The sequence below is a fragment of the Ptychodera flava genome, chromosome 14 (genome assembly GCF_041260155.1).
Source record: "Ptychodera flava strain L36383 chromosome 14, AS_Pfla_20210202, whole genome shotgun sequence".
In the NCBI taxonomy this organism is placed as follows: Eukaryota; Metazoa; Hemichordata; class Enteropneusta; family Ptychoderidae; genus Ptychodera; species Ptychodera flava.
In genome coordinates this window covers 30,190,643-30,251,771 of record NC_091941.1, presented here as the reverse complement: position 1 = coordinate 30,251,771, position 61,129 = coordinate 30,190,643, and the positions used below count along the sequence as shown (strand labels likewise).

Genomic DNA, 61,129 nt, shown 5'->3' with positions numbered 1-61,129 from the left:
GTTAACGGATGCATACGTATGATGTTGCGAGAATTTTGATCTCATGCAATCGTTGTAGGCACTTATGGATGCCTGTTACAGTCATCTTTAACCGTATTATCCCATTGTCCTTCTCTTTGAGGCTAACTTATTATGAAACGACGCTTTTGAAGTTGTTGAGGCAGCTGCATAAATCTTTAAATCTTAATTTATGAATGCTGATGACGTCGTTATGGGCGCATGTGTATTTCTGGAGTCATATTTCGTATTCGGTCTTTTCATAGTGGGTGATTTCCTAAATTAAACACCAAGATATTATAAACACAACCCGAAAAATCTTTGCCGTTGTCTTTTTGGATGTATGGAGGGACAGTTGGAAAATTATTCTCAGAAGAACTCTCCACCGTGCGCCAGGTTGAGATCTTAATTCCTTTTTTCTCAGTCAATCCTAGCTGTAGCAGAGATTGCCAAAAAAACCAGAATTGAATTGAGGGTTCAGTTATCAGAGGACTACTACTTGACAAGAGCTATCGTATGCTTGCGTCTAATCAGAACCATTTAGGCTGCGTTCACAAGAAATGGTGGGGGAGGGCTGGAGAAATTCGGGGGGGGGGATTTGACAATTTTGGGGGTTGTAGAGGGGGGCCTTGAAAATTTTCCTCTGCCTGAAGGGGGACCTGAAAATATTTTGGTTCCCTTTTACGTTTTACATTTTCCAATTCCAAGACTTTGTAGTTAATTCAATGAAAAATGGATACCATTTTTATGTCATCCAATTGTTGTAATGTTAGTAATATTTTTACAAAATCTAGAACCATTTTGTCACATTTCATGACTTTTGTCTTGATAAAATCTAAACATATATGGTTTGTCGTAAAAAAACAAACTTGAGCCTAGTAACAGGGCAGAAGCTGCAACTGTTGATGATTTTTGCAATATTTCTTTGCAATATATCAACTACAGTTTCTTGCTATCTCCATCCAGCATGCTGAAACACACAATATTCAGTCTGTCGACAAAGCCTGAAAATATAAATATGTATTAGGTGATAATTTAATTGGAATCCAGACTGACAACTGACATTCAGTCGTCAGTGATACAAATGAACTGGAGTTCAACATGCACCCGGGAGTAGAACAAGAACACAGTTGTATAAACTGAACAAAAATATTGTCAAAATTATCAAAGTTAATACAGCTACCCCCTATGGGCAGTGTCACTATCAGATACTGCCTTGCAACTGCAGTGTCACCGTCACTACAAACCTGAACAGTGACAGAGATAGCTCTGACCCTGATGTATACATGGTAGCTGAAGAAGAGTTTGGGTCAAATGGCGCTCATGACAGTGAAACATACTTGTACACAAGATCAGGCCAGAGAGCAACACATGAAAGACTAGGAGACTTGAAAAAATGATTATTAAAGAAACAAGATAGAGTCACCATGCTTGATTTACTAAATTTTCACGTTCTCATCATAAAATAATGCAGTAAAACTTTGAACAGTAAAGAATAATTTCAGTAAAAAATATGTGACTGAATGGAATTATTTATTTTTTAACCATTATTACACCCAAAATTTCGGAGATTAAAACATCTATTTGATGAAATATTTGAACCTTCCAGTATGGTCAATTTTGAGTAGTATCTAATTCATACATGTCTTATACTTTTGAAACAATTTTTGGTGGGTCACTGTGCAATATGGCAATTAGCCAGAATTCACAATTTGCCTGCTCTCTCATGATCGTCATTTTGTGTACTCTTCGGCAGGAGCAATTTACCTGGCCAGAGTTGGATTAACTCAAGTTGGCTTAGACTGATAAATCCAAAAAATTCACCGATGCGTTTAAAAATAAATCAGTTTAAGAACTTGCCGTAGGAATATGACTTTACAAACTGCTAATAACAGGTACTGTTGAACATCTGCGAGCAGAACGGCACGAAACGTGTCTGTTTTTCTGCGCGCGCGCACATCTGTTACAAATATGCAGGCTTGTGATAGTTGGGGGGGGGGGGGGACTAACACATTTTGATCATATAGAGGAGGGATTATAATTTGTTTTAGGGTATTTAGAGAGATCTGAAATAAAAAGATTTCAATCGCTATTCCTCAAGCCCCTCCCCCTCCCCCATCGTTTTTGGTGAACGCAGCCTTATAAGCGTAACTGACACATTGACTGTCCGCTGTACTTCTGTTAAATCCAGCACACAACAAGAACCATGAACCATGAACCTGTAAAGATACAGACTTGACCCTATAATCTGTATTAGCATACCAGTCTTTCACTACCTCAGAAAGTTTGCGGTAAATGCTAAGAGCAAAACCATATCTGCCCTGTTTCCAAAAACTGAAAACTGGTAAACAGTGAAAACAAAAAACGCACGCTTGCGCAGTGCAGCGGGGGAATTCCCAGCCCGCAAGGGAAGCCCATGGAACTTATAGTCGATAGCGCTTCCATGGTGTAAAGTTTTCCAAGGATTTAGCCTTAGTCTAAACATGGTGCCTACACGACCAGGAAGAATGATTAAGGAAATGTTTACAAGTCGCTCAGTGATTGTGCAGGCATTATTCACAGTTCTCTTACTCGGTAACAAGGTGAGTCAACCCATGACGTCATCGCAGTACAGATCGATTTCGCTGAGTAGGACCAATGCTACCTGTTGATTCGTTCATCCAATCACAGACTAAACAAAAAATAATCAAGTCCTGTTGTATTATGCAGGGGTCCCCTTGATTGTCACGTTGAACGGAGGATGAGCATTGTGAGCATTAGTGCAACCACAGAGAGTTACTGTAGGGAAACGTTTCTCTACTGTCTATGGTGTAACAAGCCAGTTTCTCTTTCGCAAAATTTTATGTATTAAACAGCCCATACACAAAAATGAAGTGTCGCACTTAAACACTATAGCAGTAATCTATCGAAAAGGGCATTTGTAAATATTCTAACGATACAACAAAATACATGTAGATTACCATGTGTACACGTAACTAAAAATTACACGTAACTAAAAATAGACACTAAAAATAGACTACGCGTCGAACGCGTAGTTGTAAACATGTTATGCCAATTGTAATAAGGTTACAAGGTGAGTAAACCGATGACGTAGCCGTGAAAACATGTGAGGCAGCTTTCATTTCTACGGGCAAAGGGGGGCAGTGGGATTGAAGCTGCGTATGAAATGGAAAACTCTTACTAGTTCGTTTACTGTAAAATTGACGCCCCCCATTCAAATGTGAAATATGACCCTCCCTACCATAAAACCGCTTTACAAAATTGTAATGGTGGCATTGCACTTTATAGATGGTAGTATACACAAATCCCTGCTGTGATAAGTGGGCATGTGAATTCGATTATTGTATTTGAGGCTAAATTACTCGTATCTATGTGTGAGTCAAAGTAAATAGACCTACCATCGAGCACAAAAATTTCACGTGCGCTTTAAAAACCGTACGGAACGCCTGTTCCGCATCATTTACCGTTTCAAGGTGTCACCCTATTGAAGTGCATTCTGCGGCTGCACCTCTCCGCATTCACCGTTGAATGGTTTCGAGGGACCTCTTGGAGGATTGCCAGAAGAGCGAACAAGATAGCGTTCCATACTTAAATACTTGCACTAAAATCGGAAGAGAAATTGTTGAATTGGCGGTAGAACGGTCAATACCGGGCTCATATGACGTTGCAGTCAGAAGTGAAAGATGCATAAGGTTACTGTATAAGGAAATTTACCGCAAAGGATGCACTTGGAAAATGGTGCTGCATATCGCCCAACGCGAACGCTGCGCTAATGTCCTCGTGCATCCTCTGCGGTATTTTCGTAATGACCTCATACTATGCGTTCGAGGATAATATTGCACACCTTAAAATCAGAATAAAAGCTGGGTATCCATGCTCAATTCTGCAAATTTCAAGATACCCCTTTTTACGGAATCTTTAAGAAAACACACCTTTATTTAGATATATGCGAGACAATTTCAGCTAAAATTGTCAAAATCAGTGAGAGGGAGAGAGGATCTAACGCAGAATAGAATAATGACATTATTTACAATGTTAATACATCAATGTAGCATATTGTAGCTGTCCTTAAAAACTCACCGCTATCAAATTCTGAAGCTTGTTGATTAAAAGTTTGCCAATAATGAGGTTTTCGAGCAACTTCAATTCCTAGCACAACATTGTAAATGCTTTAAACAATATGTTTAATGCACATCATAAGGTGTTTAATACTCATGACAACATGATATTAGACCACTTAAGTCAGTAATGGCTTTCCGTATGAAAACAGCAGCTACTATGCATGTTCATCGGGTATTCCCCGGCTCATCGAAAACTTTAAAGCGCAGTGGTCGTCGCGCTGCGCGTGCGTGATTTTTTTGTTGATAAACATACATTTTTGTAAACATAAGTCTTCTCAACTTCAATAGGAGTGAGATGGGAGCAGTCCCCCACTTTGTTAAGGCCTTTGTTAGACTCAACATCATGCAATAGTAAAATATTAAGATCGGAAACGAACTTCAGTGGTGTATTTCTATCTATAAACTGTGTAGAGCTACGAACATTGGGACACTACACTCAGCACATTTATATGTCGCTGAGTTTACTGCACGCAGACACAGTGAACAAAAAGCTTTGATCGCGCGCGATCATGTTGGTTGTACACAATGCTATGTACAGTACAGTGAAAATACATAACTAAAATGATCAACATTGCCTATAAATGTAGACCAGCAACAAGCACAATGCCTAACACAAAAACTACACTCAAGACCATGATCGGCAAGCCAGAGCAGGACACGGGAGATGTTGTTGGGAGACGGTCACCGCGTTGACGTACACGGATATAGAGAATCCGGTCCCACAACGTACCGGCCCGCGACGACTTGGCCCACAACCAACTGTTGATCACCATGTCTTACTTCTCCTAGTATTGCGTGGTAAGAAATAGTAAAATGACAGGAAACAATAGACAAAACGAGAGGGTTTTCGCGGCATTTGGCAGGAAAATTGCACGGCTACACCGTGCATAGACGTATCGAGAGATCTTGTGCCCCGGTCCTGTGCACGGTCATGGCAGTGATCCAACCGCTAGCTGGTGTAGGCCTACCGGTGATGGGCAAACTTCGTTGTTGTACCTCCTGATTGCCGGGTAGGTCTGAATCCTCTTTCAAGTGAGATAACCCCCACATAACAAGAAGACCTATGAAAGGTCCTTTGCTTGACTTATTGATACCCGTACTCGGAATTCTCGTTTGCACCCCCAAACGGGGTAAACTTTGTAGTCGAGTTGGATTCTCCACAGCCGAGTGTAGCGCGCCATATACCCAGTTTGACACGGACGTTCGTACAGACCACGGAACGGAACAAATGCAGAGATGCTTCTTGCTGCAGCGGGCATTGCTCTGCGAGCTGTAGTGTAGATTTCTGTAGTTTGGGTTGTTGTCTTTGTACTCCCGTCGGGCCTCTTGAAATGAAAGCTCTCGTCCTTGCTAGCGATGTCGAAAACTAGAGCCGATAGTCTGTTGGCGTATACATGCGTACATGCGTACGTCTAACTCTATGGCTCGAGCGATAACAGTAGCCGAGCCTCATTCAACTGATTCAGGAAAATCATGAGCAAATGTGATCTCAATCCAGCGTGCAATAACTGTTCAATATTCAGCAGATATTTAACTTAGATTAATTGACCTTTTATCGCGTGTTACATTTGGTTAGTTGGTATGCTTGGTATGACAGATCAGCCGCCATTTTAACAAGCGGCAATATCGCAAACATTACAATCAACCCGTAACATGTGCGGCGTTCTTGGATTTGTTTACAACAGAGGGGGACCCCCTCAGGAGGATGCGCAGCGCGACGACCACTGCGCTTTAAGTGTCACGCCCACAGAAAAATGACAGAGGATCGTGTACGGAATAGAAATCAGGAGATGTTGGCCCATTTTTTCAGTTCAGATATGCTTAGACTGAAAGATCCGTCGCTCGAGGGCGCCCTCGCGCGACAGATCTTTCAGTCTAGAGATGGCCATGCGGGTCAGCTCATGTAACGAAAAGGGTCAATGGGGACCCTTATCATTTATTTATCACCAACCATTTTCTTTTTATATACTTACCGGGAGTTTCGAAACATGCTCCTCAGGCAGGTATTGTCGGTGAACTTGGTAGATATCCAATCAAAATTGTCATAGTAGTCAAACGCATGTTAAAAATATTGGTATAATTTAGTAATTACAGATGACACGCTGAAAACAGATTTTGTAAGTTTTTTAAGTCTTCAATCGATGATAAATTTCACTATTTAATGAAGTATCAAAAAATGCAGTAGTGATAGAAAAGTTCTGTTCTTCAATGGAGTTGTATTGTCCCAGATTTGATAGTTTTAATGAAAGAGAGAAATGTTTGTACATTTTAAGTTCCAATGATAAGCTATCTCTCATGAAATATATTACTAACACTATGTTTCCCCACGAAGCTGCAGGTAAAGACATTGACGACAATGTTATATGTAATGCTAATTCTATTTTTGTTCTTGCTATACTGCACTTTCTGAAGTCTGTTGTTAAGCAATAAAGTGTTCAAGTGTTATTCATGTACTATGTTTTTCCTAACATTTGACTTTGTTAATACTGACGGGGATTTGAGACACCATAACGAGCTGGAGTCGGTTTTGGGACATGATCTTAATTTGTAATCACTGCATGGAAGTTCTGCAGTTTCAAGTGCAACTATTGATCAAGAATATTCTTGTTGATAATACATGTATTCTTTTTTTAAAAAAAACACGAGACAAGTTTTACCCTCGCTGAGAAAAAACTAACTGAAAATGAAAGTAAAAACAGTCGAAATTTTAATTACGCCGAACATTATCTTGCTGTTGTGTGCCCGGGAGGAGGACGGAACTCCCGAGTATTTTTACCCTGTCCACAGATCATTCTTGTACCTGTTACTTGATGTATGAGTTTTGTAATAAAAGAAGGGAACTATAAGTTTCCTAAACGTTTTTTAAAGAAATGGCGATTTTAGAGGAAGGTAACTTGGATTTAAATTTTGTCTGTACCCTGCGATTAAATATTCACTGAAATTTGTTTTCGTTGGTTATGTTTTTTTCTTCTAAGTTGACCGGTGGGTCACCAGTGTGCCACCCGGAGTGTATTGGCGGCTGCCATGGACCTTCCAACACAGAATGTGTTGGTGCCTGTAAGACATACAGCCTGGGTGGTGTTTGTGTTGAGAGTTGTCCTGATAGCCACTACATCAGTAACAGAACTGACGATGGTATCACGATCGGAGACGATATCGGAGATGAATACTGGAGCGTCAACGATAAGGAAGTGTCACATACTGCAGCGAAACCAATGATCGACGAGATTCCTTCGGAGTCTTCTCCGGTACCGAAAACAGTGGCCAGTGGGCGACAAAATGAGAGCATCGAAGAAAATTTTATTCAACCACAGGGCAGTCTACATGGCCGTGTCAACGAACAATCAACTCCAAACAACATGGCTGATACGTCGAACTTTACCAGCGACGATGCAGAGGATAACAAGACTTTAGCTAATAATCGATCCGAGACTGAGATTGTGACTTCAAATTCGTATACTCTGTCATCAGAACTAATGCGAAGATCTGGAAACTATGAACAACACAGAAGCAGCTCGGCAGCACCAGTCACCGTCCGTGCGCCAGACGACTACGGTGCCAGTCCAACACCAACAAACCTTGATAAGCCACTTCAGGCTACGCGAGTGTGTCTGCCCTGTCACGCTGCATGCAGAGGAGGGTGTTCGGGACCCCTGTCGACGGACTGTGTTGAGTGCAAAGTAAAAACGGACAATGGTACTTGTGTTTCCGAGTGTCCTGCTGGTAGTTACAAAGATCACGGCAGCAGGGATGCAGTTTGCCATAGGTGCCACGATGAATGTAGAGGAGGCTGCCACGGTGATGGTCCATCAAACTGCACAAGCTGTAAACACTTCAAAGAACGCATTAATGGACAGGTATATCGCTGTGTCTTTCGTTGCTCAGGTGGTTCACTAGAAGAACCACTCCGAAAAAACTTTGAGTCACTCTGCATTTCTGAATGGTAAGTGTGAACTATAACTACTCTTCTCAAACATTGCCATCCGTCGCCTACTTTTGAGCACAGGCACTAATTATTAACACGATTGGAACTAATTTGGGATAATGGGATGGTGAAGTAATGTCGATTTAATCTACAAATGTTATCTCATCTGCTTTTCTTTTTGTATTAAACACTTGTGTTTTATGAGTAATTTGCGATATTACAACATTCAGCTATATGGCACCGAACACTTTTGAGAAAGTTGCAAAATATGAAAATCCAATTATCCCAAATTAGTTCCAATCGTGTTTATTTAAAGTCCATGGTTCGAATACATTTATGCTCGATAAAAGTACAAATTGAAATTTAAGTCGATTTACGATGTTAAGGTATGATAGCATGCGCCTCGAAGGTGAAAGACAAACTTTTGCCCAAACTTTCCTCAATAAAACTTTCAATCATTCTCTTTCAAAGTCAAAAATAAAAATCGAGGGCCATCGCGCAAATTTTGGTACCAGAGAAACAAATTACCCAAAACTTACCGACATTTAGAATTCAAAATGGCCGTCACACTTGTGTTAACTTTACGGAGAATAATAAAATTGTCAATTTTCGGAAACAAAACCAGTGAAATTTTTTCGCGCAACAAAAACTTTAAAATTAGCCCCCACAAGTGGCAGATCATAAAAGAATTGTAAAAGTTTCATTGAGGGTCCGAATACCTGTCCCAGAGGCGCACTCTCCCTTTAATGGAGAGATGGAACCTGAGGATGGAAGCCCCGAACTAGAGAGAGGCTTGCTAAGGTCCAAGTTCTAATGAATTTATACTGTTTACACCCAGTATAAAGTGTGCGAATGAAACTAACACGGTCGATGTTCCATGTTAAGTGAAGGAATGGAAGGGACAGGCATACTAGCTCAGTTACTTGCCATGCACGGTAACTAAATATACCACAGATATTCAGATATTTAGTTGTCTGCAGTGATAGCACAGGGTCTCGCGAGCAATATTCGTCTAGAAGTTATGAATATGATCAATAAATGTCTTGTAATAAACTATTTTTCATTATACAAGCCTTACCTGTGTCTAGTGTGTACCTATTACTTTACCCTAGTCATCTGTGTATAGTATTTCAAAGAAAACAGTCTATATCTGTTAATTGCCCTCCCTAATTCCCTTCATTAATTTGTTCCGCCGATCACCGACGCGCGGGGGGGGGGCTTATCGCCCTGACCAAATACCTCGTTAGCAGCTCATAAGTTAGTAGACGGAAAGGGCTGAAACTCTCAGGGTCCGTGGCAAGAGGATGGGAGTAAAGTATCTAGACACTTAATTTATGCACGTATGCATAGATAAACAGGAATAAATTTCTGTAAATTTTTGATAGGGTAACTTACGGAAGGGCGTGGTAGGGTCCTCAGGTCGCCACTACACCTTGCTCAATTCATGCAGGATGCAAGTACTGACACCTTTACGAAATAACTGACGCTGCGTTCCCAAGGAAAAATGCGGCCTCCTTCTTTTTTAAAACCTTCCCCACTTAAGGTCCCACAAGTACTTGTACAGACCTGTTACAGCCATATCCATATATACAATTTCTTCACGATCAGTATTGACCAAATCTCCTCAGCGGTCTTCAACCACATTCTGCCACCAGAAAATGTGGGTAACTAGAGTCCTCGCACGTCGATTGGCTGCCATAGCAATAGACGATAAATCAATGTACTTTCTCAAGTAATTTCGTACATTTTGTGCATTTTTATTTCAAACTGCGGGGTTCAACTGTAGCAAACGTCATGTCAGAAGAGTCTCTCTACCAAGATGTCTTTTCGAGGAAAGATTTCATAAAAATTGAATATTTAAACATATATGCTTGCAAATGTATATTATTTCTCCATAAAACTTCATAAAAATTCCCTGTTGTGTCTTTGGCATGCTATTATAATGAGCAGAATTAAGACTGCCAAGTAATTAAATAAATTTGAATCAGAATGAATAATGGTCGTCACTGTACACTTCCATAAGCCTTACGGTGTTATTCTTTACATTCCCGCCCTCCCCCTTATCGACCAATGTGTTCTCATATATTTTCTTAGAAATTTCTTCATTTCAATAGACATCAAATCAGGTCCAATAATCGTTATCATTGAAGGTAACTAAGAAAGTTACCAGGCCCAAGGAACATATTGAAAATGACAAAGGCAATGGGGTCATTTCAATGTTAAACTGGATGCTTGACTTAATTTCCTTTCGTAAAACGCGTTGCCGTTTATCGGATGGGGTAACTGTATTACGCATTCCCAACAATACGTCTGTCACATTTCATAAAATCTCTCCTTGTCTTTCATGCCTTTTCAACGTGACCTTAATTCAACATGCCGAAAAGTTTTGTAATACAACTTCGCGTTTGCATTTTTACGATCGAAATACGGAGTAGATTGATTCATACAGGACCAAATGCAATTACAACTATTTAATCATTTTTGGGTTTCCTCTTTCTTTCAATACATTCGATCATTAATGACAGTGCTCTTTTGATTGTCTCTCATGAGTGCATTTTACCTTGGATAATAGAGTCTAATTGATGTTTTCTAAGAGTAACTGGATTACCTGAACTCTGATTCATTGGTTGCATTTCTCCGTTGAAAGTCTTTGACTTGGCTAACCAAAGTTTTTGAAAGTGAAAATTGAAGAATTGATAATTATTCACGGCATAGTAGTCTGAAACGATTGGCTGTTTTGAAATGATCTATCAGTACTGTCATCGATACTCAAGCAACCAATGAGCTTGAAACTGCCAAGACGCTACATATTGCCAGTTAACCATTGTTGCAAAAAATCGCTCTCAACAATAATCATGAAAGCAATCGACACCACAGCTATTAGGTCCTTCCCTTTTCAACGGTCCACCCGTTTCAGTCCAAGTACATCACTTTAGCTGTTCAAGATAATAGGCTGAAGTATCGAACAGAAAGAAAAATAAATATACTCAGATCGATAGGACGAATGTGAAGACCAACAACTTTGAGACTTCATCTTTCAGGGGAGATGACGAACAACACATTAACGTCATGAAGCTCGTTGGAGTTGGAATTGCCGCTATCATCATCCTTATCATCGGAGTCATTTTCTTCTGTATATATATATTTCGGTCTGCAATACTACGCAAGATACGTGGATTTTTACAATGCGTTAGGGTATGTCCATTTCTACACTGCCGTACAGTTTACTCTCTGTATTCTACACAGCAGTGTTGATCAAACGTTGTAAAACTTTCTATAATTCCTTTTTTAACATAAGTAATTACATGTGTTGATAGTATGTCTCATGCTGTGAAATGGCTATTGTTTGCTTGGGCACTCTAAACGGACCAAAACAGTTTGTTGGGAATTGATATTTGAACAGCCTCCACGGAGTAATGTTTACTTCAATGGGGTGCGAATGAAGTCCCATTCCCTTCTTTCTTGTCAATGTCGGCTTCATCATGGTTATACTTTGACTTGCAACAAACTTGTATCACTCTGTTTGTATGTTTTAAAACTGTCTCGCGGGCATTAAACAGCAAGTCAGTAATATTTAAAATTATCATAGAATTGTCATGAAACGCCATTTCAATTTAGGCGAAATAAACCTTTTTCTTGTGATCGTCGATACCAATTGCCAAAGTCGTGGACTCCTTTTTTGTTATTTTTGTTTGTTTGTTTATTTTCTTGGTTTCAGTTTCACTGTAGCTTAATCAAAGAGGCTTTGGAAGCAAAATTTTATAATGAATTTTCTTTTTATGTTACAGACAAACACCATTATATTGGAAAATTCGATTGATTCGATTGATTTCCTTCCTTTCGCGCCGAAGGTTGAAGGAGAAGAAAGTAACATTCAAATCGTGTCGACGAAATTTCACAACTCATCGTTCTCAGCAATTGGAAACAATACAGAACAGAGAATACCTGCGCAACTTAACACTAACAGCATGAATGGAGGAGCAAGATGCTTGCAACCCAGTGATCAGGTTTGTTCTTAAGTTTGATAACTTACAAATGTTTGATACAAAACGACAACATTCTACGCTTACGCACCTGCACAGCCCTGCCTTTTGATTTCAGTGCACTTCTTGCATTTCTGCCATGCAAATCAATAGAAATCCTCAATCTAAAATAACAATGAATCAATACATATCCATCCATCCGTCCATTCACATACATACATACATACATACATACATACATACATACATACATACATACATACATACATACATACATACATACAGACATACAGACAGACAGACAGACAGACATACAGACAGACAGACAGACAGACAGACAGACAGACAGACAGACAGACAGACAGACAGACATAGACTTACCATACAAGCTCTCTATGGTATATACATACACCAAATATGAGTCAACAATTGGACAAACTCATTTGTCTTATACTTATAGGATTCTAAAGGAAAGTCAGAAAGCATGCCATCGACCAACCAAACAAACAAACAAACAAACAAACAAACATACATACATACATACATACATACATACATACATACATACATACATACATACATACATACATACATACATACATACATACATACATACAGACAGACAGACAGACAGACAGACAGACAGACAGACAGACAGACAGACATACATACAGACGCCACAGACTTACCATACAAGCTCTCTATGGTATAAACATACACCAAATATGAGTCAACAATTGGACAAACTCATTTGTCTGTGTGTATGTAAAGTATTATTTATACTTATAGGATTCTAAAGGAAGGTCAGAAAGCACGCCATCGACCAACCAAACATACATACATACATACATACATACATACATACATACATACATAAATACCTACCTACCTACCTACCTACCTACCTACCTACCTACATACATACATCTACAGACGCCACAGACTTACCATACAAGCTCTCTATGGTATATACATACACCAAATATGAGCCAACAGTTGGACAAACTCAATTGTCTGTGTGTATGTAAAGTATTATTTATACTTATAGGATTCTAAAGGAAAGTCAGAAAGCATGCCATCGCCCAACATTGGGACTCCAGTGAAGCTCAACAGTACACCCTCCATCAATTTTCCGAACTTAAAAAAATTCCTTTTGAGAAGGGTGGGAACCTCTGGCGACGGCTCTGTATCTGTGAGAAGCGAAGGAAGTGAATGTGATTCAGGGATAGGATCTCTACCGAATTCTGAACAAGATTCATCCTTGATCGTAGAGAGAGCAGATGAACATCCGGGAGACAGCGGTTGCGTACCGAGAATGCCTTGCAAACACAATGACGAAACCTCTGTATCGGAAACGACGCTTACAACGAGTATGCCATCTCTGAATGGAGGTGCCTGCATCTTTGACAACGGACAGACGAAACAACACTTTAAGCCAACAACCTTCAGAGGACAAATCAACAGTATGTCTTCAAAGGCTGTGGTAATGAAATCTCGAACCCGAGCTCAGAAGGTTGAGCGGTTGGCTCTTCTTCAGGCAGGGGAGACTACCACGGATCCTGAAGATAATCCCATGAAACAAAAGGAAGACAAGGTTTCGACTGTGCATGAGTCAATAAAAGGTCTTCTGGACAAATTCAACCAAGTGAAGGCATCATCTCATCTTTCAAGTAGTCAACAGTTTTCAACAAAGACCTTTGTTGTTGGCGTTATCGGCGCTGGTGGTGGCAACCTCAAGTTAGCAGAAATGGGCGTCAATCTCTATATACCTGCCGGTGCCCTTGACGAGGACCAGACTGTGTACTTCTACGTGGAGGATAGCAATTATGGGAATATAAAGCTGAATAAAGGAGAGACGGTCGTCACACCAACGATCTATTGCGGTCCGCCGGGAAGGAAATTTAACAAGGAAGTAATTCTGTCGATGCCTCATTGCCTAGAAGGTGATGCTTCTATCGACTGGTCATTCGTGACATACAGGACCCAATCAGATGGTGATCCGAGCGCTGAGTGGGAGAGAGTTCCGCCGGAGCAGACCCTCAACATTGTGAAGAATGGCCGCCTCAGCATCTTTATTGACCACTTCACCGGCCATAAAGGAGTTGCTACGTCATCGACCGATGCTTCAGACCAAGCAATCAAGAAAATAATAATCGTTCTGTTGTTCGCAAAATCACTGAAAGAAGGGGACATTGACTTCCCTTTCCGCGTGAAAATGTGTTCTGATCTACCATCTGACATACAGGTAAACACACCACTTTCATCTCTTTATTTTGCATTCAATACAATCAGTTATATCACTGCAGGTCATGTGACCTATTGTTCTTGCTATCCATTTATCTCCTGATAACACGACTGCCAGCTATTGTTCTTATGCGTATTAGTAATCGGTCATACTTTTATTCATATGTCGATAAGTAATCACCATACTTTAAATATGAAAAGAAGTATGACCGATTACTAATTTTTTTAAGAACAATAGGGCCAGTCGAGATGCCTAATGCACTCACACACATTCATTAAATGTAACAAAGACAATTAGTTGGTCAGGAATTTGTAAACATCACGAGGCCTTCGGCCTTGTGATGTTTACAATTTCTTGACCATAAGTTAGGCGTTTAGAACTGTAACAGCACACCTACTCGTTTGATTAACTGTCCTAATCATTCATCAGTCCTTTTTGTAATGGGAGAATCACAGTGACTATAATGTTTAGTTGCAAAGCTTCTCTCACATATTGCTGTAAATGGGCAAGGTCTGAATTTCAAAATTTTCTCATGTGAAGCTATATTTTAAAATATCTTTCAGAGCATCGTCAACGATGAAGGGGACATTGGAAATAAGATGTTCGATAAGCAACCACTGATAATCTGTGACAACAAAGATGGCATAACTCTGAGCGTCGATGAGATCGAGCAAGGCTGGACTTTAAAGGGAAAACCTGAGAAGGTAGGCCTATCTTCCCATGATCAGAAACAGTCACATATCATTTAATTATGCACATTTACATTTATTTCATTTCCCGGTGCACCTACATCAAAATGGCAGATTACGCAGTTATTCGTGTACTCTTATAAAATGCATCACCCATGCGTCTTTCCTTTATTCACACCAGGTCATTCACCATGACTACTTTTGGGGCACCGCATCCGGCATACCAAGCCATACCTTTGTACTAGACCGGATTCCAGATCATCCACAAGGTGAAGCAAAGAGGAGAAGGCTCGTACGATGCATGTTGCATGTCTATCAGTCCAGCTGTCCAGCTCGAGAGGTGCAGATTCTCGTGAGATCCGTTCTAGAGGTGATTCCAGATCAGAACATGGTTGAACAAGGCCATGGTATCCCCCGTCAGCCTCCAGAAAACTCATCTTCGTCACCTTGCCGTCCGAAGAACCTTCGTCCAGTGAACGCGGCAGCAGCATACAAGCCAGAAAGTAGCCGGCGCCAGACACCGTCTGAGAAATTCTGTGCAAGACAAAAAGAACTAAACCAAACAGAAACTGTGCTTCATTATCTCCCGGACGAAATCGCGAGACAACTTTGTACCTTACTTGATGTGCAAGCAAACGGACTACCAGCTCCTGATTGGTGCACGTTGGCAGAAGCCTTGGAGCTTGACCATCGCGTCATTGATTACCTGACGCAGAGGCAGCGCTGTGGAGAAAGTCCGACAAGCAAACTCCTCGACTTCTTCTTCAGTGAAAAATGTGCAAGTGAGACATCACCAAAATTGGAAGATTCGCTCCCTGAGCTGATATCTATTTTCCGGAGGATCGGCCACGACCGGGCCCGAATGCTTATCGAGGCCATTTGAATTATTAGTAAGTCCGTCAGAAAAATAACAGGACAAGAAAATCATCAGCAAATCAATGATGCGCTTGGAGCGACAAGAACTCGGTTGTTACACCTAAGATAATCTGAAAAAAAAGACAAAAGACATCAGATACCGTCGGTTTTATTCTATTATTATTAATATTATTAGACTTTATTTACAGAGGACAGTCTGAGTTACAAATTGTAATTTCCGTCAAAGCCCTCATAGAGCCCGAGAAAGTACACCATGTGTATAAATAGCAAATGCATAGAGCAAGTGTACAAAATAAATAGGAGTACCATCTTCATTACACCACAAGAAGAAATATTTTAATCTTAATCTAAATCATTATCATAAGATAATTACGCAACTTTAGATACTTTTAAAGAAGACAAAGCTGAGCTGTTTCTAATCAAAGGGGAATTGTATTCCAACTACTCGCAGCAAGGAAAGAGAAAGACTTTTGACCTGTGGCAGTCTTGAATTTGGGAAGATATAAATTACCATGACTTGCATCACATGCGATGAAATTCGATGAAAAACGCAAGTCATATAAGGGCTGTTCATGCATAACTACGGGCATAACTGGCTGGCCAAGCGGCGTTCAGCCCGCGATCTACGAACAGCCCACCGTTAGGCGACAGGCTGCTGATGTTTAGTCCTTCAATTTATTATGTTTTGATACTTATATGCCCACAGGCTTGGAGCAAGTCTAAGCTAACCCCTGCATTCCATTACAATCAGATTGGACTCTCTGATGAGCCCGTCCACTTTTTTGTCAGTCAACGCTCTTCTTAAAATCTTTATTTTTTTGTAGGTAAACTTGTACATTGAGGTTAGATTATTTTAGACATTGAATTATCTTTAGTTTTAAAACTTATAAGTAAAGTGAAATTTTTATTTTTCTGGGTAAACTTGTACATTGAGGTTAGATAGAAGACATTGAATTATCTTTAGTCTTACAACTTTTAAGTAAAGTGAAATCTTTATTTTTGTAAGTAAACTTGTACGTTTAGGTTAGATAGAAGACATCGAATTGTCTTTAGTCTCACAAATTTTAAGTAAAGTGAAATCTTTATTTTTCTACCTAAACTTGTACATTGAGGTTAGATAGAAGACATTGAATTATCTTTAGTCTCACAACTTTTAAGTAAAGTGAAATCTTTATTTTTTGTAAGTAAACTTCTACGTTGAGGTTAGATAGAAGAAATCGAATTGTCTTTAGTCTCACAAATTTTAAGTAAAGTGAAATCTTTATTTTTCTAAGTAAACTTGTACATTGAGGTTAGATAGAAGACATTGAATTATCTTTAGTCTTACAACTTTAAAGTAAAGTGAAATCTTTATTTTTTGTAAGTAAACTTTCACTCTGTTATTCAGTATGTTATATATTCTCCATGTGTTGCTGTACTTTGTCTATGCTTATGTTCAGCTTGTAAGTCCACAGATCATCGCTTACAATTATATTCTTGTTAAATATTAAGGACAATAGGCTGAGGCCCTACACATACATACATACATACATACATACATATATACATATATATGTATATATATATATATATATATATATATATATATATATATATATATATATATATATATATACACACATACACACACACAGACACACAACTTGTCTAGTTCCTGAAAAAGAGGTGCACTCCAGGAGAGAAATAAAGCATTTTTGGTCATCGAGCGTATCGTGTCTTTTTTCCCTTCCCTTCGCATTCAGCAATATCTTCGACACAGTATTAGGTGCTTACTGAGAATCTACACGATTCACGACATAGACTTACCACTATGGCGTTCATACGCCAAAATTCAACAAGAGAGAGAGAGAGAGAGAGAGAGAGAGAGAGAGAGAGAGAGAGAGAGAGAGAGATTGCTTTGTAACTAATTGCATGGAGTTGTACTTCAGGATAAATCTAGTGCAAGTGTAATATGACAATTTGAGATTTTATGGTTTCATGTCCTCAACCTGCTAAACATGAAAGAGTAGAGTGACCCATCATCTATTGTCCTCGATATCCTCTGCGATGACTGCATCTTAGTTGAACTTGGGCTTGGCTTGTATTCAGGAAAAACGAAAGTGTAGCATCACACAAATAGAGGTCGCTGTTCGTAACGTGCCAATGTCCGAACAACCAGTTTCGACTCGATGCGGGGTTAACATGGCAATAAAGTCGTGCTGACCATGCACTATCTCCGTGAGACTGGACAATTTTCCAAAAACCAATAAGTCAACGAATGTGATTACGGACATTGACCAAATCAACCACCCATGTGGAGAACAGCAAAAGTAAAAAACGGCAGCGTGGGCTGATTTTGATAAAGTTATGGCTAAAATACAGACTCTGGAGATAATCAAGTCTCGTCCACGAAGAACATCGAAGTTCAAGTTCAAAACTCCGTTGGTGACAAGAGATCGGGTATTGGAAATTGTGAAAAGCAAGGAACTAGGAGGCGGAAATGTGGCCAGCCTCTATCAAGGAGTAATTGGTGAACCCAGAATATGTTTCGTTACCATGCACTACATTAAAGAAAAAAATAAATTAAAGACATGATGAGAAACGGAGGCTATGGAGATATAGCAACATATTCAACTCATATCAAGTGCTATTGGCATATGAAGTTGATGATTGTTCGACAGAGTCTGATGATACAGTTGATGAATAAGTTGTAACAGATTATTTAAGTTAAAAAATATTAAATACACCTTCGTAATAGATAACACATCCCAAGCAAAGCTGTGTACTAAGTATGGCAGCAAAAGAGATTAAAATAATGGTGCAACTGAATTTCTAGGTACATTTTCAAGTCAGGTGAGACTTGGTGGTAAAGGATGCCCCCTTGAACTCATTTTGACAGCTAAACTAAGCTATTGACTTATGTTATTTTCACTGTTATTCAAAACATTATGTGTACATCTTTCGTCTGGTTTACTTATTTACAGTTACAGACTATTTTATTAATATGACACTTCATGTTGATGGTTACATATCTACTGTCAGAGTAATCATTTGTAAATGTCTTTTTCTTCCCTTTAAATAAAAAGAACAACCAGGCGAACACTCATAAGTGTGGTTATGTAAATGTAAAGTAGTTAATATGAGCTAGAGTTGGTAGTGTCACTGCTAATGATGATTGGGCATAATGGAACCTTTGTTTGTGAAATTTCAAGGGTTTGCGAAGTCAATGTTTTGTACTTCTTTTGAGAAGTGATTTCATCTCCTTGGAAGAAATTTTCAACCTTTACATTATGTCACAATTCATAAATGAATGTCAGCTCAGTGTGGCAGATGTACTTCTGTCAGTAAACAGGTAAACGGATTGAGTAATAAAATGTGAATATAAACACACTTGATAGTTACATATTTTGGTTTTATTAATATTAGTAACCAGAAATGTTTTTACAATATGGCAGATTACAGAATGCCTTTAATTTGAGAATACACAAAGTAATACTATTGTACAATTGTAAAATCTCCCCAAACCTCTCAGGTGTAAACCAAGAGTAACATAATGTCACCATGACGACATGAATTTTGACAGGTCAAGGACTGTACTTATACTAGTTTTGCCATCAGATTTTACTCTGATTTTGTGCGGGGAATAGGGTATCGGGAAGGAGGGAGGATGGATAGGGGCAGGGAAGGGGTTGTCTAAAGATTGGAAAACCAAATGACTTTATATGGACCATACAAATCTATTCTTTAAGATTTTCAGTGTGAATTTTTTTTGTAAAGTGTTTAGGAGGAAAGCATAAACAGGGCGGATGGGGACAAGTCAAAGGCAGGGCGTCAAAAGGAGAAGAGATAGTCACGAATAAAAACCTCGAATAAAAGACTCATGGTACATTAATACCGTGGTATGGATTCTCCAATCTGTGCATGACAACATACTGACGTTCCTATCAGCTTCAGATTGCTTTGCATGCATTTGCTGATGAAATATTAAAAATAGATAGTAATGGTTTGAGAAAATGATATTACTGCATATAAATCACCTTTATCATTAATATCAATAATAAATCCATATGAAATATCAGTTAATCTTAAAAGTTTCTTCTGTTTTTCTTTTGTTTTCGGAATAAAATGAGAAATTGGGACAAACTGATGATCCCTGTACTTAAAGTGATAATCCTACACACTAGAGGATTTTGGGCGGACAATTTTCTGCTAAGGCACTCAGTGACACACTGAACAGTTCATTAAGTGTGTAAATCAGCCACCCATTATGTTTATCAATAGTTTTTTCAACCCCTATCTTTTCACAAGGAAGCCATGACACAACCCCATTTTGGATCCACTTTCAGAGAAATCAGGGGTGGAAAGATGGAGTTTGGTAAAACACACCTGGTCACAAAAATAGCAAAATACGTCAGCTTTTTCTTATGCTTGTGGTGTAGTGTGTTATGGGGGACTGACTTTATATTAGTGTTTTACACCTGTTTTCGTCACCGAATCCTATGTAGATCCCTTTTTTAGTTTATGTTGGATAAAGCTTAATAGATAAAAATAAAATAAAATAAAGGCGCAAACTGACTGGATCTCCTGCAGGAAAACTACATCAGCAATTCTAATTACAAATTAATGACTCGGTGTTCTGCTGATGATTTCCATTCCACAGACGAGTGAACAAAACACGGCACACATAACAGTGACAGCAATTGAGCTCCTTTAATTTATTCCCGATATTTAGCGTTTCTCCCCAAATATCCCTTGTCATTCTCCACTTTTGAGAATCTGCTACAAATTTGAAATTCTGAAACTTGAAATTCTCTCCCACATGATTATATTCTTTATTTGATCCCTCTCAGTCAAAACGAATTGAAGTCCTGAAGTATAAAACCATTTTTTTGGTTGTGTTTTGGTTGTGTTTGATTTTTGTATGTTTTGAGGGAGAGGGGTAGGTTATGGTGTTGAATAGGCGAAACTACTTTACTTATCCAACCTACCTAAGAATCCACTGACATCATCTGGACATCCTTGATGGGGGGGGGGGGGGGGGCTAGTAGGGTCTTGTGGTAAAAGTAAAAGACTATGGCAACCTACCTAAGAATCCACTGACATCATCTGGACAGCCTGGAAAGTCCATGAGCCAGACCCCCCAATTTGGCCGATTGGTACCATTTTAGGGGCAAATTCCCCCATACATTTTCGAAAGCCCAAAATTCCGACTTTCTAAAATCATCTATGGTGGACAGGTCGCAGAAGTAGCTTTCTGCCTTAGAAGTCGTTGTTATGGCAACTATACTGAAAAACTGATTATAAAACTGATTATCTATTAAACAGCAAAAGATATATGATTTCAAAACACACACTAGCACTTTACATCATGACCTTTCAGTTGACCCCATAACCTTGAACATTCTTGGTCAAGGTCAATAGGTAATGCCAATAACATCTTCGAAGTTCTGTAAAATCGAAAATTTATCACAAATACTTCTCTGCTATATTTACATAAAAAGTAATAGAAACTCGAAAATGCATTTGCTAATAGCCACAAATGTGTGCTGTCTTAAAATTATTGTGTTTTGAATCAGTGATGTTGTTGGTAGTGGGTAATCACCAAGGTAACCATTAGTGTGGTTTCCATTATACATGCAGCCTATAAGCCAGACCCCAAATTTAGTCAATTGGTTCCATTGAGGCGAGCAGGCGCCAAGTCTACCTTATATATTTTGAAAGCTGAAAATCTGAATTTTGAGAAAATCTTCAGTGAACAGTTTGCTGAAGATGCTTTCAGTCTGAAAAGGTGTTGTCATGGAAACAACATTCAAAATCATTAAAATTGGGCGTACAACGTAAAGTGGATTATCAAATAGACCGCAAATGATATTTGATAAATTTAATGATGCACATCAATAGTTTACAATATGACCTTTTAATTGACCCCATGACCTTGAGTCTTGTAGGTCAAGGTCAATTGGCAATGCCTGTAACAACTTAGAAATTGTTTGAGATGGGTATTTTTTGCAAATAGCTTTGCAACGTATTACAAAAACAATAGTAGAAACATGAAAACTAGTCAGCTATAAGAGTAAATGCGTTCTCTTTAAAATGCTAGTGTTTCTATCACATACGTTGTTGACAGGGCGGCAATCACCATAGCAACCATCAATGCATTTTCAGATACATTAATAGAGCAACATTGGACATACCTTTGCTAATATATTAATGGCTATAAAAATCATAACTTTTGTGTCCATGCTAAGTACACTGCAAGGTCAACAAAAGCATCGGCAGAAGAGATCAAGAGGTAGATATATGTAAATTTTTAAGGATGGTTTTAAACAAAGTTTGTCAACGTTTTATGTTTTTGTTTTCATGATATTATATAATAAAGTAACATGTTGAATTATCAAAATTTGATTGGTTAGTGGGTGATTATTAAACGTTTGTCTATGAACAGTAGGGTCAAATCTCAAGAGATACCGGTGTACTGTAACTTTTCCCTGATTTTCAGGTTGAGCTTCCCTGTATCTCTAGATAAATGCTTTTGGCTGCCATTTTCCATCAGGGGGTAGCATAAGTCAAGTGAAATAAGCTTTAACAACTTTGTAACCTCCTGAATTTTGTGTAGTCTGACATGGTCGATGTGTCGTGAACATCGTGCTCCAATTACTTGTGCTTATTTAATGGCAGTCGGCCTCACTGTACAACATTTACCTATAGCTTGTAGAATTGCAATTTTGCATCAACTCGCCTTTTATTGAAAGTTTTGAGTTTGTATATACATGTTTTATATACATATCACTGGCACATCATATCAGAGTAATTTAGTAATAGAGAAATCATCAACATATAAAATAATTCAGCTTCGTGGGCTAACTAAACTTCATTAGTACTCCTAGTGAGTGACTCATTTGTTGTAAATCCAATTTGTTTTGTGGTTATACCAACGTATTTCATTCGAACACCATAATTCACTTTAATGTGATTAAGATATAATTATTCACATCTTAAATAATCTCTTGTGTATTATCTATTACGAGACAGTGAAAAGATAAAGATTAAGTGGCATTGAACCATTGGTGAATTTCATTGAACAACTAGTGTAAAATATGGATATTTTAGGTAATGATGACGTAAAATTACAAACCAAACAACATATCCGAAGAAAGTTTGTAGCTGAATTTGGTAACTGCATTGAAATTATAGCCACTGAAAGCGGAAAAAGTCTTATAAAGACCATGATTGTGCAAGAAATCTTGAAAATGAAAGCAGAATTAACACACTTACAATCAATACAAACTGATGGGAATGTTAGTCAATGTGCCCTTGCTATAATAGCTGATGATGTAAAGAAACGTAAGTAGTAAAAAAATGCCTCCTCGTCCAGGTAATCAGTGCAAATAACCGGGTTGCCAGTTCTTGGACAGGGTTTAACATTTAACATTCAAACATGAAACGATGTTGATGTCACAGAGGATAAAATTGGATATCTCCCAACCAATAATGCTCAAACAACAGACATGTCTACTGTGTATGAAATCCTTAAGCAAGCTTTACAGATTATTGAGAAGCTAGATATAAACGAGGCTACATGTACTTTCGATTAAGCTTTGTATTTAAAAGCCACTGAAATCATGTGGAAGAATGCTAATACATTCAAGCCTTTAGTTCTCCGTATTGGTGTTTTTCACACAATTTGCAATGTCTTGTCCATTATTTGGAAAAGATTCCAAGATTCTTGTCTCTAAGATCTTGCTTTTGACTGTGTTATAATTGCTGAAGGCTCAATCATTAGCACACTAGAGGGACGCAGTACAGCATAGCTGTATGGTTACATAAATTGGGGTATGAAGCTCTTCTGAGAAAAAGCTGGAATGGATTTTATGACTGGCTGGAAGTAAGCTACCTAAACTTACAGACTAAACATCTGAATCTGAAAAGCTTTAAGAAGACAACACTGCAGCCCAATTGAGTGCATTTGTAGATATTTCATCTTTTGTACAAATTTTGGAGTTGTTTAAGATGTACCTCGATGTTTGAAGGTATGAAAATGGTAAAATCTTTCTGAGTTTTGGATGAGCTACATTGACATGGTAGAGATTGTCTTGGGACTCATTCGAGTTTTACGTGAGGGGAAATGGTTTCTGAATCTTGCAACGATTAGAAAGATGGTACCCTAGGTATTAGTTTATGATAATTAAATAATGCACGATTTAAGCCTGTTTACTAAGCAGAAATGACAAGGTTGGAATTAGAACACCCTGAGGTTTACAATCGTGTTGTAAATGGTGGTTTTTCCATGCAGGTAGTTCCACATAATCCAATTAGCAGAATACATGTAGATCAGGCAATTGAAAAGACAGCAAATAATTCAATTTTCATTATTTTGAACTTTGACCCCATTTGGTCATGTGACCCCGACCTTGACTTTGAAGCTCACGTGTTGAATGAAAGTTGAGATGTGTAACGTATCTTATTTATTTGCTAAAATTCGGTATGAAACATTATCCTGTACCAGGATTTGCACTTCTGTATATAAATATAGCTTTTCAATAATTCTAGTGTTTGTTTCTATGGCAACGGTTTTCATCCACAAAGCTTCCGAAGATTTTCTGAAAAATCAGATTTTCAGTTTTGAAAAATATGAGGGTAAATTTGCCCCCTGCTCGCCCAAAATGGTACCAAATTAACCATATTTGGGGTTTGGCTCATAGGCTACATTTATAACTGAAAACACACTGATTGGTTGCCTTGGTGATTACCACAATCAACAATATCGTTGATGCAAAACACAATAATTTTCAAAGAGCACACATTTGTGGCTATTAGAAGATAAATTTTCGAGTTTCTATTTCTTTTTATGTAAATATAGCAGAGAATTATTTGTGAAAAATGTTCGATTTTACAGAACTTACCTATTGACCTAGACCCAGAATATTCAAGGTTATGGGGTCAACTGAAACGTCATGATGTAAAGTACTAGTGTCTGTCTTGAAATCACATAAATATATTTTGCCGTTTACTTGATAATCTGTTTTATATCGTATTCTTAATTGTTAAGATTTTGAGTATGGTTGCCATGACAACGACTTTTAAAGCAGAAAGCTACTTCTGCGACCTGTCCACCAATGATTTTCAGAGAGTTGGGATTTTGGGCTTTCAGAAAATGTATGGAGGAATTTGCCCCTAAAATGGTACCAATAAGCTATCTGGCTCATGGACTATGATGGACTGCCTTGAAAGTTATTGAAAGAAAATCAAGTCACATTGTTGATCTTATCACACATTCTATCTCTAAGTAAAATTTATACGACTAACATACAATGTAGTTGACGTTAGTAGCCCATAATCAAACATAGCGTTGTTGTTATGTCTGACGTTTGTTTACAGAAATTTTTCCATGTTCTTGCGCGTGGCGAAATTAAAAAAAAACGAGCCCTACAATTGAAGGCGTTCCTGTTGCTTTTAATTACTGGACATGGATGTGTGGAAAATCGGCTGTTATTAAATGCTTCTGTTCCTCGTGTAGTACCGGCATTTTGGTCACTTTTGTTGCCTCTGACTCTCCACTACGTCAGGCGTGACAAAGTTTGATGGCATACATTGTTAAGGTGGCACTAGAACACGTGATACCTTGTAATAAATTGATATAGTGCAGTTCAGGCAAACAAAGCATCAATAAGTCGTGACACTACGCAAAAGTTTACCTCGTCAACTACTTCAGAGAACTGCAAAAACCGAAAATTCCTGTCGTCCGATCACCCTCATCACGATGTCTTCAGTAGCACGCGAAATTCGACGTCTTATGAGCCTGATCTTGCTGATGAATATGGCGTTACTTTTGCTGCCATACCAGACGAAAGGAGGTAAAGGCTATTCCCACCTTAATACCATTTGTAGAATACATTGAAAACAGTTGAGAATTGACGGTGAAATTGAACTAACTGTTATCATATTTGTGTAATTGGTTTGTGAAGTTGTTTCAAATTTTACTTGAAGTCACTACGTTGCGGCAAACAACAGACGGAATGGTGTTGTTCTCGACTGCAATTGTTTCGATTAGCAAAAAAGCTAGTCAGTCGGTTGGAACCATTAAGTATGTGTGTGCGTGCTCTCGCGTGCGTGCGTGTGTATGTGTATGGTTTTCTTTGGTAAAAAAGAGACTAAACGGTTCAAAATATAAGACCATGGTAACATAATTGGGTCTCTTAAGTTTCTTTTCAACTTTAATTTTTAGGAAGACAACTTCAAAATGCCAGTACAAAAAGAAATACAGCTTGACTCTGACTCGGGTGCTATATTGTGAAATGTGGCCGTGTAGCAAAGTAATAAAAGTGTCACTATCTAAAGTGCACCAGCTAGTATACTCTTCGTTGTGTGTTTTATGATCGGCAATGTACAGTCATTTTATCAGTGCCACTGCTGTGGCAAATTCAAACACAAGTTCTCAAACCAATTATATAGGACTGGTGTGATAAAATTAAGATCAATTTTATCGTCCATTTTCATCGTAAAAGAACATCTAAGTTTGTGAAACGGAGACTATTGTGCATGTAATCTAGCCTTCAATACAATGATTTGACAAACTCATCAACGCCATACATTCTTAGTTCACAGAGTGAAATGTCATTAGGGACTGGTCAGTTTCTTCGGCCTAGGGGGTGGGGCGGTGGATTCATGGTGGGTCACCCTGTTTTTGACTTTGGTGATGGGGGGGGGGGGGTCATCATGTTTTTGAAATGCCCAATAGAGGGGTTAGTATGTTTTTGAACATACATTTCGATACGGGCTCATACTTGCCTAAAATGAATTATGCAAGCCAAAAATGTCATCATTCAGTTGCATTTTTCGGCGCGCCCTTCGGACGCGTAACTTTAATAATAATAAGACATATTTTTCAGAGCCCGTCCAAGCGCAAAACTTTAATATATCAGCCATAATTACATCAGCGATATCTGTATGTGTAACTTTTTTCAGCGCGCCCTTTGGGCACTTTACTTTAAAATATCAAACATATTTTTCAGGATGCCCTTCAGCCACATGACTTTCATATATCAGGATTATGCATCAGAGAAATCTGAATGTTTGATATTTTGCGGCGAGCCCTTCGGGCGCGGTACTCTCGTATATCAGAGATATATCTTAGAAACAATTTGATGTCTGTAAATTGAAAGTCAATTTTGCAAAGTGACTAATCATTATGAACCTGCAGTGCATATGAAAAGCATGACAAATTCCTAATACTTTTCTGTTTTCTCTAGGAGAATTCAGCATTAGAAAGTAACATGCACTCATATTTCACTATCACATATTTCTTACAACAGTCCTTGACATCTGGTTATGCATAGAAAGTGTAGAATACATTTACAGCTCATTCAAAATACTGTATTCAAACTTAAGAATTGACACTTTTAAATTCCTAATTTACAACTGACAAGACAACAATTTCAATAAAACACAGAATGACTGAATGTTTAAAATATACCCCCAAAAATTATAAACATATATGAATTATTGAATTTTATATATCACCTGTTTTTTACATTTGTCGCGCGCAGGGGGGGGGGGGGATCACCCTGTTTTCGAAAGTTGGAATGGGGGGGGGGGGTCAGCCACTTTTTGACGCCCCAAGGCCAAAGAAACTGACTAGTCCCTTACCACAGGCAGAGAGGCCGGGTATTTCTTGGTTCAAATTATGCACCACGAGCAGTTTTGATGTTTTTATGCCATCAGTTTCTATTCATACGGCTATACTGATAATTTTATATCGTACGGAGAAGCATCTTATCTAGTAGTACTAGAGTGACAAAGATGACGTGATCTCTCCTTTCACTCTATTATTGTTGATCTATGCATGAATTCAGTTCCCTTTAACAGATTCGCAGACAGAAATTAGATTTGAGATTAAACGTAAGTGTAAATAGTCAACGCATTTTGATGGTAAGAAGAAAAGCAACATGCGCTGAAATTAATCACATGAGGCTGATTGAAAATGTGAGTTCCAGTCAATAATATCTCTGACAGACACTGAAAGTCTCAATACTTTGATAATATTTAATAATAGAGAGTTTTGAATTGCGATCTTTGCAAGAACGAAACGCAGAGTGGCTTGCAGGTCATGTAACTTTTTACTATGATTGGTTAAGATGTACCAACTCGCACACCCGACCCAAAATATCACATAGATAGGCCGACTTTGGCTCTTAATGTATATGAAGCTAGAAGTAGCCATAAAAAACTTAAAATTTTGACATTTTGATTTGTGTTCAAACAACAAATAGACACATATGTCAAACAAACGACTAAGATAGCCATCTTTATTTGGATAAACAATGTTGCTAATCTACCCCTGCAAAGGTATTCAAAAAGGCAGACCACATAAAGAGGTGATACCAGAAAGCAGAAAGCAACGATTATTGTTACTTCAGCTGCTAACGTTTATCTTTCTTATGGCATGTCAAATATGTGTAAGTAAACCCAAGGTAAACTGAAACGCATATTGCCCTATTTACGTTGTTGGCGTACCGATCGAAGGTCATTTGTACAATTGATATGTGGACGACCGAAATGATAAGTTAGTAACCTTGATAAGACAATGCCATGGTGTCTTAGCACGGAGAGTGTCCTCCAAATCAGTTTGTGAGAACATTTTGTGAAATACATTCTGCAGCCAGGAGAACTTGGACGGCTATCTAACCTAATCATTGCCATATTCATTATCAAAATCAGAGTGGCTTATTTTCAGGGTAGTTTCATCACCTTCATCAGAAAATATCATCATTTTCTATGAGATTGCCTCATCATCAGGTGATACCAGAAAGCAGAAAGCAACGATTGTTGTCGCCTCTGTTGCTAAAATTCGCATTTCAGAGCTAAATTTCAATCTAAATAATCTCTGTTAATGTTTATCTTTCTTATGGCATGTCAAATAAATATAAGTATAAAAACCCAAGATAAACTGAACGCATATTGCCCTATTTACGTTGTTGGCGTACCGATCGAAGGTCATTTGAACACCTGATATGTGGACGACCGAAATGATAAGTTACTAACCTTGATAAGAAAATGCCATGGTGTCTTAGCAAGGAGAGTGTCCTCCAAATCAGGTTGTGAGATCATTTTGTGAAATTCATCCTGCAGCTGGGATAACTTGGACGGCTATCTAACCTAATGATTGCCATATTCATTATTAAAATCAGAGTAGCTTATTTTCATGGTGGTTTCATCACCTTCATCAGAAAATTTCATCGATTTTTATGAGATCCCACTCTGCCTCATCATCCCCTTCGATTTCTACTTAATTGTCTTTAGTCACAGATTCATTCATTTCTTTAATTTCTGTGATGTAATCATTATCAGTGAGGACTTTGTAAATTCCTCCATTATTTGTGCAGTTTTACATTTGCACTTTTAAGCTGCCATGACCATGTTTATCCCTTTTGAAGCACAGACAAATATCACGGTTGCACTCGGTCGTACTTCAAAGCTTTTGCGTATTCCTAAACAGTTTGTACTACTTGCTCAATAATTTCATGGCGTTCCTAGACAATTGAGACGATGTAAACCAATATTCAATGTATAAGGAAGCTCTATGTGTGAGCTATGTAACTGGTTCCAAATTTTGAAACAAACAGAGATTTTGGCCAATATGAAGGAAGGAGTGCCGTTGGGTTTGGTGAACACTTATTCTCCCTTTGTATTCTACACGTGATAGCTTTCTTTATTTTGTCAATCCAAAGAGAGCGAAGGTCTTGGTAGTTTTCATAGCCACCCTTATGTTTCATATCTGTAAACATATCATGAGGACATGAACAGTCATGTTAAAATTCACTTTTAGCGCCATTTGAAACACAGTTTCAACCAAACAATCGATAGAAATCCAGGAGACTATCCTCAGAATCACTTTGTGGAATGCTTCATGCGACATCCACTGATTCGCCAGCGATAAAATTTGCATGTTGAAACAATGTATTCATGAACCTAGCTTTCCAAACTCACAACAAGGATGCATAATCATACCCTGAAGTATTGAACAGTCATGGTGGACTCATTGTGCATTTTTCCTTTGGAATGTCAGCCAAAGCAGGATCTCCAATTATTGCTGCGTGTAATTGGGTCAAACTTAAATGATGATTTCTTTTGTTTTTATTTCATTCCTATCAAAATAGTAAAAGTGACCTGGTTACATGCAGTGTAACTCAAGATGATATATCTTTATCTGGTGCAAATATATTGATTTTTAAATGGCATGCTTTTATGTCATAAGGCCATACCCCTGTCTTTGTTTCTTCATGGTTATCGTAAAATTAATACCAAACTCTCAACAAAATCTGACTCAACTGTGGTTGCATACAGCTTTCCTTGCCTTGCGCCACAAAGGCCACCCTAAACTAAGAATTCAGAACACGATTGCAACTAATTGGGAATGATTTGATGGTTAATCAATGTGGATTTAATCTCAAATGTAGGCTGATCTGCTTTTCGTCTTAAGCTCAGTCTGTACTTGTTTCTGTAAGTGATTTGTGATATTGCAAGAATCAGCTCTAGGCCACCTAACACTTTTTGAAAATATGAAAAATATGAAGATCCAATTATCGAGAATTAGTTGCATTCGTGTTTCATTGTTAATTCATTGTTACCCCTCTTGTTACCTTTTCAATATTTGTTGGCTTTTCCAAGACCACAAAAAGAGTCTGCAGAATTTGTGAAAGCCCAAGGTCCTTTTGATAAATGAAAATTGTAATGCAACTCGCAGTCTTATGAGCCTGATCTTGTTGATGAATATTGCGTTTCTTTTGTGGTCATACCTGACAAAAAGGATTAAAGGCTATCCCCATCACTCCAGCTTCAATACAATAATTTGACAGATCCTAAACCTATCAGCACCAAACATTCTGAACAGTTAACAGAGTGAAATGTCATACAACAGGTAAACGGCTTGTTTTCTATAAGTTCAAATTACATATGCACTATTAGCACTTTGGATATTATTACACCATTAATTTCTATTCACACGGCTATACCAATAATTCTATATCGAAATAATCTGTCTACTAATGCTTGAAATGTACGATAACGATTAAGATGTCGTCATCACTCCTCTATACGGCCACGACATTTATCACTTTATAGTACGCAATGTATACTCGATTGTTGTTGTTGAACTATGGGGGAATTCAGTTCCTTTGATTCTGAAGTTGCACTCGCTGAGAGATATTCAGTTCGAGATTAAGACATTCCCAAATGTAATTTCTAAATTTTCAAATGTTCACTCACCTTGATTTTCAGGGAATAAGCAACATGTCCTATTTCAATAGATCATATCAGGCTCACTATAAAGTTGCGTTTTTCACATATCCGTAACAAAGATACATCTGACTCACACGATCACATTGACTTGAGTTGACTAGAGAATCCAGCTTTGATATTAATCAGGACTAGCGAAAAAAAAACACTTCAAATTTTGAATTTTAATTAGTGTTCGGACAACGTTTACCTTGCAAATCAACGGTACTCGTATACAACGATTGTTATTATTCACCTGTTGCCGAAACCTACGGGGTTTTCGTGTTGAATAACCTTCCGCATTTACGCACTACAAGTATGGGCGACCTGTTAGTTATGTAAATAGAGAAACATGTCGTTCACCATAAAGGTTGTAGTGACTTCTCCTAACACTAAAGATATTTATGTCACACATTACATAATTCGTTTCTTCGCTTCGATGTAGTGTGTATGTGCGATGTATGATAGTGAGCATGCGTGCGTGAGTGCTTCACGAACTCTACAACGTGTTGAGCGGTCTCAGTCAGAAAAATGTAACAACTTAGCCGGCTATTGAACCACTCTTTTTTGGGAGTGGAGATTTAGCCGACTGGTTCTGTCTCTGGCCTCTCAGCTAGGCGACTGATGCCGTATGTTGTGGGTTCGAATCCGATTGAAAACTATCCGTATAAATATGATAAATAACGAACTTTGTAAACTGTGTATAATAAAGTCGTCATTTCGACTTATAAATGAAAAACACATTCTATATTTAAGTAAAATTTATCCGACCACAATAGAATAAAGTACACGTTTAATAGTAGCCTGTAATCATACGTACCGTTGTTATTATGAGTGAGGTTGTTTGCATTAATATTTCCATATTTATGCGCGTGGAGAAATTAAATTGGACTGTAGAATTGAAGGCGGATAAATAGTTTATATGGGTGTGTGGAAAATCGGCTGTTATTTAATGATTCTGTTCCTTGAGTATCTGCATTTGTTTCAGTTTTATTGCCTCTGACCCCCCACTTCGTAAGGCGTACTAAAGTTTTATGACACACAGTGTTAAGGTGGCACTGGAACACGTGATACCTGGTAATAAATTGATGTGGTGCAGTTACCGCAAACATAGCTTTTAATAAGTCGTGACACTAAGCACAAATTTACTTTGCCAACTACTTAAGAGAGCCACAGAACCGAATATTCCTGTCGTCCAATCATCCTCATCACGATGTCTTCAATAGAACGCGGAATTCGAAGTCTTATGAGTCTAATCTTGGTGATGAATATGGCGTTACTTTTGCTGCCACACCAGACAAAAGGAGGTAAAGGCTATCCCCACCATAATTCCATTTGTAGAATACATTGAAAACCAGTTGAGAATGGACGGTGAAATTGAACTAACTGTTATCATATTTGTGTAATTAGTTTGTAACGTTATTTCAAAATTTACTTGCAGTCACTACATTGTGGCAAACAACAGACGGATGAAAGTTTTGTTTCACTTAGGCTTCCACTGTTGTATATACTCCCCGCTGTGTGTTTTATGATGGTCAATATAAAGTTCTTTTATTAGTGCCACGACTGTGGAAATTCAAGAAAGGGGTTCTCAAACCAATTAAACACAAGTGTGATAACATTAAGATCAATTTCATCGCCCAACTCAACTGGTTTTCACTGTACGAGAGCATCTAAATTTGTGAAACTTTGAGACTATGGTGCATGTGATCTAGCCTTCAGTACAATGGTTTGGCAAACTCTACACTCATCAACACCAAACATAATTAAGGTAGTATGCGCCTCGAAAGTGAAAAACTTAAACTTTTGCGCAAACTTTCCTGAAGGAATCTTTCAACCGTTCTCTTTCAAAATCAAGAATAACAATTGTGGGTCATCGTTCAAATGTTGGTAGTAGAGAAACAAATAACCCACAATTTACTAATATTTGAAATTCACAATGGCTGCCATCCCTGTGTTAGCTCTATGGAGAATTTTCTTTTTAAATTGAATTTCGAACAACTATGCCGGTGAATAGTTTTCTTACAACAAGAGCTTTAAAGATGAACCTCACCAAATGGTATATCAGAAGAGAACTGTAAAAGTTTGAGAGTCCCAATTTCTGTCCAGAGGTGCGTTTTACCTTAACAGTTCTCAGAGTGAAATGCCATTACCACAGGTATCAGCCGGGTCTTTCTTGGTTTAAATCATAAACTAAGAGCTGTTTGGATGATTTTACGCAATAAGCTTCTATTCATACGGCTATATTGATAACTTTAAATCGTACCGAGAAACATCTTATCTAACAGTACGTGAATTGAAATACGGTACCAGAGTGACGAAGATGATGTCATCTCTCCTTTCACTCTATTATTGTTGATATATGCATGAATTCATTCCCCTTTAACTGATTCGCAGACAAAAATTTGGTTCGAGACAAAAAGCAATTCTAAAAGTGGAAATAGTTAACGCATTTTGATGGCAAGAAGCTAGGCAACATTTGCTAGATAGATCACACGAAGCTGAATAAAAATGTGAGTTTCAGTCAAGAATATCTATGACAAAGACTGAAACTCTCAATACTTTGATTCATAATAGAGAGTCTAAAATTGCGACCTTTGCAAGACCGCAACACTGAGTGGTTTGCAGGTAATGTAACTTTTACTCCGATCGTTTAAGACGTGCCAACTCACACATCCGACTCACACAATCACAGAGACTGGCGGAATTTGCTTTTAATATATTAATTAGCAGTAGCCATAAAAACTTGAAATTTTGACATTTGATTTGCGTTCAAGCAACAAAACAAATTCATTTGTCAAACAAACAAACAAACAAACAAACAACTAAGACAGACACCCTAATTTGCATAAGATTTGTTGCAAAACTATGCCTGCAAAGGTATTCAAAAAGGTGGGCCACTCAAACGAGTGATGTCAGAAAGCAGTATGCGACGATTGTTGCCGCTTCTGCAACTAACGTTCGCTTTTCAGTGCTAACTTTCAAGGCGAACAATTTTTGTTAATGTTTATCTTTCTCACGGTATGTAAAATATGTTTTAGTAAACCCAAGGTAAACTGAAATGCATTGTGCATTATTTGCGTTGTGGGCGGAGCGATCGAAGGTCATGTGAACATTCGATATGTGGACGACCTAAATGATAAGTTACTGACCTGGGCTATAAGAGAATGCCATGGTGTCTAAGCACGGAGACTGTCCTCCAAATCAGATTGTGCAATCATTTTGTGAAATACATCCTGCAGCTAGGAGACCTTGGACAGCTATCCAACCTAATCATTGCCATATTCATCATCAGAATCATGAAGAGTAGTTCATTTCCATGGGAGTTTCATCACCTTCAACAGAAAATAGCACCATTTTCTATAGGATTATACTCTTCTTCTTCTTCCTCCTCCTCCTCCTCCTCCTCCTCCTCTTCGATTTCTACTTCATTCTCATCAGTCACAGATTCATTCATTTCTTCAATTTCTGTGATATCATCAGTATCAGTGAGGACGTTGTAAATTCCTCCTTTATTTGTGCAGTTTTTACATTTGCAAATTTAAGCCACCGTGTTTGTTCCTTTTGAAGCACCGACTAATACGACAGTTGCACTCAGTCGTTCATCCACACCTTTTGTGTATTCATAAACAGTTTGTTGTACTTGCTCAATAATTTCATGGTGTTCCTAGACAATAACTATAGCATTATTTGAGGCGTTTAAACCCATATTCATTGTTATCAGGAAGCTCTATTTATGATTTTTGTGACTTGTTCCAAATTTTGAAACAGAGATTCAGTCACTATGAGGGAGTGCTGTGGGTTTTGGTAAATAATCATTCCCCCTCTGTGTTCTATACGGGCTTGTATTCTTTATTTTTCCAATCCAAAGCGAGCGAAGGTCTTGTTTGTTTCGATGGCCAGCCTTATGTTTTATCTCTATAGAACATATCATCAAGACTTGAAAAGTCAGGAGAAAATTCACCATAGTGCCATTTGAAACAAAATTCAACCGATCGATAGAAAGCCGGTGGACTGCCCTCAAAATCACATTGTGGAATACTTCATGCGACATCCACTGATTTGACAGCGATAAAAATTTTTATGTTGAAAGAATTTATTCATAAACTCGGCTTTCGATACCCCACAAAAAGGATGTTTAATCACACACTGCAGTATTGGATAGACGTTTTAGACCCACTGTGCATTCTTCCTTTGGAATGTCAGGATCTCTAATTTGGTCAAACTTAAATGATTTCCTTTGTTTTCATTTCATTCCTATCAATATAGTAAAAGTGACCTGATGACATGTAGGGCAACTCTAGATTATATACATCTATATCTGGTGAAATATCTTGTTTTTTGATTGGCAGACTTGTATATCATAAGGCCATACCCTTGTATTTGTTTCTTCATGGTTATCATAAAATGAGTACCGAAATCTCAACACAATCTGACTCACTTGTAGTGGCATACAGTTTTCCTTGCCTTGTGCCACCAAAGCCACCTATAATTAACAATTCATAACAGCAATGGAACTAATTTTGCATAAATGGATGGTTAAGTAACGTCGGTTTAATCTGCAAATCTAAGCATATCTGCTTTTCTTTTTAAAGTTATACATTTTATCAGTGATTTGTATTATTGCAACAATCAGCTGCAGGGCACATAACACTTTTGAGAAATCGAAAAATATAAAGATCCAAATACCCCAAATAAGTTCCAATCGTGTTTCATTGTTAATTCATTGTTAGCCAACTTGTTACCTTCTAAGTATTTGTTGGCTTTTCCAAGACCACACGAGGAGACTGCAGATTTTTTTAAACAGCTCAATATCATTTTGATAAATGCAACTAGAAGTATCTGGATGATAAATACTGCGTCACTTTTGTGGCCATATCAGAAAAAGGAGGTAAAGGCTATCCCTACTGCAACACCATTTGAGATTAACAGAGCATCTAAGTTTGTGAAATTTTGAGACTATGGTGCATGCACTCCAGCCTTCAATAGAATAATTGACAAATCCCAAACTCATCAACGCCAGAAATTTTGAACAGTTCACAGAGTGAAATGTCATTGCCACAGGAAAAGGCTTGGTCTTTCTTAGTTCAAATTACATATATGCACTATAAGCACTTTGGATATTTTTACACCCTTCTATTCTCCCGGCTATACCGATAATTCTATATCGAAATACTAATGTACTTGTGCGTGAAACCAGGTACCACGAGATTTATGACTTCGATAGTACTCGCACTCGATTGTTGTTGAACTATAATGGTTGAATTCAGTTCCTTTTTTATATACTGAAGTTGCATTAGCTGAGAGATATTCGGTTCCAGATTAAAAATTTTCCGAATGCAATGTCAAAATTTCCAAATGTTCCCTCACCTTGATATTCAGAGGATAAGCAACATGTCCTACTTCAATTGATCATGTCAGCTCACTATAAAGTTGCGTGATTCACATATCCGTGACAAAGATACACCTGAATCACACAATACCCGTTGCAGTCTGTTTCTATTTGTCTGTGCCTTGTGCCACCAAAGCTACCTATAACTAACAATTCATAACAGGAATGGAACTAATTTTGGATAATTGGATGGTTAAGTAACGTCGGTTTCATCTGCAAATCTAAGCTTATCTGCTTTTCTTTTTAAGTTATACACTTTTTTAATCAGTGATTTGTATTATTGCAACAATCAGCTACAGGGCACCTAACACTTTTGAGAAATCGAAAAATATAAAGATCCAAATACCCCAAATAAGTTCCAATCGTGTTTCATTGTTAATTCATTGTTAGCCAACTTGTTACCTTCTAAGTATTTGTTGGCTTTTCCAAGACCACACGAGGAGACTGCAGATTCTTTTAAACAGCTCAATATCATTTTGATAAATGCAACTAGAAGTATCTGGATGATAAATACTGCGTCACTTTTGTGGCCATATCAGAAAAAGGAGGTAAAGGCTATCCCTACTGCAACACCATTTGAGATTAACAGAGCATCTAAGTTTGTGAAATTTTGAGACTATGGTGCATGCACTCCAGCCTTCAATAGAATAATTGACAAATCCCAAACTCATCAACGCCAGAAATTTTGAACAGTTCACAGAGTGAAATGTCATTGCCACAGGAAAAGGCTTGGTCTTTCTTAGTTCAAATTACATATATGCACTATAAGCACTTTGGATATTTTTACACCCTTCTATTCTCCCGGCTATACCGATAATTCTATATCGAAATACTAATGTACTTGTGCGTGAAACCAGGTACCACGAGATTTATGACTTCGATAGTACTCGCACTCGATTGTTGTTGAACTATAATGGTTGAATTCAGTTCCTTTTTTATATACTGAAGTTGCATTAGCTGAGAGATATTCGGTTCCAGATTAAAAATTTTCCGAATGCAATGTCAAAATTTCCAAATGTTCCCTCACCTTGATATTCAGAGGATAAGCAACATGTCCTACTTCAATTGATCATGTCAGCTCACTATAAAGTTGCGTAATTCACATATCCGTGACAAAGATACACCTGAATCACACAATACCCGTTGCCAGTCTGTTTCTATTTGTCTGTGCCTTGTGCCACCAAAGCTACCTATAACTAACAATTCATAACAGGAATGGAACTAATTTTGGATAATTGGATGGTTAAGTAACGTCGGTTTCATCTGCAAATCTAAGCTTATCTGCTTTTCTTTTTAAGTTATACACTTTTTTAATCAGTGATTTGTATTATTGCAACAATCAGCTACTGGGCACCTAACACTTTTGAGAAATCGAAAAATATAAAGATCAAAATATCCCAAATCAGTTCCAATCGTGTTTCATTGTTAATTCATTGTTAGGGCCTGGTCAGAATTAACAGGGGGGGGGGGAGGCCGGTGCGATTCAAAACCGCGATGCATGAAAAACACTGGCCCTCCCCCCAGTTCTTGCGCAAAATATGCTGACCCTCCCCTCCTCCTCGCGCAAAATCAAATGACCCTCCCCCTACCCTTGAGAAATATTTGCAGTCCTCAGTCTTGTACAAACCGGGGGTATATGCACTTGCATTGTAATCAAGTACAATAATGTCAATTATCCCATGTCTATATATACCCAAGTATAGCAAGTTTTACATAAAAGAAGAAGTAATCATAGTTCCCCCCATAGACCACTATGTATATTGGATGAACATTTTCGGTAATATTCAAAAATCAAATTTCTTGTACATATATGCACTCATAGCCACCAATTTCTAATCAAGTACAATTGATCGTAGTTTCCCCATAGACTACCATGCATAGTGAATGAACATTTTCGGTAATATTCCAAAATCTAATTTCTTGTACATATATTCACTCATAGCCATCCTATTCTAATCAAGTACAATAATGTCAATTATCCCATGTCTATGTATGCCAAAATATTGAAAGTTTTACATAAAAGAAGAATTAATCATAGTTTCCCCCACAGACCACTATGTATAGTGATGAACATTTTCGGTAATACTCCAAAATCAAATTTCTTGTACATATATGCACTCATAGCCACCCAATTCTAATCAAGTACAATTGTGTTAATTATCCCATGCCCATATATGCCCAAGTATAGAAAGTTTTACATGGGAAAACAAATATTCATAGTTTTCCCATAGACACCTATGTTTAGTGAATGAACATTTTCTTTGAAATTCCAAATCAAATTTCTTGTACATATATGCACTTGGAACCCACCTATTCTAATCAAGTACAATTGTGTTAATTATCCCATGCCCACATATGCCCAAGTATAGAAAGTTTTACATGGAAAAAAATATTCATAGTTCTCGCATTAGTAAATGAACATTTTCAGTGAAATTCCAAATCAAATTTCTTGTACATGTAAGCACTTGGAACCGCCCTATTCTAATCAAGTACAATTGTGTTAATTATCCCATGTCTATATATGCCCAAGTATAGCAAGTTTTACATTAAAGAAGAATTAATCATAGTTTCTCCATAGACTACCATGCATAGTGAATGAACATTTTTAATAGGTGAAATTCCAAATTAAATTTCTTGTACACATATTCACTCATAGCCACCGTATTCTAATAAACACCAATTATGTCTATCATTCCATGTCTATAATGCCCAAGTATAGCAAGTTTTACATTAAAGAAGTGTAACGAGTTGATTTCTCAGGCTGTGTATTTTCTGTTTTGCCTATGAGTTCTTATGTGTTATCACTGTATAGCTAGGGAGTCCATGAGGAGAACTTTCCAGAGAGTGTTTTACGTTGCACGCCGCACTTGAAGGTTTGAGTGTCAGCGTGTGCTTTTTCAGTCAGATATTTCTGTATTTTGAGTTTTGCTCAAGTTAGCAGGTGTGTAAAGAAACTGATGAGTCGCTGAGATAGAACTTCATGCGGATCGGACTGTTTATTTAAACTCCACGCCATCCTCTACTTAGTCGATACACAGGCGCTCCTTAGCTGGGTATAAGTCGGATCGATCTATTGATCCCGTAGTAGATATACCCGCCACTGCAACCTAAATACTCATAAGGTGTGCAACAGAATCACTCAAAAACACACCACCCGATTTGTCAACTGGCCGTGCGCTCACACAAAACATTCAGAACTACATTCCCATGTACCTAGTTGGATCACAAATTTAACCGTCTGCTCGAAAATAACGCCGTTTTTTTCCACTGCTGATTGGTTCAACTGTACTTCACCAGTGACGTCTTGCAGTGACCTTCGTTTTTGCCGTTGATTAGCTATTCAGCAGTGGAAAAAATTACACCATATGGTAGAATCGTTCTACAAGCTGCATTTCACCCCGCTTGGTCTCAAAACACGGCCGATTTCTTCAGGATGACGCGAGTAACACGTTCATCGGCGCGATTTTCGAGGAGATGGTTAAATTTGTGATCCAACTAGGTATATGGGAGTGTAGTTCTGAATGTTTTGTGCGAGCGCACGGCAACTTGACAAATAGGTGTATTTTTTGAGTGATTCTGTTGCACACCTTGTAAGTATTTACGTTGCACTGGCGGGCATATCGACTACGAGATCAATAGATCGATCCGAAAATCGATCTACTTAGCAGACTACCCAGCTAAGGAGCGCCTGTGGTCGATCGAACGAACATTGCTCACAAAATGAAAGCCGTGCCGTATGTGTGCAATACGCACTGAACGCAGAGATGATAGTATCACCACAAGTTGAAAGCTGATCTATCTGCTGCTAATTATGTGTTAACTGCGAACTTTATACAGTTTATGAGTTCAGTCAGATGTCTGAGATTGCCATGAGAACATTGTTTGTGATTGTTCCACTGAACTTTCGTCTATGCGTTTAGTTTGAATTCAGAGGAAGACTTCAGATTTGCTGTGTCCCACGTGTTTGAGTTCGGCAGAAGTACGAGTGTTCCCGAAGAGCCGACCGGAAGGAAACAAAGATCCAAGATGGTTGCGCCCCTAAGTAGCTGAACCGGACGCTGCTTAGCTGTGGATCGCGTGTGTTGTCACTGAGTTTCATGTGCGGACATTGCACCGGACTAACAATCGCGCTTATCGTTGAACAATAATCGCAATCATACCAATCCATAATCCAATGACATTAGGTCAGAATTCGTACGACAATAGTTGTAAACATAGACACAAAACAGCACAGAACAGAAGTAAATAGACGGTAAACAAACAAGTCACATTCATAAAAAAAGATATATGGACCTCTGGCCAGAAGAACAAGAAGTGATGTCAGGTGTTTCGAAAATAGTAAGCGCATCCTGCCCCACATGTGGCACCCGCCATATATCAATCTGTAAGTCAGATAGGTAGTGGTCACTAACTAAGGCCCAATGTCACCGATGCCATCAGCGATCATTTGTCGAAGAGAGATATTGTATTTATCTACCAGCTTGCGATACCTGCCAAAAAAGCGTTTGAATGTAGAGACAAGTCTTGCTTTGGTATAACCTTGATTTAACAGTTTGTAAGAGAGATGGCCATGTCTCTCTACAAAATCACCATATCAACTGCATACTCTAGCATATCGAATAAGCTGGGAAATGTATAACCCATAAGCTGGTGAGAGTGGAATATTACTTATGAGGTGTGGAAAAGTCGCGTGTGAACTGTTTGTGTTTCCAAGTCACGTGGTCAAATCTGAGGTACCTCAGCGGTAATGTTAAGTTTTTCATAGAAAATAGTTTGAACAGAGTTTTTGTACTGAAAGTGTGTTCGACTTCTGCTGTTGAGAGGTTGATCAGCACGGTAATTCTCCAGCCTTCGATACAATAATTTGACAAAGCCTAAACTCATCAACGCCAGAAATTTTGAACAGTTCACAGAGTGAAGTGTCATTACCACAGGTAAAGGCTTGGTCTTTCTTAGTTCAAATTACACATATGCACCATGAGCACTTTGGATATTTTTAGACCCTTCAATTCACATGGCTATACGGATAATTCTATGTCGAAATACTAATGAACTAGTGCGTGAAATCAGGTAGGAGAGTGATGAAGATGTTTTCATCACTCCTTTATACTACCACAAGATTTATGACTTTGATAGTACTCGCACTCGATTGTTGTTGAACTGTGGTTGAATTCAGTTCCTTTTATACTGAAGTTGCAATCGCTGAGAGATATTCGGTTCGAGATTAAAATTTTTCAAATGTAATTTCAAAATTTCCAAATGTTCCCTCACCTTGATATTCAGGAGATGAGCAACATGTCCTATTTCAATTGATCATATCAGGCTCACTATAAAGTTGCGTGTTTCACATATCCGTGACAAAGATACACCTGACTCACACAATCACATTGACAGGAGTTGACTGGAGAACTTCGCTTAGATATCAATCAGGACTTACGAAAAAAAATTGTAATTTTGCAATTTTAGTTTGTGTTCAAACAACATTAAACGTACAAAACCAGTATACAACGATTGTTATTATACACCTGTTGCCGAAAACTACAGGGTTCTCCTGTTGAATAACTTTCCGCATTTACCACACAATAAAATATACTCAATGACAAAATGTGTAAAATAAAGTTATTACTTCAAAACTTATTGAATTAAAAACAAGTCACAAGTTGATCTTGTCACACCCTATTTCTAAGTACAATTAATACGACCAGCATAGGATATAGTGTACGTTAGTAGCGTTTAATCTAACCTACCCATGTGTGTGACCCTTGTGTTACATAAATGTTTCCATATTTATGCACGTGGCGAAATTACAGCTTTGCCCAGGTCATATAACAAAGTGCTCAGCTAAGTTGCTGGGTAATTACCTAATTTGGTGTTCCGATAACTCGTGCGCCAACTGTAAAAAGTAGAACCCTAAAATTTAAGGCGTTTCTGTTGCTTTAGATACTGGACATGAGTGTGTGGAAAATTGGTTATTACCTAAAACATTTTGTTCCTTGTGTAGTATCAGCATTCGTGTGACACTTTTGTTGCGTTTGACTCTCCACTTATTCAGGCGTAGCAAAGTTTTATGACACACATTATTAAGGTGGCACTAAATCACGTGATACCTGGTAATAAATTGATGCAATGCAGTTACCGCAAACATAAATTTTAATAAATCATGACACTACGCACAGATTTACCTCGACTACTTCAGGGAGACACAAAAACCGAAGATAACTCTCGTTCGATCACTCTTATTACGATGTCTTCGGTATCACGCAGAATTCGAAGTCTTATGAGTCTGATCTTGGTGATGAATATGGCGTTACTTATGCTGCCATACCAGACGAAAGGAGGTAAAGGCAATCCCCACCACAATATCATTTGTAGATTACAGTGAAAACCAGTTGAGAATTGACGATGATATTGACTAAAGATTATCACATTTGTGTAGTTGGTTTGTAAAGTTATTTCAAATTTTACTTGCAGTCACTACGTTGTAGCAAACAACAGACGGATGCTAGTGTTGTTTCTCAGTGGGCTTTCACTATAATTGTTAAAGACCCCGCTCAATTATCAGGTTTATTGAACATAAATATTATTTACTTCATGAAATATTCAATGGAAAACAAAAGAATGACAAAATGTTAATGGGCTGTTGACGCATTCGCCAATGCGAGAACCTGGGATTGAGAAGGGCACCTATAGCAATAAAACCAGTCAGTTGGTAGGAACTGATTAGTGTGTGTGTCTGTGTATGTGTGCGCGTGTGTCAGGTATGTGCGTGTGTGTGGTTTTCTTGAGAAAAAAGAAATTAAACGGTTCAAAATATTTGACCATTGGTTAAATAATTTGTTCGCTGTTCAACTTTAACTTTTTTCGGCAGACAACTTCAAAAATGCCAAAACAAAACGGCGTACAGCTTGACTCTGACTCGGCTGCTAAAATATGACCTGAGGCCGTATGTACAATTGTCTATATCTAAAGTGTACCAAACAGTATACTCCCCGGTGTGTTTTATGATGGGTCAATATAAAGTCCCTTTATTAGTGTCACTACAGAAACAAGTTCTCAAACCAATTACACAAGTGTGATGACATTTACATAAATTTCATCGTCCATTCTAAACTCGTTTTCACTGTATAAGAGCATCTAAGTTTCTGAAACGTTGTGACCATGGTGCATTTAATCTAACGTTCAATACAATGATTTGGCAAACTCTACACTCATCAACGCAAGACATTCTTAACAGTTCACAGAGAGAAATATCATTACCACAAGCAGAGGCAGGGTCTTTTTTGGTTCACACTATTCACTTAGAGCAGTATGGATGTTTTTACATAACATTTAGATCAATTTCATCGTTCATTGTAAACTCGTTTCCACTGTATAAGAGCATCTAAGTTTGTGAAACTTTGACACCATGGTGCATGTAACCTAGCCTTCAATACAAGCATTTGGCAAACTCTACACTCATCAACGCAAGAAATTCTAAACCGTTCACACAGTGAAATATCATTATCACAGGCAAAGGCCTGGTCTTTGTAGGTTCAAACTATTCGCTTAGAGCAGTTTGAATATTTGTACGCCATAAGTTTCTGTTCATACGGCTATACTGATAATTTTACATAGTACAGAGAAACATCCTATCGAACAGTGCCTGAATTGAAATAAGGTATTAGAGTGACGAAGATGACGTCTTTTCTGCTTTCACTCTATTATTGTTGGTCTGTGCATAAATTCATTTCCCTTCAACTGATTCGCAGAGATATATTTGGTTTGAGATAAAAAAAACTTCTATATGTGTAAACAGTTAACGCATTTTGATGGTAAGAAGCTAAGCAACATTTGCTAGGATTGATCACGTGAAGCTGAATAAAAATGAGTTTCAATCAAGAATATCTATTACAAAGACTGAAACTCTCAATACTTTGATCCGCACTTTAATAATAGAAAGTTTAATATTGCGACCTTTGTAGGAACGCAACGCAGAGTGGCTTGCAGGTAATGTAATTTTTTACTCTGATTGTTTAAGACGTGCTAACACACAACCGACTCACACAATCACAGAGACTGGTGAACTTTGCTTTTAATATATGTCACTTAGGAGTAGCCATAAAAACTTGAGATTTTGACATTATGATTTGTGTTCAAACAACAAAACAAATTTCTATCTCAAACAAATGACTAAGACAGCAATCCTTATTTGCATAAAATTTGTTGCAAAACTACCCCTTCAAAGGCCGTATCCAAAAAGGCAGACCACATAAACAGGTGAAAGCAGAAAGCAACGATTATTGTCATTTCTGCTGCTAATGTTCGCCTTTCAGAGCTAAATTTCAAGGTAAATAATCTTTCTTAATGTTTATCTTTCTCATGGTATTTCAAATATGTGTATTATAATAAATCCAAGATAATCTGAAACGGATTTTGTCCTATTTGAGTTGTGGACGTACCGGTCGAAGGCCATGTAATCACTCTATATGTGGACGACCGAAATGATAATTTACTTTCCTGGGCTATAAAAGAATGCCATGGTATTTTAGCACGGAGACTGTCCTCCGAAACAATTTGCGCAACATTTTGCGAAATACATCCTGCAGCTAGGAGAACTTGGACAGCTTTCCAACTTAATCATTGCCATATTCATTATCAAAATCAGAGTTACTGTAGCTTATTTTAATGGGAGCTTTATAACTTTCATCAGAAAATTTCATCATTTCCTATTAGATCATACTCTTCCTCCTCCTCCTCGTCCTTCTCCTCCTCTTCGATTTCTTCTTCATTGTCCTCAGTCACAGATCCATTCATTTCTTTAATTTCTGTGATATTATCAATATCAATGAGGACGTTGTAAATTCCTCCGTAATTTGTGCAGTGTTTCTTAAACAAACAAAAGGATGCATAATCAAACCATGAAGTATTGAATATAAGTTTTGGACTTATTGTGCATTCTTCTGTAGGAATTTCAGCCAAAGCTTGATCTCTAAAAAATGCTGCGTGCAATTTAGTCAAATTTACGTATTGAAAATCAGAAAAAAGAGCATTCTGCAGAATGATTATTTCTTTTATTTTCATTTCATTCCTATCAAAATAGTAAAAGTGACCCGACGACAAACTGGCAACCCTATATTATATGCATCTGTATCTGGTGAGAATATCATGATTTGATTTGATCTTGATTTGTATTGGTTTCTTCTGAATACCTACACTCTCCACAATCTGACTTTCCTTCCCTTGCGCCACAAAAGCTACCCACAACGAAGAATTCATTGTTAAGACTAGGATACGTCATGAGCATGGTCAGCAAATTCATGCAAAGCAGATAAATCAATGCACGTTTATTTTTTCCGTTCAGCGATAAAATTTGCCAAAGTTTCTTTGGCAAGGGTGACTTCAAGTCAGTATTTTTTACACATTTTACTCTTATCAGTGTTCTTTATATCCGGCCATGTCTTTGGATAACGTTTGTGAGATAATAAGGCATTAGAGTCATCTACAATTAAATGATACTCTTGTATTGTTTCTGAAATTCGGCAAGAACAATCGCTTGATCGAATATTGGAAGTAAACATGGAATGTGTTGTGATGACTCCTTATAAGAGCACCCAGAGTAACAAACATTTCTTCCACAATTACAAGATTAGGTGTCCAACGCTTTTTTAGATCTACAAAAACAATATTTTAATTCGCATATCTGACTTTGAAAACCATCGTAACGTTTAATTTAGTCGACTGATGATACATCATACCATCAATAGTATGAAATGTCATTTGGAGCGGTTAATTGTTGGAATATGATTCTATGGGTGGACCTACATAGAGAGGCATCAGCAAATTGAATGTCACCGCTGAATAACCTCAGCGAACCTCTATTACACTCAAAAAGTCAAAATACCATAGAATCAAATACTTTCTTGTAAAAATTTACACATTTTTATTAATCATTCTGTTTTGCTTTCACCTACTCTTATGTACAAAGGTTGTTTTATTTTTGATCCTGGAGGAAACCGTCTCTGTAAGTTCTCTTAACATGTAGCTGTACATATTAAATAAATTGCCAAATTATCAAAGAGCTCAGGGCTACTGTCTGTTTTGAATGTTTGATATTCAAGTTAATTAAAGAATCGTGTCAGTCATCTATACTGAGCTCCCCCGGATATTTCTTGTAATCAAATTAGACAAACCGCCATTTATAAAATTTTTCCGGTATCAAAAGTAAGTTTATCTGGTGTGTTGCAGCAAAAGTTGGAAATTTCCCTCTAGACCGTAAATGAAGTCCATGACATTAGCAAAGACCTTCCTTGATCTTTGCTGATCTTTGGGATATATCCAACTCGAAGGCACATAACTCATCATTAATGGTTTGGCCTTCATTCATTCTATAACAGAGAAATAACTTTTCAGAACCACAGGTTGATATACAGTGGAATAAGCAATTTTTATCTACATTAACCTTCATGTAAGTTAATTCTGAAAATTGCCTTCTTCCTGGTACAGGCAGAAATGACATGACTTGACGGGTATTAAACGTAAGTTGGTTAGGATTAAACTGCTTGATAGGATGTCGCATGAATTCCTCTGTTCTTAAAATTAGGTGTTAACACGATTGGAACTTATTTGGGATGATTGGATGATGAAGTAATGCCCATTTATAATAATCTACAAATGTAATCTCATCTACTTTTCTTTTTACTTTATACACTTGTTTTTATGAGTACTTTGTAATATTGTAACATTAAGCTATACGTCACCAAACACTTTTGAGAAATTCTAAAAATATAAAAATCCAATTATTCCAAATTAGTTCCAATCTTGTTTGTTACAGAAGCATAATATATGGCCAACCAATATCTATATTGTTAACAGAAGATCTACAAATGCATCAGATGTTAAAGACAAAGAAAATTGTTTTTCTAACAGTTTTGACATACATATGCACATATTATTTAGAGTTGGTATAAGGGCATTAATTTATGTCATACATATGCACATCCATTTGTTTGTGATAAATCCAATATGGCTGCATGGCAGCCATTTTGGTACTTTTTTATATCTGTAGCCAAACTCAGACATGACCCAATTGATTTTATTCAAAGTTGGAACATGTAATACTTATTGCACGTCGATTGGTTTCTAATGCCATGCAATATGGCCGCCTGGCGGCCATTTTGTTACGATTGTTTCATATCTGGAGCCGTAACTCGGACATATTTCAATCAATATTATTCAAAGTCGGTACAAGGACATTGACTTATGCCATATATATGCACAAAAATTTGTTTTTTGATACAATCCTTTATGGCCGCCTGGTGGCCATTTTGTAACGAATTTTTCATTTCCGGGTTCATAACTCAGACATGTCTGAACCCCTTTCATGTAACGTTAATTTATGCAATACATGCGCACATTAATTTTATGATATGATCCAATATGGCCACCAATGGCCATCAAAGATGCATAATTTTTCACCCAGAGTCACCATACATAAGCTTGCTACCGTCTTAATATTTGATGTGTTGATTCATCACAGGCTGGACATGTGAACTTGTTCAAACACACATGTTTGTATACAAAATTTATATGAGGTAATAAAGGCAAACTATGTCAAAATGCTTCAACTCAAACATCAAGCCAGACCAGATTGCCTTGATATTTGGTACATAGGTACCTTGCACAAACCTTACGCAAATCTATTGTCCCACAAATGCATGGCTACTTTTTATTTCGCTCAACAATGTTTTCTTCGTACATTAACAGGAATTTATCAGACGCTGCTTGTATTGTAGTCATGATTTTAAAAACGACTTTCTTACATTATTGCATATGGCATGTTGAACCACCCCATTGCACTGAGATATTTAGTTTTATATATAGCTGTCAATGCCATTACTATTCCTATTTTCCAGCAATGCTGTCTTCAGGTATCATAAGTTTAAAACAACAGTTGAACCATAACTGTTCTACAAACTCATTCTCCATTATGAAGCCCCTTCTGGATCGCAATTAATGAACAGGACTCTGTCCTTTTCGAGGACGTATGGTCAAAGTACCTATTAATAACAATTCGGGTCTTGTTTTATATCATAAAACAATTTATGCAATCATTCATTTGTATTCACTCCAAATTTCAAAACAGGTGTTCTATACACTTGAGAAATACTTTCATCAGGTTTGATACTAGAGTAGGTTATGCGACTCCAAAATATTCGAGCCATCCAAAATTTTATAATTGCAGTCTATTTATCTTTATAGTGTTCCAGTAGTTTTAAACGACTTGACGTTTGGCCACATATTTCATGCAATATTTAGTCATATTTTCCTTCCAAATCCTCCAACTTGAAAGGCTCTTTATTCAAGAGCTTGTCTGCCACATTACATAGAGTCACCTCCTCAACTTTATTGTAGGCACCAAGTTGATTTATGTTTTCCATTTTTATCATCCGTCAGTTCTTAGGGAAGCACTATCAGAAACTGCGCCCTGGTCTTGTCTTATTGTATGTATGATTCTGCATAATCCCATACAATAAGCCATAAAAATGTCTCTCTGCTGTTAATGTACAATAGGCCTCCTCCTTCCACAATGCTCAAGGAAAACATACGGATTAGCCGGGTGTCTTCAATAATAATTATTCATCACATCCCTTCAGGAATGCGCATTTTACCAATAAAATGATTATGTTCTGCATTTGAATTGCATTGGAAATGAAAATTGATTAGTTTTTCTCAATAAAATTGCAAAAAATAGAATTCATGGGAGAACTCAAAAATGTCTAAAAATCAGGGTGTAGCCTTGCCTTAAAGCATGCAATGAAGATTACGTTCCTGTACGTCACCATAAGTTTTCTGTCTTTTTGTTGAAAAACAGCGTGCTGCTGGTCTTGTCTATCGTCGTTATCATAGTAGTTCAACGGACAGTCTCCTCCGAAGAACGACAAATGCTCGTTTCAACATATCAGAGAACGCGATATTGAACCGTTTGAGAGCCAACCATTTCTTCGCTTGATAATCAGATTGTAACTGGTACACTGCAGTGCACAATTAATACGCTAATTTGTATTTAGCAAGAAGATTATCCCCAGATTTAGCTGTGAATGACAGTTGTGTAAATAAAGCCTAACGCTTACTGGCCTTTTCAGTGTTAATTTTCTTCCAATTTTCACGTCATGTATCATTTCATTCATACAACAAATTCAGACAATTGTGTAAAAAGTCCTGTACTTCATTATGGGCGAGGAATTTCCACCGAAAATGTAAGCGAAGTGGAATTTTAGCTGACTTTGTGCGACTCCAAGGGTCGCATACACATTTCTGCGATTTACTTCGTTCCGTTTTTGGCAATGTGTCGCAACTTCTAGAGAGTGTAACTTGGCGCCACGTTGACGGGTTAGCTTTATCTTTGCATAGGTTGTAGATAGTGACTGATTCTACAAAACCCTGTCTCAGAATTCCGATAATATTCCAAAAACAAAAAAATTATCGTGACAAACGTGGACAATAACCGTTAACTTATTCAGATTCCATCACTTCTCACTTTCAAGGCTAATTGTGCAAAAACAAAGCGGAGTATCAAAAATCCAAGACAGGTTTTTTACACACCTTACCCGGCTATCGATTGTAGTAAACGGCTTACCAATGGCCATCACCCTCTCGTACTTACACTTTTGTACGTGAAAAGACTAAAAAAACACACATTTTTGAGCAAAACAAACACACGCAAACAGGTTTTGAAATATTCTCACAAGTTTTATAATCTTCAATTGTCGAGCTACCCAAACTTATACTACATGTCGGGTTAAAGATTCATTTCAATGGTGAAAAATCAGGTAAAAGAAAACAGTCTGCGAATGTGGGTCTCCCCCTTAAATGGCGTTGTGCAGAATTGTTTACAGCCTTTAAAATCAGATATAAAATCTTAATCGCTTGTGAACAAGTAGCCAATGCAAATTATGCAGGACTGGCTGAATATGATCTGATTTCTTGATTTTTGATAGCAGACGTGCAACACTGTTTTGAATAAGTTGCAGTGAATGCCTAGGGCAACATCTTAATTGTCTTTGACAATATGTTAAATGTCTGTACAAAATGCTCGGTGCCTAGGACAACATTAAAAATGACCAAGGACAACAGAAAGAAGGCTCAGTAAGATAATATTTTAAAATGCCTGGAACAGTATTGCGTAGGATAATATGCTGAATGCTAAGGATAACATACTTCATGCGTCAAAGGACAATATTGCGTATGCTTAGGACCACATGCTTAATGGTTTACACAGCGTTGTAAATGCCTGGGGAAGATGTTAAACACCATACAGCATTAAAAATGCCTGGAGCAACATGCTGAATGCCAATGACAACATCGTAAATTCTTTAAACAACATTGTAAATGTTTTAAATGATATGTTAAATGTTTATTACAACACGATAATGCTCAGGACAACATGATGCTAGATCACCTAAGTCAGTCACGGTCTTTTCCATTGTAGCAAGCGTTTATGACGAGCATCCTGTATTCTCGCTGAAAGACGACCATTTTTCTCCATAGAATATGGTCTGAATTTTTCTCAAAACCCTTCTTCCTGTCTACAAAAAAACTAATTATAAGGTCACAGTAATTGCTTGTATTGTTATGAAGTATTACATATCAATTGTCATGACTAATGTCCCAGCGCATCTTTGTTTAATATCTACAGCATCCACCCGTGCACTGACAACAGAGGAATCCGTGCGCAGCACTAGAAATGGTAAGTGACATTGCTATAACTACAGATCTAAAATCAAATATTCAAGCCATTTCCTTTTTGGGTTGCTACTATGTCGTTAATCGCTTCGTTTCCATCGCAAAAATTACATGACATTCCCTAACGATTTTCTGGAAGGGAAGGAAAGTAACAGTGACGTAATGACAGTAAGTTGTGGTGAATGCCTAGGACAACATCTTAATTGTCTTGGACAATATATTAAGTGCCTGTACAAAATGCTTGGTGCCTAGGACAACATTTTAAATCATGCCCGGGACAACGAAAAGAAGGTTTAGGATAACATTTTAAAATGCCTAGGACAGTATTGTCAATGAGTAGGATAATATGCTGAATGGTGAGGAGAACATCATCAATGTCTAGGACAACATTGTACATACTTAGGACAACGTGCTTAACGGCTTGTAGATGCATGGGACAACATATGAACACCAAGACAGCATTTAATGCTGAATGGCCTTGACAACATTGTCTATTCCCAAAACAACATTGCAAATGCTATAAACGACATTTTAAATGCATATCACAAAATGGTAATACTAAGGACTATATGATGCTCCATCACCTAAGTCAGTCATGGTTTTCAATTGTAGCAAGCGTTCATCAGTGATGAGCATTCTGCATTCTTCCTCGAAGACGGCCATCCTTCTGCATAAAATATTGTCTGAATTCTTCTTAAACCCCTTCTACCACTCTACCATAAGCTAATAATAAGGTCACAGTGACTGCATGCATTGTTGTTAAGTATCACTGCGGACGCCAATTCGTACCGGAGACCAACTTTGATAAGCTCCTATCAATTTCCCTCGCGATCGTCCAATATCTTTAGGAAAACACCTAAGTACTTTGGTCAGTGTTACAGTCGTGTGCAAGTCAAAGGAGATAACAAGATACCTCTAAAACTTCTGAACTTGATGATACACATTAGGTACTTTGTTTCAAAATGCTGTTACTAGCAGTAAATATTAATTTTTGTGATCAATGTCCCACCGCATCTTTGTCTAACATGTACAGAGTCCACACATGCATTTACAACAGATGAATCAGTGCGCAGCACTTCAATCGTAAAGTTACATTGCAATAGCAACATATCCAAAGTCCTAATATATATTTCAAGCTGTTTCCTGGCCGATGTGCTGAGTGGTTTTGAATAAGTTGTAGTGAATGCCTAGGATAGCATATTAATTGCCATGGACAATATGTTGTATGCCTGCACAAAATGCTTAGAGCTTTTGACAACATATTGAATAACCAAGGACAACAAAAAGAAGTCTTAGGACAACATTTTAACATGCCAAAGAAAGTATTGCAAATGTGATAATATGCTGAATGCTAAGGAGGACATGTCTAAATAAACATTGTACATGTTTAGGGCAACATGATTAATGACTCGCACAACATTGTAAATGCCTGGGACAAAATATTTAACACCGAGGCAGCATTTAAAATGCCCGAAGCACATGCTGAATGCGAATGACAACATGTAAATTCCTTAAACAACATTGTAAATGCTTTAAATGACATGTTAAATGTATATCACAACACGACAATACTAAGGACAACAAGATGCCGTATCACCTTAGTCAGTCATGGTTTCCCATCAAAGCAAGCTTTTACAGGGACGTTTTATCCTGCATTCTCGCTAAAAGACAAATACGAAATCAATATGATCTGCATTCTTCTCAAACTTCTTCTACTGTCTATCAAAAACTATGAGGTCACAGTAATTTCTTGTATTGTTATGAAGTATTAATTATTGATTGTCATGACTAATGTTCCATCGCATCTTTTTATAACATCTACAGCATCCACCCGTGCACTGACAACAGATGAATCCGTGGGCAGCACTAGAAATGGTAAGCGACGTTGCTATACCAACAGAACTAAAGTCAAATATATTTTCAAGCCATTTTCTTTCGGGGCAATAACTACGTCGATAATTGCTTAATTTAAGTCGAAGAAATCAAATCGTTGCGTGTATGAGCCAGGAACGTCATTCACAAAGCGTGTATGGCACCATGCAAATGTTAGACATCGACAGTAGAAGATCTGCTACTATAAAACAATATATTGCCTATTGGCTGCTGTAAACTGAGTGCACCTTCAGAAGTTAACCGAAGGGTCCGACCACGAGTACGAATACGAATTGCTCTTTTAAATGGCTTTGTGCAGAATTGTTTACAACCTTTAAGGTCAGATATAAAATCTTAATCGCTTGTGAACAAGTAGCCAATGCAAGTTACACAGAACTGGCAGAAAATGATCTGATTTTTCTGTTTTTGATAGCGCACGTGCTGTGCAGTTTTGAATACGTTGTAGTGAATGCCTTGGAAAACATATTAATTGCCTGGGACAATATGTTGAATGCCTGCCCAAAATGCTTGGTCCGTAGGACAACATTATTGTCAATAGCCAAGGACGACAGAAAAAAGGCGTAGGCTAACATTGTAAAATGCCTAGGACAGTATTGTATATGTGTAGGATAATGTGCTGAATGCTAAGGAGAACATACTTAATGCCTGGGACAACATTGTACATGCTTAGGACAACATGATAAATGGCTTGCAAAGCATTGGTAATGCCGGGGACAAATTTTAAACAACAGAAAACATTTAAACCCGGAGAAATATGTTGAATGCGAATTACAACACTGTTAATTCCTTAAACAACATTTTAATGCTTTAAATGACATGTTAAATGTATATGACAATATGATAATGCTCAGGACAACATGATGCTGGATTACCTAAGTTAGTCATGGTTTACCATTGTAGCAAGCGTTTATCGGTGACAAATGCCCTGCATACTCGCTAAAAGTCGGCCATATTTGTGCTTAGAATATGGTCTGAAATCCTCTGTCTACCAAAAAGATCACAGTAATGTCTTGTATTTTTATGAAGTATTAAATATCGATTGTCGTGACTAATGTCCCATCGTATCTCTGTTTAACATCTATATACAGCATCCATCCAAGCATGGACAACAGATGAATCTGTGAGCCATACTACAAATGGTGAGCGACATTGCTATAGCAACAGATCTAAAGTCAAACATATTTTAAATGCATTTCCTTTTGTTGTAGTTACTATGAATGTCAATAATTGCTTCTTTTCCACAGCAAAAGTTATATGATATTCCTGATGATTTTCTGTAAGGAAAATGCAAGTGACATGATGATAGTATCACCAGGAGTCGAAGAAAAATATAAGGGAATGTAAATATGCTTATGTTATTAATCGTTTCAAATCGTTGTTAGTTTTAGCGAGGAACGGCGTGTACTGTGCAAATGTTGGACCTAGACAGCGGAAAGGTCCGACCATGCTATTGTCTCACACACAAACTGTAAAATACACATAATTAATAATCCTTACATGTACGCTGTTCTGGCAAACTTCCTTTTTCAGAATCAACTACTACATACCCAACGACAGCAAAGCGTAAGTGAAGTATATCATTAGCAAATTTAGAAACTTAATTAGCTAAAAAACTTGTCTTTTACTTTTGATTTCGTTGACCTACGGCTCTCAAGGCAAACTAACAAAATTCGATCTAAATACGTTTAATTCCATGCCTCATTGTAGCGGGTACATAATCTGTTCACTTTGCAATTCAATATACGTGTCATTCATTGAGAGTACCGTGCTCAATGCATCATATCAACACAAGTAAAAAGAAATCATATTCACAATATATCAATTGCTCAAGTTCCATGTCCTTGCCATCTTAGGATCGTCAATGAATACAACTTCATAACCATATTTAGTTGTGCAATTTTAGACAGTTGGTCGGTCGTAAGTTAGACATGTAAAATCTGTCACCGTGTCTGCATTGATTTTCGAGATATATTCAAAATGCTTTTATAAGAGTTTTGATTTGTCGGCATAAATATTGAGCAAACAAAGATGACCTTTCTTGGAAATGCCGTGCCATAGTAGAGAACTTTTCTTCATTCTTCTGGATTCCACAAAAAATGCCATCATTACTGTAAAGCAACGACAAAGGTTGCCTGAATTGATATACCTCCCCAATATCCTAAATACTAATTTAAGATGCACACATATGGCTGTAATGCTTGGGTATTCATGTTAACTTGTCGTTTCTCCCTTGAAACTGTGAAATTGGATGATGATGATGATGATGATGATTAGGACGGTTCTCTGTTATACAGGATAAGGTACATGAGTCCTATGCAAGTTTCGTTTCAGATCACATAGAATAGAATTCTTCAGCTATTTAAGTTTACCTTTCGCCGATCCAACTTTTCTCATTGAATTCATGTCGTAGGGTATAGACTATTTCGGCAATGTCGACATTCATCAAATCAAAAAGAGGCAATTTTGAAAGGTATAGTTTCTAGGAAGTCGAGATTCCTTCTCAGGGACTTTTGTAACATGAATCTTTTCATCTTTTAGCCTAGAGTATATTTTACACACATTCAACATTTTACCTTCTTACCTTCTTAATTTTACATGTACATGATCCTGTGATCTGTAACCAACTTTTACATATCGTGGTATCTATATTGTATGTAAAGAGGACGCGGTGTTTTTAAGAAGAAGGCATATTTTGACCCATTTCATGTCCACCCTTTATATTAATGATGTATCTCAGTCATTACATAGTTAAATTGTTAAATGACTTAGTTTACGAATTTCAGCATCAACAAATGATGCAGAATCGATACTCGATAGGATGAGACAGATACTGTCACTTTATTACATACATGCACAGTATCCTTCGAGTCATTGTGTGTCTATTTAGCCTTATTTGGTAGCTGTACATCTCTATAAATACACTCTGATGAATTACTTTACACTGTACAGGGTCAGGGATATTGAAACCAGAGATCAATTCCTTTTATCATGTACCACTTTTATTTCTCCTAGCTCAAGAAAATGTAATCATGAAGTATTCGATAATCGGTGCCGCTTTTTTTTTGGAGCTCTTCTGGTGGGATGGCTGGGATACAGTTGTTGCACGGGCAGCGAATGTTGTAATTGTTGTAATTAGATGTAGAATGTTAACACAACTAAAGGTGTCGACGCTTAGGACCTGTCGCATGTGTTCAGTTTGATCACATTGGACGCGCTATTCGTATTGAACTACAAAACCAATGTATTCAGAAATATAATGGATGTGGTCAACCATTGACCGTTGTCATTGTAACACCGATTTCAAAGATATTTTAAGACGTTTGTTTATCCAGAAAACATTATCTATATGCGTGAATTATGTCAAAATGTCTTTTGCGTTTGTCTGCTACAATAAGCTCATCTAAAACCAAACAAACAAAGTATTTTGTTTGACTCGTACATATGTGTGAGTGAACACTTATTGCAATCAAGTGTACATGTTGGTCTTTCTAACAGTTTTTTTCTTGATTATCGTAAAAGTCTTTAAATTGTTTTATTTCAATAAAATAGTGAGGGTAAAAACCTTGCAGAACACTATTGTTAGATTTGTGAATGTTTGCATTGTAAGGGATTGGTCAGTTTCTTCGGCAGGGGTAGGCGTGGATTATTTTTTGCCGACGTCAAAAAGTGGCTGACCCCCCCCCCCCCCTCCCCATTCCAACTTTCGAAAATAGGGTGATCCCCTGTGGACGACAAAGGTAAAACAAAAGATGGAATATTAATTCTATATATATAATATATATATATATATATATATATATATATATATATATATATATATATATCTGACACAAAGCTGTCGGTTATATATACCATTTTAGATCCTCATTGCTAAACAGCCATTGGGACGACTCCAAAGTCTAATCTCCCTCTACCAGCTCTATTGTGCCATCTCTCTAGTAAATATACAACTTTGATCGTTTCCAAATCTGCATATCGTAATGAATGCTTTCGACTTGTTATTTCAATTACAGAATGTACCAGAAGAATGTAAAAGATGTCCAAAACTAAACAAAAGATTGTCACTTTTCTATAAATGCAGATCTTGTTGACAAAGCTAATGATTAGGCCTATATCAAAGCAATACACCACTGTGCATTTTCAGTATTGTCCGATGGAATGTAGTATCTTTAAACATCAAGGGTTAAAACTAGATTCAATGTTGTAAAATATATAACAATAGCAAGTTTATGTCTAAGATTTCTGTCTTGACCATTCAAGAAACACTAGATATTACGTGGATATCATCGTACACCAAACTTTGGAAGGGTGTAGTGATACTTGTAGTGCAAGCTGGGGATGCTGTGGGAAGTCTACAGAGGCAGTAACTGAGGACCTAGGAGGAGGTCACATGTTTTTATAGTGTATATTAAGGACCCCCACACAGTGACAGAAAGATTCCTTTCTAGGTTCGTCGTTGAGTAAGAATCAATAAGGCTAATTGTTGTGTTGAAGGTAAGTATTATTTACAGAAATTAAAACCGGGGGGAATTCCTGACTAGAATCATTCGCCATCAAGCTGTATATATCTTGACAGACAATAAATCAGTGTACAGTCTCTCCAGTAATTTGCATATACGTTCATCGTATGTTTTGTGCATTTTTATTTCGAAATACGATATTAACTGTGGCAAGTGTCACGTCAAAAGAAAGTTCAAGAGACCTCTACTGAGAAGTACTTTTGAAGAAAGATATTTCATGTATTAAAATTGAATACCTTATCATATGTTTGCAAAACCATGAAAATGCACATCGTTAGTATGCCAGTATTCATTAAATCGTGCAGAATATCGTCTTATTGATGTTTTCTATGGGGTAACTGGATTACCTTAGCTCTATTTCATTGGTTGTATTTTCTCCGTTGTATCAAAGTCTATAATTTGTTCAACCAAAATTTGAAAGTGAGACTTGAAAAATTGGAAATTATTCAGAGTATACTAGTCTTAAGCTGAGGCTGTTTGTGTAGTTGATTGGCCATTTTGAAATGATCAATCAATGTCAATGATATCCAAGCAATGACTTACAAGCTTCCAAGACGATACACATTGCCAGTCGACGATAGCTGCAGAATATCGCGCTTAACTTTAATCATGAAAGCTGTCAACACAACAGCTGTTAAGTCTTTCCCTTTCCAACAGTCCGTCAGTTTCAATCCATATGACATCACTTCATTACAATGAACTGTTCAAGCTGATATAATGAAGTATTAGAAAGAAAGATAAACACACGCACAAAGACGAATGAATGCGAAGGCAAACAAGTTTGCAAACTTCGTCTTTTAAGGGAGGTGACGAACAACGCGGCCTCGTCATGAAAATCATCGAAATTGTACTTCTTCCACTTGCTTTCAACATCTTCATCTCCGTCTGCTGCTGGTATCTTCCTTGTTACAGCGGCATCCTACGCAGGATGATATGTAGATTTTTACAATGCATATAGAGTATGTCCATTCTTACGCTGCCATCTATATTCAACACAGTGGTATCGATCAACGCATAGTCACTCGATGTCAAATTTTGACATCATTCCTTTGTTTTAATTTAGCAATTTCATCTGTTTATATATCTTGTGCTGCAAAATGTTCGTTTACGCACTCTACTAGGGACCAAAACATTTTTGGATGGACAAGAAAAATGATGAGAAAGAGTGTTGTTCCATCTTTATTTTGTAGATAACTCTCATAGAAATATGCCATACCCTTTGATTTTATGCAGTTTTTACGGCTTTCAGAAAATATACTGCGTATAGTTATTTCCTGTAGTTAAAGAGTTCGGAAAAAATTCTTTCACAATTGACTGTTAGACTGTATGATGAAAATGAGTGTTGCTGACAAGATGAGGAAGTTATACGATGATATGTTTATCAAAAACACAAAGGAAAACTGCTGAGTCAGCATTTTTGGAAGGTATTTTCTGAACAAAGGAATATTCTTGGCTTCTATTCAGGAAAAACGAAAGTGTATCATCACATCGATAGAGCTCGCTGTTCGTAAAGTGCCAAAATGTGAACAACAGGGCTTGGTGTGGAGTTAACCTGGCAAGTCGTGCTTGCATGCTCTCTCTTCGCGAGAATGAAAAATTACCCAAAAATAATAAGTCAGGGAATGTGATTATGAAAATTGATCAATCAACCGCTTATGTCGAGAATAGCAAAGGTGGAAAAACAGTGACAAGAGATTAGGTATTGGAAATGGTAAAAAGCAGGGAAATAGGAGACGGAAATGTTGCTGGACTTTATCAAGGGGTAATTGGTGAACCCAGAATGTTGTTCGTTACCAATATACCAAAGAAAATCTGTCAAAGACATGATGAGAATCGGACACTGGAGAGACACCAACATTCAATTCGTATCAAGTGCTATAGAAGACGAAATTGATGATTGTTCGACAGTTTGATGATACAGCTGAACGAATAAGTTGCAACAGATTATTTAAGTTCAAAAACTATTAAATACACCCATGTAACAGATAATACATAATACATCCCAAGCAAAGTTGTATACTAAGCCTGAAGCAAAAGAGATTGAAAGCATGATGCAACTGAATTTCTAGGTACATTTTCAGGTCTGGTAAGACTTGATGGTAAAGGATGCCCCTTCAACTCATTTTGACAGCTAAACTGAGCTATTATGTTATTTTCACTATTATTCAAAACACTGTTTGTATATTTTTCGTCTGTTTTACTTATTTACATTTATGTAGACATAACACTTCATGTTGATGTTGACATATCTGTCAGATTAATCATTAGTGAATGTTTTTTCTTCCCTTTTGAGAAGTGATTTCAGCTCCTTATGTTTCAACCTTTACATTATGTCACATTTCATTATAAAAGGTGTGAGTGTAAGCTCAGTGTGGCAGATGTATTTCAGTAAACAGGTAAAGGGATTGAATAATAAAATGTGAACATATAAACATGCTTGACAGTTACAAATTTTGGTTTATTAATATTAGTAACCAGAAATGTCTTTAAAACGGCAGACTAGAGAGTGCCTTTAATTTGAAAATATACAAAAAAATAATACTATTGTACAATTGTGAATATTTCAATATGGAAAAAAGTCCTCAAACTAGAGGCGCTTCTATTGCTTTTAAATACTGGACATGGATGTGTGGAATTACTGAAATGCATCTGTTCCTTCTGTAGTACCGTCGTTCGTGTGTCACTTTTGTTGCGTCTGACTCTCATCTTCGTCAGTATTATGACAAAGTGTCATGACACATATTGTCAAGGTGGCATTAGAACATAATAAATTATTGTAGTGGAGTTATACAGCCAATATAGCGTTGCGTACGGTACGATGCTGTATGTTACCGGTATTATGCGGCCTTCCACCACAGCCCTGCTGACTGCCATCGGCAAAACCAGCAATGCATGGTCAAGGGCCAAGTGGCCGGCCGTGTTTTGCATGAATGTATCTGATGGCGCGGCGAGCCACTGGGCCATTGGCTGTGCATCGCCAGCAAACTAACGGTCTTGGACGTAACAAGAGCAATTTTGTTTGCAGTCCGTGAGCGGTTGAGTTATAAGGGTAGGTATAGATCGGAATCGAGCTGATTTTTGTCGAAAGTAGTTAGAAAAGTATTTTTCGTGCAGCGGTCGCCGGTTTTTGCCTATGGCAGTCAGCAGGGCTGTGGTGGGAGGCAGTATAACGCCGGGAACACTGCATCGTACGAAGGGCAACCACAGACAAAGCTTTTAATAAGTCACTATGTACATACCTCGTCAGCTACCTCAGAGATCCACAAAACCCGAACATTCCTCTCGTTCGATCACCATCATTACGATATGTCTTCAGTCGCCCGCGGAATTCGAAGTCTTATGAGCCTGATCTTGGTAATGAATATAGCGGTACATTTGCTGCCATGCCAGACAAAAGGAGGTAAATGCTATCACGATTTGTAGATTAACAGAGCATCTAAGTTCGTGAAATTTTGAGACTATGGTGTAATCTGTCCTCCAATACAATAATTCGACAAACCCTAAGCTCATCAACG

General features: G+C 37.6%; 1 protein-coding gene and 1 long non-coding RNA gene across 2 annotated transcripts; both read left to right on the top strand.

Moving 5' to 3' along the window:
* Nucleotides 1–2,373: 2,373 nt before the first annotated feature.
* Nucleotides 2,374–17,225, top strand: LOC139150118 (uncharacterized). The gene is made up of 7 exons (XM_070722287.1): nt 2,374–2,579; nt 7,094–8,061; nt 11,085–11,238; nt 11,832–12,050; nt 13,075–14,271; nt 14,835–14,975; nt 15,142–17,225. Exons 1-7 carry the CDS (start codon nt 2,481–2,483, stop codon nt 15,841–15,843), a joined length of 3,480 nt encoding a protein of 1,159 aa, XP_070578388.1. The 5' UTR covers nt 2,374–2,480; the 3' UTR covers nt 15,844–17,225.
* Nucleotides 17,226–53,024: 35,799 nt separating this feature from the next.
* LOC139150687 (uncharacterized) lies at nt 53,025–54,826 on the top strand. Its single transcript, XR_011556258.1, has 3 exons — nt 53,025–53,076; nt 54,183–54,233; nt 54,625–54,826. It is a non-coding gene; the product is annotated as an uncharacterized lncRNA (long non-coding RNA).
* Nucleotides 54,827–61,129: the final 6,303 nt, after the last annotated feature.

Coding starts and splice junctions, on each gene's coding strand:
- LOC139150118 (XM_070722287.1), top strand. CDS start 2,481: ATGGTGCCTACACGACCAGGAAGAATGATTAAGGAAATGTTTACAAGT. Junction 11,239..11,831: donor GATTTTTACAATGCGTTAGG/GTATGTCCATTT, acceptor TTTATGTTACAG/ACAAACACCATTATATTGGA. Junction 14,976..15,141: donor TAAAGGGAAAACCTGAGAAG/GTAGGCCTATCT, acceptor TATTCACACCAG/GTCATTCACCATGACTACTT.